Raw genomic sequence first — 61784 nt, 5'->3', positions numbered from 1 at the left:
ATGCTTCTTGTACATTTTATGTAAATTTAGAGTTCTCTGACCTTCGACTAACATTCTCTTGAACACTTTCTGATCTTTTTGTCTTTATTTTTTGAACTTGGATTTTTTTTTATATAATTTTATGATCAGTAGGTACGTAGGACTTCTAGTAGCTTTTATATATATACAGATCAATTGACTTAATCTCTTAGAATGTGTTTTCCCTGTTGTGTTCATTTACCTAATGTGTTAAATTTGTTTGCAGATGGCTTCAAGTACTGAGGGACCTTCTATTCCTGTTGACGATCCTGATGAGAGCATGGCTACAATTAACCCGGCAACCGTCGAGAGCATATCTACAGCTACACCATCATCTCTGGTTGAAGTTTCAAAGCCTCCGAAAGCTTCTGGTAAGAAGCAATCAGACTGCTGGCAACATTTTGATAAGCGTCTTGATCTTAAGCCACCTAAAGTTCAGTGCAAGCATTGTAAAAGGAAGTTTTCATGGGGTAAAGAAGATATAGGGGGTTCTAACTCTCATGGAACAACAAACATGAACAACCATATAAAGCAAAGAAGGTGTCCTAACTACACTCCACCTGGACAACAACAGTTAGCCTTTCAAGTAAGTGATAATGGTGAGACTCGTTCCGTTGTGAATCACTCGTTTGACCAAGATGCATGCAGAGCAGCCCTCACCAGAATGATCATCAAAGATGAATTACCTTTTATGTTTGTACAGCGTGAAGGCTTCTTAGAATTTTGTCATCAACTAGAACCTAGGTTTGATGTTCCTTCTCGTTTTACTGAAGCTAAAGACTGCATGAAGATGTATTTAAGTGAGTACCACAAATTGAAAGCTGAATTTAAAAAGTATGGTAGAAGGTTATGTCTCACCACTGATACGTGGACTTCAGTTACAACATGAGCTACATGGTGTTGACAGGTCATTATATTGATGAGAAATGGGTGTTAAAGAAGAAGATATTGAATTTATGTCCAGTTACGGATCATACTGGTCTGGAATTAGGTAAAACAGTTGCATCTTGTCTTTTATAGTGGGGGATTGAAAGGGTATTCACTTTGACGGTTGATAATGTTAGTTCTAACAATGAAACAGTTGCTTATTTGTCCAAGAGAGTTGTGGGTTGGAAGGCTGCAATTTTGGGAGGAGAGCACATGCATCTTAGATGTGCAACACATATCCTTGCCTTAGTGGTTAAAGACGGTATGTATTTGTATAATGAATCTATTTCTAGGATACGCGAGGCCGTTAAGTTCGTTAGAGGATCAGCAGAAAGATTGAAGAAGTTTAAAGAATGCGCTGAACAACGGAAGATTAACATCACCAAATTTCTTAGCTTGGATTGCGAGACTAGATGGAATTATACTTACCATATGCTGAGTGCAGCTGAAAAATATGAGGAGGCCTTCTACCAATTTGAAGAATTAGGGTATGCGGATAAATTTCTTAATCCCCCTCGTCCACCAACAAGAGGTAAAACAAACGTACCAGCAGTTCCTAAGGTATGGCCCGTTTCTTCTGATTGGGAAACAACTCGTGCATTTTTTAGATTTCTAAAAACTTTCTATGATGCTACATTGAAATTTTCTGGATCAACTTATGTCACGTCTAATTTATTCCTCGACGAAGTAATTTGTATTAATGACGTATTGCAAGAATGGGTTAAGAATGGTAATGTGTTATTGTCTGACATGGCTGACTGGATGGTTCTTAAATATGAAAAGTATTGGGCAGTGGATAAAATCAACAAAATTTTATACATTGCTGTGTTGCTTGACCCACGACGCAAGGAAGCCTATCTTAGATTTGCTTTGAGAGAGTTACTGAAAGAGAATCATGTTACAGTTGACCACGAGTTCCATGAGATGATGACTGCAGTGAAACTTATTTTAACAAATATGTTTGAGGAGTATGCACTGTTATATAAAGGGGATGATACGGATTCAAGACCAACATCTTCAATACAGACTTCTCGTTCACTAGAACCTCAGAATCCGATCAACAGATTTGTTGAGTCTGAAAAACATCAAGAAACAGTGGAGGAAAAAACAGAGCTGGATATGTATTTCTCAGAGAAAAGAGAGGATTTTAATCCACAATTCGATATTCTGAATTGGTGGAAGGTTAACTCTTCCAAGTATAAGATCTTGTCCATGATAGATCGAGACGTGCTTGCTATGCAAGTATCAACAGTAGCTTCAGAATCAGCTTTCTCCACGGGTGGTCGTGTTCTTAATGAGTTTCGAAGTTCCATGCTGCCAAAAACAGTCCAAGCACTGATCTGTGCTCAAAATTGGCTTCTAGATAAACCAATCAATCTCGAGGAGCTGATAGAAGCGGTTGAAAAAAATTGACTTAGGTAAATCTTAAACCTTGCTTCCTTTGTTTTTGCATCTTTCTCTTTGTGATCAGCCTTGCACTAATCAAGTTGATTTCTCAAACCTTGCTATATTTTGATGTGATGCTACAACTTTGGGGCCTATGGGGCATAACTTTTTATGTGCAAATGTGACCTGATCAGTTCATTATAGGGTTCATGTTTATTCGAACATTGGAAAAGCTTTGCAATATTATTTTCTGGTACCAAACGTGGCTATGTTAAAAAAAAGAAAAAAATGCATCAGGATATATGTCACTATTTTCTGTCACTATTTTCTGACTGTTGGTATCAGTGGGAGTAAATTATCATAATCTACATGCTCATATGCAGTTATCTATAACTCCTCCTCATTTTACAGATGCGACAAAAATCTTGCAGGAAATTTCAGACATATCTATCAAGGATTGAATAAACTAGTACTCGAATCCAAGGTCTCTTTTTCAGTTTTTGGCATCAGAGATTCATATGGCTTTGCACCGACTTGTTGCATTTGAATTAGTACTCTTTTGTGTTAACTGTTAACTATCTTATGTCCTTTGTTGCTTTTGAATTACTGAATTAGTACTCTTTTGTGTTAAAAATCATAAGCCGAAGGAACCAATGTCACAAACAGCAGTTTAGGAACCAATGTAACTGTTAACTGTCTTATGTCTGTACTCTAGTTTGTAACTTTTTGTACTTAATTTTTTTTTTGATGTCTTGTGATCAAATCCGCGGTTAATCCGCAACCTGCCCGCAAAATCCGCTGATTCGCAGAGGGCAAATCCGCGGGTGATTGGACCGGTCACGGTTTGAATTCCCAAATCCGCAACTTTAACGGTTTGATTGTGGGTGACCTCTAATCCGCAACCGTCCGTCCGTTGCTCACCCCTACTCATGTTGTTATACAAATGATATCCCGGTTTCTCGTTACAGTGCAATTTGCATGCCAATATATCAGTTTTTTAATGAGCCTCAGAAGACTAGCCAGTTTACATGTTCTTAACCTATATAAATTGATTCAACTTGCTTGGCTAGGCACACCAGCATGAAACTTGTCTTTTCAAAAAAAAAACAAAAAAAGAGCATGAAACTTGTGTATAATTATTTAGCAACAAAAATAGAAAGTAGTAATTAAATGGTGAGATGATGGAGAGAGCTGAAAATGAAAACTTGTTGCTTTTGATTGGAGATACGTGGAAATTCTTACGGATTTTTGTTAGATTTAAAAGCTTCCGGAGAAACTTTTTCTTTAAACTTAAATTAATTTGCATCAAATTCAAATATTGTGTTGTTGTGTATTACAACGATGGCTGAATGAAAAAATTAGTAATAGATTGGTCAAGCTAATAGTTTTTCCGAATGTTTGGTAATAGATTTTTTACAACTCTCAAATACACGTGTTTTCATCTGATAATAAAAGTTCATAAGTTTAACAATTTTATCTTGTAACTAGATTAGTACTAATTACTTTCTCCGTTTGTTTTTAATAGGATGATTTTGTTTTTAGAGAAAATTAAAAAATTTAAAGAACTAATCATTAATCATTGAAAGTGGTCCTCATGACACTTGTCAATAAAGAAGTGAAGTGAAATGGTCACCATGACACTTGTCAGCAAAAGAAGTAAAATGAAATGGTCCACATGACATTTGTCATCAAAGAAGTTAAGTGAAAAATGGTCCCAAAAAATTAAAATAACATTTGACTTTCTCAATTTGGAAACCAACATATTTTTTTTGAAACATTTATTTATAGAAACCATCCTATTAAAAGAGAATGGAGAGAATAATTTATTTACATCATCCAAGCACAGTTATATTACTTATTTTAAATGGTGAGATGATGGAGAGAGCTGAAAATGAAAACTTGTTTCTTTGAATTAAAGATACGTGGAAAGGAGATTTTTTTAGATCTAGAAGTTTTACGTGAAAGCTTTTGCTTTAAATTAGATGGCTTTAAGTTCAAATATTGTGGTGTTGTGTATTACAACAATGGCTAAATGACTGTGTCAAAAAACAACGGCTAAATGAAGAAATTAGTTTAGAAGGGTCAAGCTAATAATTTTTTCGAAATTACGAACTTTTATTTGAATTTTTCATAGTAGATTTTTTGCAACTCTCAAATGTACGTGTTTTTACCTGACAATAAAAGTTCATAGGTTGAACTATTTTGTTTTGCAACTAAATAGTACTAATTAGTTTATATACATCATCCAAACACAATTTTGTTACGGTACCAAAAATACCGTCGTTTTTTTCTTAGGAAATCTGTATGGACAAACTCAATCAATGATTTGTAATGATCCGTCTTAGTTACTGCATTTATCCGACAGTGTGGGGTTTTCAACGGGCATCGCCGCGGTAATCCAGCAGAAATTTCATGGATGGTCACCCATCCATGGATTACTCCAGTCCAAGCACGCTTAACTGCAGAGTTTTCTGCCAACTCTGAAGCAAATTGTGCTGAAAAGGCCTCGGTGTTAGGAAAGGACAAATCATTACTTATATTCCATTCGGCCAGCCACTGCCGATATCGGAGTATTACAATACCACCACATTAAATTGGAGCCGTCCTCGGCTCCGGAACATGTACAATCCCATATCTCCGACATTCCCTGCCCCTCATGAGAAGAACCTGGAACAACCCCGTCCAGCATGCCTTCCCACCCTCGGCAGGTGACCCGTCATCGGCTCTGATACCATTCGTAGTGACCCGTCCCTCCATCAATATTGTCCCGACCTAGCCACATCATTCATCCGGCAGTGTGAGGTTTTCAACGGACATCGCTGCGGTAATCCAGCAGAAACTTCCCGGATGGTCACCCATCCCTGGATTACTCCCGCCCGAGCACGCTTAACTGCAGAGTTTTCTACCAATTCTGGAGCAAATTGTGCTGTAAATGCCTCGGTGTTAGGAAAGGTCAAATCATTACTTATATTCCATTCGGCCAGCCACTGCCTATATCGGGGTATTACATGATTAGTATCTAGAGTTATATCTCTCTCTATTGTGATTCGAACGTTTACATAAAAAAGTCTGTGAGTCTAATCACAGAGAGATTACTTGGACCGTACAAAAGACCAATTTTCCATGAATCAATCTAGTCATATCCAACAAACTAGGTCGGATGTATCTACTTAGATTGATCAACGTACAACCTGTGATATTTAAATTATAAAGATAAACAATATAATGCGGAAAAACAATACATGCACCAGAAGTTTTGTTGACGAGGAAACCAGAAATGCAGAAAAACCCCGGGACCTAGTCCAGTTTGAACACCAAACTGTATTAAGCTGCTACAGACACTAGCGTACTACCAATTAACTTCAGACTGGAATGTAGTTTATCCCTAAAAGGTAAAACTCCGGTTAAGGTACAATCGTGCTCCTTACGCCTCCTGAATCCCAGCAGGACTCCGCGTAATTGATTCCTTTAAATGATGTCACACCAACTAAGAGTTGCTTCAATTATTTTGAATATTTTAAACCAAATCTTCCTCCCACAGATTAAGCCTATATGTGATTTCCTTTTACAATCAAATAACTTGATCTAAGGTGTGGAAATCGATAACAATTAATAGACAAAGTCTTGATAACCTCAAAATACGGACTTGTGCAACCCGAAGTGCAGACTAAATTATTATCCACCTCACAAGTATAAAACCTGTGGAATCAATAAAAGTTTGAGACAGAGAGAACTTTGATGATCTCTATCTATATTGATCGATGGAGCAAGATCAACAAACAATCAAGATCAGAATACTCGAGTTATCAAGGAAAAATAACTAGAGATGGCTTCACGAATCCCTATGAAGACTTTGTAGTCGCTAAACCCTAAAAAGGTTAGGAAGAGGAAGACTCTAGATACCACTAGGACACACCAAAAATTAATGTCGGGATTTAAAGATCATAGTTGCTTGAAGTTCCCCTTTTATAGACATTCAAAGCATATGTTGCTTTAGGGTTAAGCTAATATGGATTTGGAACCAAGCAAACAATATCCACCGTTTGAATCTGATTTACATAAGCAAGATATACACTCTTGTTAGGTGATACCGTAAACGAACTGTGGACTATGTTCAACATGGTTAGCCGAAACTAGTTGGCCTGAACTTAAAATCTTAACCTTCATTTTCATGAACATATAAAACATTAATCTCTGAGTCACAAACATGTGATCAAATAAGTCTAGTGTGTTTAAAGAATTAATCTAATGCTAATTATCTCGTAGAAATAATTTAAACGCACTTGAAAATATAATCGACATGGTTAGTAGGTGTACAAAGTACATATACCATTGTCGTTCGTGAGTCGGTTTAGTCATAGTTCATGTACCAGTTTGTAAACTTATTAACTAAACCAAGTTCCGGAGTCAATACACTTTTTAGATATGCCTACCGATTTTGAAACCTTAAGACCGTCGCCGGCTTCGGAGTTCATATAATTAAAATGATTTGTGTACCGGTTTGGGTACACTGCCGAGTTCAGGAAGAAAGAACTGTTTAAGTTTGCTTACCGGTTTGGAAACTTATCCGGGTTATGTAACCACAGTTCAAGAATGGTTTGCATACAAATATGCATACCGATCCGGTTCACGAGTTAAAACAGATTTTACATGATGTGCATAAGAATATGTGTATCACAAATCTGTAAATCGATATATAGTTACTCTGCTACGTGTGCAAGTACATGTCATAGGGGTTCATACATATAACAGTTCTCTCAGTTTATAAGACTGAAAACATTGTCTTGTATCCGAATTCATAGTAGTTCTATATTTCTATCTAAATTGATTCAAAACATTCCCGAATAACATCAATGATACATATCACTGTTCCATGCTATTTTCGAGTGATAAAACTTGAATCATGATTTTGATTCCGAAAAATAAATTGTCATTAACCGAAGTTCATCAAGCATGAAAAAAATGTTCATTAAGCTTAGTTATTATGTTTCGAGAAATCCGCTAACTTGATAATTAGTTCTCGGCTCGAAATCCTTGTCTACGCATACTAGTCTAATTAATGATGAAACATCATCTCAAATGATGATATATAAGTGAATAGAACTTGAGATATAGGTGGTTCAATCTTCACTCACCTTTTGTTGATGGAGTTCTCCAAAAGCTTCGGTTGATCTTCGCCTCAAACGCTGGAATGCAATGATGATTTCCGTGATCCACTGTTTCTCACCTACATTTCTATCATAGTACGAAACTTAACTAATTGTAGACTAGAAATCTGGATATAGTTTTGACAACTAAATTTGACAACAGGATTGAAATAACAGTACTTGTGAGTTCGACCGATAAATTCTCTAATAATCTTCCTCTTTGTCAATTTTAATGACAAAACTATCAATACATATGGATAAAAAATAAAACTTCGACAACTTGTTGAATACAACATGTCTTGATTTCCTTGGCATCTTCAACTCCTTGAACTCTTCGTAATTTCAAGCTGCAATGGTTCTGAACGTTTTCAACTTAGCATCGTTGTTGTTGAAGAACCGATTCCATAACTATAACAAATTTTAAAAAAAGTATTCTCAATCGTCGTTATACAGAAACACAATATTATTCCTTTCTCCAAAGTTCAAGTGTATCCCAACTCTGAAGTAATACTACGCTGATATGTTTCTCTCCCTTAATCAATACTTACATCTTTTGCATAATAGGTGAAACCTATAGATTATTGACTCTCCCCCCTTACATAATGATCCGTAAACCATATGTATGTAGTATGAAAGTACTAAATAATTCTTCCCTTTTTTGTCAATAAAATTAACAAAGATACGAAAATCGCGGGATCGTAATAAATACAATCAAAAGATATGTCAAGTCTTAAGGAAGTTTTGAGATTCCACATTATAACATAGTGAAAATGCAACTCCTCATATCAACTTTTTTTTTGATGATATCACATAGAAAGAATTACTTAGGAGATTAAAGAGATACAAGCATCCCCTTTCAATTCCACAGCCACACTCCTCAAAAAGATATAACAATCAAGCACAAGTTCATTTAAGAAATCTCCCCCATTTGATGTCATTCCCAAGAGAACAACATGAGTGAACTTGCTTTATAAAAATAAGGATTTTGTTGGACATTAACAAATCACATGGATTTGTATCCGAAAATCGAGTTAAAATAATCTCAGCACCAGTTACGGACAAAAAACTAATTTTTATCCATACGTGTCAACATAAAAGAATCTTACGGAGTGTGTCAAGCAGTAAGAACACAAAAATGTGATCACGAGTAGATCAATACTGCGAGAAAATATCTCAAAGAATTTGTTATATCCTCCTTTCATAAAAAACATAGTAGACTTGACTTCCGAGCATATGTGAAACATTAGTTGATTCACGAAAACGTAAACGCACAAATATTTCATAAGATTTATGCAATAATAAAACCAATAATGATTACATACGGCAAATTCATCTTCCAACAACTCTAAAATTTAAATAAATAAATCTAAAAACTTGTAAGATGAAAAATATTGGAAATCGCTTTGTGTAATCACAATTTTTGCTATACAAAACCTTAGTTATCCTTCTCAAAAAATAAGAATAAATTCCCACAAAAAATTTCCTAGTATTTAAATAACTATGGGTAGCATTTTCCTCATTGTGCATGGTTTAACAACATGGGTGAACGTTTCCCTATAGTATACTACCTCTTGTTGGTGAAAACCTTTCGCTACCAAACGATACTTATATCGATCAATGAACCATCTTGATTGTACTTCACTCGGTACACCCATTTTGAACCAACTACATTCATGCCTACTTGATACGGAACCTTGGTCAAAGTCCTATTGTGTATGAGGGCATTGTATTGATCATCCATAGATTTATGCCATTTAGGATATTTACTTACTTCTGTGAAACAAGTTCAATTACATGACCCGCCTGTAATGGATGCTTTGTAGCTGTCATGCATAGTCTATTAAGAGGCTCCGATATACCTTCTTTTCCCCGAGTGACCATTGAATGCTCTTGAGCCTGAGATAACTGACTTGTTTTTGAGGTTGTTGCAACATTATCCTAGGGTTGTTGAATCAACGTCATTTGTTGTTGAGACACATGTCAAAACTCAAGATATGAGCAAAGAAAGTGTCCACGTCCATGTCTTCAGCAGTGCTCATCGATGTAACGATGGAACCGTAAGACTGATTGATTCCATTTAATTAGTCTTCCTGTTTATCATCTTTGGAGATGGAATTTCCTGGAGATGCAAGAGAATCAAATATATGCTTATATTGTGTGAAATATTCCTTCAAGGGGAGAGGAGGATTCATTTCTTCAGAGTCAGGAAGGGTTCACGGTGGCATAACCAAGGTACCACCAAAGTAACCAGCTAGCTTATAACTTTTTAGTAGTGGTTTGAACTGAGTGATCCAAAGAAGGTAATTTGTATCATCCAGTTTGGTACTGATCAAGTGATTGATATGAATCTGTTGAAGTACATATGTTTGAGGTGCCATTAAAAAAAGGTTTTGAAGGATTGCGTGGTTGTTGGAACGACTGACGTGATACCAAATCTGATATTATTTATTAATAGCAGATTCTCTTACTTGAACTCTGAAGATATTTTACAACTATTTATAGCTTTACAAAGTGTTAGGTTTTATACAAATTCAACTTGTTAGAGAGTATTACTTACACAAAAATAGGGAGATTAAATAGCCTGGGTTTAGTCAGTTTTGGACTCCTTCTGATCTTCAGACGCAGACAGTTGAGAACTTGTAGGACTGTTGGAGTTGTTATCCTTGACAAGTCTGTCAATCAATGGATGACCAAATGACTTCTCTATCGTCCCAAACTTTAGTTTTTGATGTATTTCAACGGTGACCTTCGGATTCTTACCCTCTTGTCCATCTTCTAGAGTTTTTGATGTAAGTAAGTAACCTTTCTCATGTCGTTACAGAACTGATACGCTGAGTTCTTGTAAGTAAGTAACCTTTCTGTAAGTAAAATGTGCAGTTTGTATGCCATGTAGTTGATTTTTTTTATCTCTATGAAATTGCATGTTATTATCGTCGAAGAACTATTACATCACGAGAGGGTGAGAGTCGGTCTTTGGAAAGAAGATGGGAATCTACTGCATAGATGGGAATCTTTGCATATCATTTGTTAGAAATTTAGTAGGTCTGTCAATGGATAACCAAATGACTCCTTTATCATCTGAAACTTCACTTTTTGATGCATTTCAACCGAATACTTTATCATCTGAAACTTTACTTTTTGATGCATTTCAACCGACTCCTTTATCATCTGAAACTTTACTTTTTTTGATGAATTTCAACGGTGAGCTTCGGCTTCTTACTCTCTTATCCATCTTTTAAGATGAAAGTAACTAACCTTCTCAAGTTGTTATAGAAATGATATATGCTGGTTTCTTGTATGTAAGGATGTGAAGACTAGCAAATTTTACATGATTTTTAACTGATAAATTGATTTCATATATAAGGATATATCCTGTATGTTTTTGTATAGAGTTTAATAGTGAAAACTTCATTGTATTCGATGGTAGAAAACTATCGCTGAACTAGCTAGCCGTAGCACAGCATTTAAATTTGTACATAGTATGTAAGTTTTAATACAATAGAAAATTGCTTTACTAACCTGGAAAAAATTCAAAGGTTAGAGATGATGGAGAAAGCTGAAAATAAAAATTTGTTGATTTGAGTTAGAGATAGAAATCTGAAAAAAGGGTTCTTAGATTTCATACAATTATTAATGTGTTGTATATAACACCGGTGGCGGAACGAGGACATTAGAAGTCAAGCTAATAGTTTTTCTGAAATTAAAAACTTTCGTTTTAATTCTTCATGGTAGATTTTTTGGAACTCTCGATTGTAGTTGCTTTCACCATATGCAAAAAGTTTATGTGTGTAACGATTTATTGATTTTTTTTGTGTAACTAGATTAATATTTACATTATATACATCATTCGAACATAATTCTATTAGCCGGAAGCATCTCATTGTTTCAGCTCCAAGAAAATCAAATCAAATCTGTTCTTCTCTTTATCTAAAGAGGTACATGTACTAGTAGTTGACAGGGTTTTATCTTCCTCTTTTTCCAGTGTTAGAGTCGGAGTGGTTAATGATTCAATAAACTACCATGAAAACTAACAATTAGTGGAATGATTATGGATGTTTGTAACCTCGATGGGATCTAACACGTCGTACTCGTTCACATGTTCAGCAATTCACCCTAAACGGTTCTCGTTTTAGCTCCTTGTTTGAAAACTGTGACTCTCAATTAATCTTAATAATGATGATTGAATTTCGTTACTCTTCTAAATTTTTTTATCACCCAAGTCCTTCGATTGCGTTGTAGTAATCTTCTTCTTCCTGCTTGCCCCCAACACTTGTACTCGAATCAACTGAAACTAAACTCTCCATGTATGGCACCATCTCGACAATGCACTTCATGTGCCTATTTTTTGTTCCATCTTCTTCATGTCTTCTGCCACTCGGCAGATGAGGCCAAATTATCGCGAAGTTGTAGTAGGATATCATTCTTTAAAGACACTACACATCTTAAGTAGTGGTTGTAGGGAATATCCAATGTCATCATCATTTGTCGGTTAATCATCTGATAAGTTGGCTATTGATGTTCTACTTTTCCTCGATCTCTTTCTTCTCTCTTCTATTTCAAAAAAACAAAATCTGTTTCTTTTCTTTCCCATCCTTGCGAGTTTTGGAAAAAGATGTTTATGGTTTTGTTTTCCCGTAAAAGAATAAGTCAGGGATCTCGCAACTGGCAAAGATTTAGCAGCTGGGACCACTAAGCAGCTTGAATTTGGAAATTCTCTTCACTGAATCTACTTGTTGCCCCAACTTGATTGCTGTAATTTTGGAAATTACCCTTTTACTCTGTTGTGAACTTACTATCTTATTGTTTTTCAATGTATCACTTGCTGGACATTTAGTAGGCATGTAAAAGAATAACCGAACGACTTCGCTATCATCTGAAACTTTACCCCGGATGCATCTTGACAGAGAGCTCGGGGTTGTTACACTCTTTTCCATCTTCTAAAGTTTTGGAGGAAAGTAACTAACCTCCCATATGTTGTTATAGAAACGATATACTTTCTCTCAAAAAAAAAAAAGAAACGATATACTAGCTGGTTTTCTGTTACAATTAAGTACAATTTGCATGGTATGTAAATGATTTTAATGTAAGGATTAGAAGACTAGTTAGTTTTACATGCTTTCCTAACCTATAAATTGATTCATGAGGATGTTTTTGTATATTATTGTTTTAGCAATCAAAAAAAAAATGTTAAAAGATGAGATGCTGCAGAAAGGTGAAAATAAAAATTTGCAGGTTTGAATTGGAGAAATGTGGAAATCTGAAAAAACTTCATTCGAGTGGTTTTAGTATGGTTTTTCTACTAAATTAACGTGGTGTCGTGTGTTACACTAAAAGCTGAATCGAATGACTACCATTTGGTACATTTTTTTCTTGCAACTCTTACATGTCAATTAAGTACCATTTTTGGTTTTGTGAGCACACAGATCAACGTCATCTGAGTGTTCACAAACAATGCGCGCAGACTCATGATAATACAGTAGATAGGCTGCGCCTGAGGGGAATGGATTGATTATGTCGAATCCTTGACTCAGAATTCTAATACCCTTCCTCGTCTCATCGACTACAATCATTGTCTTTAGCTCATACAATAAGATAAATAGTGGACGAAGTATATAAAATGTACGAACATGATATGCCATAAGTAACGAATTGAACATATAAAGTATAATTGTATGAACATAGACGGAATGATTAACCTATATGATTCTCACTCGGATCTCTGTCTCCGGGATTGGGTTTTTCATTATATGTGTGAGGGTTACAGAATAGTCGAATGACTTTGAGACCAATATAAGCCTGCGTAGCAGGAGGAACTTCACTTACACTTTCTCTATCTCTCTGTCTCTCTCCTATTCTCTTGTCAATGATAAATAGTCGAATAACCTTATCCTCTTGTGTCTTGTGCCGCTTACGCAGAGGTCTTAGTGTTCTTGGTTCTCTCTGCGTGTTACGTTTGAATATTCAGTGCTATCTGCGCTTCCTCCACAGGCTGACTGACACGTATGCTGTTTGAGGGTATTTAATGCGGGTAGTTGAGATGTCTGTCCGCGGTAGACAACTGTCCTCTGCCCCCGTCTTGTCTGCGTCAGTCTGACTATCCCCAACAGTAGATCTTAGATCTTTCTGGGGATAGGATAAAGTGACTCTTGAGTTATCCTCCAGTGCTTCGCAGTGTTCTAGTGTTTCTGTCTCCTCGATCCTGTACCGTTGGATCTGGTGGATGGCGACGCCATCTTGTCAAGGCGCGTCTCTTGGCTGTCCACGTGTGATATCATATCCGCATGTCCTCCATGTGTGTCTTTGTGGACACGTGGCGGAAGATGAAATATGTACCTACAGGTTTATAATACTACTGCATACATTGTTTGCAGTTCCAAGAAAATCAAATTAAGTTTGTTCTTCTCTTTCACTAAGAGGCTGAGTCAAATACCTAGTTTACCGTGTTTTATCTTGTAACCTCATAATGTGGGTCCAACACGCCTTAATTATTCAGATATACGGTAAATTCACATTGGGACCAATGTTAGTTAATATCAGATATTGGTTTATTTCGGCCGGGACCTATACACTGGTATGACTTTATATCGGGGATATTATCGTTGAAATATCGGTATAATATCGGTTCCAATTTAGAGACTAAATTTTATAGCAAAAATTTTCTTCACATATTTTCTGTTAAGTTGTAACAGATACCATCCATTTTATCAAAAACACAAAAGAATAACTTCAATAACTTTAAAGTTCACTACCTAAAATGATAATTAAACAAGTTCAAACTAGAGACAGGAGAGTAACTTCAACAACTTTAAAGTTTACTAACTAAAATGGTAATTAAACATGGCTTTATCTCTTCCAGTCTTTGGAAAACCTAAAATACCTTTAATCGTTACCTAAAACGACTAATTTAACCCATACCGGATTTTCGTAAAAATATCGTATCGGCTCATATCGGCCGATATTATCGGGAAGATATCGTATCGCCGATATATTGTTTATCGTATCGTTCCAGAGCGATCTCCGATATATCGGCCGATACGGCTGATATTGACTATATTGATCGGGACTACCAAAGATATATTTACAGTTAAAAAGCAAGGCCAATAAACCATTTAGGTGATCAAATTCAACTCAGCAATTAAAAGAAGTATAAGGTCAGATGAATATATGGTTGCGAACTGGCTATTTGAGAAAATTATGCAATATTCATTCTACGGAATGAATCATGAAAAAATGCACCAAGAAATATGTCCAAAATAGAAAAAAAAAATTTATTACCAGCAATTGCAGTAACTAATGTTTTTAGGTTGAAGAACAGCAGTGTCCTACTCTTAAAAAAGAGTACGAGCTTGCTGACAAGTCACAACAATGGAACTCGATTTTCGATTCTTGTCATGTAGTTTTTTTCTTTTTTCGAGAAAAAAAGGTTATATTGAGAAGAGAAAAAATATGTACATAGTAAAGAGTCAAAAGACTCCCAATTAAAGTGAAAAAGCTAGATAATTACAAAATAACTATATTTTCCCAGTTTTGTAAGATTTGGTTCATCGAGTATCCCTTGAAAATCTCCGTAGATGAACTCCATAAGAAAATATCCAAAATCACAGCATGAATTAGTTCTTCTGCTGTCTTGCTTCTGCCGCCATGGCGCCTGCTATTTCTCTCCAGCCGTAGTTCCCACAAAATTGCATAAGGGAGTACCTGCCAGGTTGTCTTCCTTCTCTCTGCTGTCAGATAAATTCCATCTCTTCATTAACATACTAAACTCATTCGGCATAACCCAGCAAACTTGAAGAGAATTAGTGAAGAAAGTCCAAAATTGTTTAGCCCGATTACACTTACGAAACAAGTGATCCAAGCTTTCCACTTCTGAGTCACATAATAAGCACAAATTTGATGAAATCGTGATACCACGCCTTACTAACATATCTCTAGTTGGAATTGCATAGTGCATTGCATCCCACATTATGAAACAGACCTTCGGTGGGATGAACTTGCAGTCAACTATCTTACGGAACTCCCAATCTTCTTCCGCACTAGTCATTGCCTTGTACATCCCTTTGCTGAGAAATCTCCGTCCACAGTATCACCTTTACTGAGATCCAAAACAACATTCCTCAGTTCAAACTTTAATTCAAGCAAGTCTATTCTCTCCGCAGGGTTAAGAGCTCTTGAGAATTGAAAATTCCATCTCCCGTCTTTCATATCGGCCACCATGTGATGTTTTTGCAGACTTACTCTGTAGAGTCTTGGATAAGTATTCTTCAAAGAATCTTTTTTCAGCCAGCAGTCATGCCAAAAACGAGTACTTCTGCCATCATTAACCTGTAGCTTCACGACTTCAAAAAAATCCTTAATAGCTTTTTGTATTTCAAACCACATACTCCGTCCAATTGGTTCATTAGTTTGTAAAGGCACCAAAACCTCCTCTACTGTCTTAGTTAGGGCTGAACATGGTTTCGGTTTTTCGCTGGAACCGGATCAAACCAGATCAATTAGGAAGAAACCAAACCGAACCATTTACTAATGGATTGGTTACGGTGTAGAAAGTGAAAAATCGATAGTGTTGGTTTTGGTTTGGTTTGATCTCTAAAACCGAACCAAAAACCATTGGAAAACCGATTAATTTTTATACTTAGTTTCTACCGTTGATTTACAAGTATTAGATTCTACCCATTGATTTAGAGGATAAATGAAAACCCTAAATCTAATATTTCATTACGATACTCTCCCTCTTTCTCTTTCTCCTTCTCTCAGTCGCCTCCCTTCTCCCCCCAATTACAGCTGCTGCTACTCGACTTTTTTCTTCCCGTCTTCCTTCTTTTTTAGTTTTCAATAACTAAATTAAGATATATTATATATCTTCTTTTAATCTCTAGATTTAGAGTAAGCTTTAACTATTCTTGATTTTTTTTTTGTCTGTAACTTTGTGTAAACCAATACTATCCGCAACTACGATTTTTTTATCTGTAAATTTGTGTATTTTTATTTTTTTTGGTCTGACATAATTATTGGTTAACCAAAAACCACTGGGACAAACCGAAACCAAATGGAACCATTTGGAAATCAAACCAATGGTTAATGGATTGGTTTAGATTTTTAGAAACCAATAATATTGGTTTCGGTTTTGGTTTGGCTAGAAACCGAACCAAAACCGACCATGAACAACCCTAGTCTTAGTTCTCTAACATATGATTTTCCTCCATAAAGTATTTTTCTTCTTGCAATATCTCCCATGCCATTTTTCTAAAAGAGACCTATTCACCAATCTCAAACACCGTATTCCCAATCCTCCTTTGCTTTTAGGATTGCATACAGTCTTAAAGTTTACCGAACTCATCATCTTCTGGTTATCTTCCACCCCCCACAAGAATTTTCTAATGATACTCTTCAATTTCTTTTCCACCGCAACATGCATGTAGTAAATAGGGAGAAAATACACAGCAACACTCTCCAATGAGCTTTTGATTAAAGTAACTCTCCCTGCCTTGTTTAAGAATTTTCTCTCCCAAGGTGCTAGCTTTTTCTTCATCTTTTGAATGACAACTTCCCAAATATCTACATTTGTTTTAGTAGAACCAATAGGCATACCCAAGTAAGTTATTGGAAGCCTTTCCACTTTGCAGATCAATTCTAAAGAAATCTCATTCACAAGGTCATCCGCACCTATACTAGTCAAAGCACTCTTCTCCAAGTTTAACTTCAAACCAGTCATCACCTCAAATATCATCAGGATAATAAATAATATCCTTAGCTCTAGTTTAGTTGCATCTAACAAAGTTATAATGTCATCTGCAAACTGTAGGTGTGAGACTATTGTACCACCTTCCGCCAATTGAAAACCACTAATCCTACCTGCACATACTGCATCATTCATAAGCATAAACAGTACATCAATCACTAACAAAAACAAGAAAGGGGACAAAGGGTCACCCTGTCTTATTCCCTTAAATGGTTTAATTCTAGAAGTAGCTTGCCCATTAACCAAAATTGAAAACTGAGCTTCAGTTACACACCAAGAAATTCAACCAATCCATCTATCCCCAAAGCCATTCTTCCTTAAGATAGAAAATAGAGAATTCCAGCTAACATTAACAAATGCTTTCTCCATATCTATCTTACAAACAATCCCTGGTTTCTTCTTCCTAAAATATATCTATGTATTCATTGGCAACTAAAATACCATCTAGAATTTGTTTCTTTTTGATAAAAGCTCCCTGAGCATTAGAAACCAAACTAGGCATCACCACCTTCAACCTTTCAGCAAGAACCTTTGTTTATAATCTTATAAATACTACTAATAAGACTTAGAGGTCTAAAGTCTTTAGTAGTTACTGAATCCTCCTTTTTTGGAATGAGCTTAAGAAACGACATATTCAGCCTCCAATCCAACTTTCCCTTACTGTAAAATTCATTTATCGCTTCCATGACATCACCCTTCATGAAACTCCAACAAGCCCTAAAGAACTCTATATTGAACCCATCAGGCCTTGGAGCCTTGTTTCTTCCACATTTCTTCATAGCCAAAACTACTTCCTCCTCTTCAAATACCCTTTCCAACCAAGCCTGTTGAACTGCAACAATTGACTTGAACTGTAAACTATCAAAACAAGGATTAATATTATTAGTGGCAATAAATAACTTAGTGTAATACTCCCTAATCTCCTCCTTGATTGCATCCTGATTAAAGACATCCACACCTCCAATCTCCAATTTAGACATGCAGTTTCTTCTTCTTTTAGAATTTGCAATCTTGTTGAAGTAATGTGTATTCGTATCCCCTTCTTTAAACCCTTTCACCTTAGCTCTTTGATAAGCCATTCTAGACCTTGTAATCTTAACTGTGTTCAACTTCATTAACAACTATGCTCTCTCATCCCTTTGAATATCTGAAAGAATATTATCTTCCTCTGCTAGATTAAGAACCTTTATTCTTGTAGTCAAATCATCTTCTTGCATCTTCACATTCTCAAAAGTCACCTTGCTCCAAGCTTTCATAAAAAACTTCAAATTCTGCAGCTTCCTAAAGAGTACATAACCAGGAGTCCCAGTAAACGTAATTGCAGACCACCAAGATTCCACTAACTTAACAAAGTCAGGGTGCTCCAACCAATGGTTCTCAATTTTAAAACTAGAACCAATCTTGACTGTTGATTCCAATTCAAAAAGTAAGGGATTATGATCTGATATTGTTCTTGCTAGGGCAGTCTGAATTGCATTATTGAACCTGGAATCAAAAGCAGTACACAACAAAATTATGTCCAATCTACAAAGCAGTGGATCGTCCTGCTTATTACTCCATGTAAAAGAGCCACCATTTAATGGTAAATCAATCAACTCCTGATCTGCAATAAAATCATTCAAAAATTTCATATTCCTTGTGTCGCCACCTGCCTTATTTCTCTCTGCATCACTTCTTACCGATTAAAATCTCCTAAAACACACCAAGCTTCAGTTGAACAGTTTCTAATCTCCGCCAAATCTCTCCACAACGGTTCCCTTAAAGCATATTCACAAAGAGAGTATACATTAGTCACTACAAACTTGAAGCCATTGATTCTGAATCTAAATAGACAAGAAATGGAGTTGAAACCCAATCTCTTATCTAGAAATTCTAATACAACATTATCCCAAATTGTAATTAAACCACCACTGTTTCCATCTGTACCTTGAGAAGGAATCATTTCAAAACCAAACTCGTCATCATGCCACAGTTGTCTAATAAAGTAAGACGAAACAATTCCCAATTTAGTTTCCTGAGACACTTATGCACTGCAATGATATCCCTGACAGCTACTTGCTTATCAAATGCGTTTAACCCTCTGATGTTCCAATTGATTATTTTAGTTCCCATCAGTCACTAGCATCTCCCTAGAAGAAGCTTCATCTAACTCATTAAGCTCTTTTGAATTAGTTGAGTTAGTTGAGTCACAACTATCTTGCACCTGCTTACCAGCTTCAATGGCTCGATATTTGTCTCTGTATTTGAACAGAATTTCTATGATGACATCGCTTGCTTCCTTATCATCCTTGCTTTTAATCCCCCCCAGTCTACAACAAAGCTCAATGACCATCTTAGAAGTTGAAAATATCACTTCATTAGTATCAATGTTCTTATTTTGTATGTCACCAAGTTTAATGACAATGTTATCCTCCACCACCGAAAACAAGTTATCAGCTGCTATGTCATAAGATGGAGTATTAAGAACATCGACCTGAGAATTGACGACCAAGTTTTCCACACCTGCAGTTTCATGCACTACTAATTGTAGGTCGTCAGGATTACCTGAGGAACAAAACCCACTATTAGTATGCGCCTCCACTCTGTCATTCTTTCCCATTGCAGCAGTAGGAAACCCCTCTCCACTTCTACCTGTTGTATGTGAAAGAACAACTTGGCTAACTGAGCTTGTTGGCATAACAGTGTGAATTGGAATTTCCTTTCCATTCATCAACTGTAACCCACTTGCTCAGACGCCAAAAGACTATCAATAATCTCAAGTCTAGATGAATGTACAACTCCCCCCTCTTCATCCAGATTCTCTTGATTGCCGAAAGTCAGAGTTGAAGCTCTGTTATGAATCATGGGAACGTCTCCTACACTTCCATGTAATTCTTCAACTGAGCTAGAAACCCTCTTCTCAAAAGGTTATTATCTCCTCCTGCACTAACAACCACACCCTGAGGTTTCAAGATAGTGGACTCAACCTCCTGAGCCGCACCACTTGATGATGCTGGTGATTCTCCAAGAGTTAAATTTTGTGTCTGGTGTATAGATTTTTGTTTTGAAATCCATTTTCCATTATCAATTTCATAACGATTGAACACCGATTCTGATCCACCAAGCTGTACCGATTTAACTCCTGAATACACGGGCATAGACTTATTTGAATTATCAAGCTCGTTAATCAGTCTGTTATACTCCGTTAGACTAGGCTTAGTCTTCGGATCAAATTTAAAATCCCATTCTATCGAGACTACCCATCGGTTATCTCCATCTTCAACCATGAGAACCGCCGGTATCATCGAAAAATCTCCTTTGACTGAGGTTCGAAAAAATTTTGAATTCTACAGCTGAAGAGTGCTAATATCAATCTCAATTAAGCCTCCCATTGATGCACCTACTGACTTGAAGAGGTTGGAGCTCCAGTTATTCTGCGGGATTCCCCTAATCTTAAGCCACTTACCCAATTTTGACATTTCCTGAATAGGAATAATATTTCCTTTTGAGCTTTTAATTAGTGACTTCTTCCTCAAGATATCCTTACGGAATTGAGTGATATGAACAACTGCACCATCGACCACCATCTTCTTTGGCTTCCATAAATCAAGCCACTAATCACAAGTGATTATAATCTTTGCAGATTGGTTATCCAAAATCTCAAAATCAATAAAAGACTCCCATTGCAGCTCCTGTAAAACTTCTCTTGCCAATCTTTGCCACCTGACGAATCCTTCCACTCGAATTAAACCCAATTCAGTTTTTTCCTTATTGTTTGATAGTCGTACTTGAAAATCAGCATCTGAAGGGACAGTTTGTTTTGGCTTCCTTAACCAATTGTTCTCATTCAATATCTTATGTAATTCCTTTTCCAACATCGCCCAATAATAACAGCTATCTCCACATGGCACACACAGTGCATAAGAACGAGCTTCATCTCCTCTTATCACCCATGAGATTCTCAGATATCTCCCTCCTTCATTCTCCTTATCCTCGCACAAGAAGGAAGCTTCTCCCTCTCGTCTTGGCCATTTTTCTTTCTGCATCTTAGATCTCTTGCCTCCTCCGAATCCTCAATTAACAAACCTGCGATTTCTGCTGAAAGATGGATCCAAGATGTGAAACCCCTTCCATTCTTCTCCTCTAATCTGATTCCTTCTTTATTTCCTTGCGTTTCCATTGACAGGAAAAAAAAAATTCTGTCAAGATACAGAGTGAGCGGTAACCTCGCTCTTTCTCTCTCCATCTCGCTCTTTCTCAAGTAAAATCCTGCAGTATTAAAAGACACTGCGCTTGTTAAGTAGTAGTGTTGGTGGCCAGTCTTGTATACTTCGAATCAAGGCAGTTTTTGATTGGCGTTTTATATCGATCGTCCTGTCATTATTAATGTTTTTATATTGATCATCTGACCTGACAAAACAAACAACAAAAAACAAAAATTCTAACTGTTATTTCATTAAATTAGGATAGTTGTTACCGGTTAGAAATGATAAGTGAAGAGATATTTATTCTAGCATACTTTAAACATGTTAGAAATATAACAGTATTATACTTCTCTTTTCATAGCTAATGCAGCAGTAACTCCTTCTTTTGATAATCTGGATTTTAGAAGTATTGATGCAGTTCAGCAAGGTTGGTTAGAAAGACCTTTTGATGAGGAGGAAGTGGTTGGTGCTATCAAGAGTTGTAGTGCAAATAAAGCTCCTGGACCATATGGCTATAATATGGAATTCTACAAAGCTTGCTGGAGCTTTTTAAAGGTGGAGGTAATGGCTGCTATGAATGAATTTCACTTCAAGGAAAAACTAGATTGGAGATTGAATATGGCCTTCATGAAGCTAATCCCCAAAAAAAGAAGATTTTGCAACTGTAAAAGATTTCAGGCCTTTGAGTCTAATCAGTAGCTTCTATAAAATCATCTCTAAGGTGCTGGATGAGAGAATTGAGGTGGTGATACCAAATCTAATATCAAATGCACGAGGATCCTTTATAAAGCATAAGCACATTTTAGATGGAATTCTTATTGCTAATGAGTGCATTGATAGTAGATTAAGACAGAAGAAACCTGGAATTTTATGCAAAATTGATATGGAAAAGGCTTTTAACAATGTCAACTGGCCTTCTCTTTTTACTATCTTGAGGAAGAATGGTTTTGGAGAGAAATGGATATAAAAATGGATAGAATGGTTTGTCAAATGAGCTCAATTTTCTATGTTGGTGAATGGGGAGGCTACAAATATCATTAGACCTTCTAAAGGAATTAGACAAGGTGACCCTTTGTCACCATTCTTGTTTCTTCTGGTAGTTGAAGTGCTGTCAATATTACTAGATGAAGCTGTAGAAGACAACATAATTGGTGGATTTCAGGTTGTGGAAGGTGGTACAGTGGTTTCTCATCTGCAGTTTGCTGATGATACAATTATAATGCTTAATGCTTCAACTATGGAGGTAATAAGATTGCTTGTTAGTTTGATGTTGTTTGAACTGATGACTGGTTTGAAGTTGAATTTGGATAAAAGCTCAATGACAAGTATAGGTGCAGATGAGTTTATTAGGATGTAACATTGATTGTTTGCCTATTACTTATTTGGGCGTGCCAATTGATGCTACTAGAAGAAATGTGGCAATCTGGGATGTGATAATATAAATAATGAAGAAGAAATTGGCTCCTTGGAAGAGAAAATTCCTCAATAAGGCAGGTAGAGTAACACTTATCAAAAATTCTCTTGAGAGCATTGCAACTTATTTTATGTATGTATATCATCTGCCTGTGTTAGTGGAGAATAAGCTAAACAGCATAATGAGGAAACTTTTATGAGGTGAGGATGAGGAGAAGAGAAAAGTGAGTTGGGTGTCTTGGAAAAAGATATGAAAGTCTAGGAAGTAGGGAGGACTGGGAATCAGAAATCTAAGACATATCAATAGATCACTACTAGCAAAATGGCATGGGAGATACTATAAAGAGAAAACATCATGGTGGAGAAAAATTGTTTGTGAAAAAAATTCTGATGAGCATTGTGTAGTTCCTTTGCAATATAAGGATTGTGTGGGAAGAAGTATGTGGTTTGACAATCTAAGAGAAAATAAGGATTTCTATATGCAGGCACAATTCAAGTTAAGAATGGCAGGAGTATCAGGTTCTGGCAAGACTGGAGGAAAGGAAAATATGCTTTCAAGGATATATAAGTATCCAAGATTGTACGAGCTCAGTAAGCAAAAATTTGACACAATAGAGGATATGGAAGGCAGCACAGGCAACACATGGAACTTTGTGTTCTCAAGAGAACTAAATCCATCATAACATATTGATTTGCTGGGGATAAAGTTTGAGCTAAGAGATGTTAGGCTGTCACCTGGAGAAGAAGATACACTTGAAGGTTTATTCACTTCTAAAACTTTGTATGCAAGATTGCAGAAAATGAAGAAGAATGAGAGCATAAGAATGTAGTGACACGCAAATTAGCGCCAGCAAAAGCACTGTTTATTTTGTGGGATGCAATGCATAAATCAGTTCCAACAAGAGTTACGTTACAAAACAGAGGAATGAAGGTTTCTTCAAATATTTGTTTGCTATGTAACAGCCAGGTTGAATCGCAAGATCATCTTTTTTTACAATGTGACTGGGAAAAATACTGTTGGGACTTATTCATTAACCCTTTACAAGTGAAGTGGGTATTGCAGGATACTTTAAAAAGATCTTTATAGAGCTTGAGCATTCAAGGTGTGTCAAATAAAATTAAGACGATATGGATCTAATTCCTATATCTATTTGTTGGGAATTGTAGCTAGAACGGAATCGAAAGGTGCATGGAGGTAGGCACAAAACAAAAGACGAACTGATATATGCTATGAAATTAGACTTTCACTTATGGAGCTCAAGTACATATATCTTTAGAGGATATTCAATGAATCAGATACTTTTTCAGTGGGAAGAAATTATGATATGATATAGGAATCCTTGTTAGTTTTTGTAGCCTTTGGCTGTTCTGATTTTGTACATAGTCTGTAATTACTTTTTTTCTTAATATATATCCTTCTTCCTTTCCAAAAAAAAAAAAAAAGTGTGGAGAGATCCTTCCTCCTAAAATAATGCCTCTAGAAAAAAAGAAAAATTATGATTTACTAATGTTAATTAAGAATTGCGGTAACTGATGTGGTTTAAACCACATCTTTGCTTTGAAGAGCAGCAGTGTTCTATTCTCAAACAAGAGTATCTTACCTACGAAGGCGTCGAATTTCTTTGCAATAGTTATCACTTTCCTGTCCATCTCTCACATATGAACCCGAATTAAATGAATCTAAACCCTCCATGTACGTCGCCATCTGGACGATGTACTTTATGCCCCTATAATTTCTTCTGTTCTGATGTCTTCCATTTTCGTCCAAGAATATTGTCAAAATACTAGAATTTTTCTACCATTGGGACATCCTATCGTCAAATAACTAATAACTTGTAAAAGGATATTACCATCCTTTAAAGACACTACGGTTCTTAAGTAGTGATAAAAGGGAATATCGAATGGCATTAGCAGTTGTTGGTCAAGATGTTTACGGTTTTACTAAGGAGGAAAACCCAAAACCCCTACCACTTGTCTTGTCCATTGTTAAGTTACAGAGTTTTGGTGAAAGATGTTTGCGGTTTTCCTTTTTTGACAGAGAATTAATAAGTTAGGACTCTTTGATCCTCCTTAGTAGCAGGGGTTTTGGGTTTTCATTTTCTTCTCTGTTTCCTTTTTTTCCTTTGCTTGGAGGCTTGCCTTTTGCACTCTTTTTAATCAACATTCTTTTAAAATCCTAACTCATATCTGGCTCCACGTTGAATGGTGAGCGTCACCGTTGAATTCCTACAATCGCTCAGAGAAGAGGGTCACAGTCGCTTAAAAAAGAGGGCCACAGTCGCTTACAAAAAAGTTCTCACGTTAAACCTGGAGAGGACACTTGGCGAGACTCGATTAGTCTGGGGTTAAACCTAAGTCGGATCCGTGAAGAAACCAAAATCTCTTCGGCTGAAAATTAGAGTTCTTCAACTACGTCTACCACCTCTCTTCTTAGTTGGTAGACGTCCTCTCGTTTTAATGATTGAAATGAGAATTTAGATTACATAACGTCCTCTCGTTTCAATGATTGAAATGAGAATTTAGATTACATAACCAATGGTGGACATAAGCATTATTGTGAAAACACATTTATGTATAAGTCCTATTCCTTGAACCAAAGTTTGCGAACTTTGTTGATCAGGAGAACCGGAAGAATGGCGTGAGCCAAGTCCGCGAACACAGTCCGCGAACTGCCGAAGTTTTCAAACCCAAGAATTTCTGATGGAGTTGACAAACTACTTGCGTGAAAATAAGTCCGCGAACTCAGTCCGTGAACCCAGTCCGCGAACCGGCGAAGTTCTCATACCCGAGAATTTCTGCTGGAGTTTTTAAACTCTGCTAGGTAACTTAAGTCCGCGAACCTAGTCTGCGAACTTGAGAAAGTTATATATCTAAAGATGATTTCTGAACTTAAACTTAAAAAGACTAAGGAATACAGTTTGAAAACCGTGGATATAAAAGTTCATGAGCCGAATCAAGTGAATCAAATCATCTTTGCTTCAATTGTGTCTTGTGTAGTACATGAGATTTCCTTGCAATTGAACAACTCTCTAACTAGTTCATCTTGAAGTCATTTGAACAAGTTATGGTGAAGAAAAACATGGTTGATATGAGATGCTCATATGGATAACCATTTGGTTAACTATTATTGAACCAACAAGTGCATACGTTTGGGTATGGTTAACAAACCTAGAGACGTGCATTGTCAAGTGTGTGTAACAAGCTAAGTTTTCGATCTAACGGTTGAGAAATATTATCTTGAATCTAAATCAGGTTTTCATCTAATGGTGGATATTGATTGCTTTGTTACCAAGGTAACTTAATTTCAAACCCTGATTTGAAAGACTATATAAAGGAGACATCTAGTATTGTGCAAAACTAATCCCCACACCTCACGTGTGATACTAGTTTGCGTGATAGAGTCGTTTCTCCTTTAACCTTTGGTTTTCTTCTTCTAAAACCAGGTTAACGACTTAAAGACATCATTGGGATTGTGAAGCCAGACCAATACTACTTTTATCGTAGTTGTGTGATCCGATCTTGCATCTTCTATCGTACGAGTACAATCAGATTGATTGGCTTGAGATTGGTATCTCCGATAGGAAATATATACAAAGTAATCACGAACATCTTCGTCTCATTGTTTGTGATTCCGAAACATCTTGTTTCGCTACCATACGATTAAGATTGTTGTAAGGTGATTGATAACTCTAGGCTGTCCTTCGGGAATATAAAACCGGATTATCAATTGGTTCCTGTTCACCTTGATTATTATCAAAAGACGGAACAAAACCTTTAGGGTTTATCTGTGGGAGACAGATTGATCCTTTGATAGGCTTGTCTGTGTGAGACAGATTTTTTTATTGTCAAAGCCTGCAATTTTGGATCGTATGAACTCTTAGTTGTGGGTGAGATCATCTAAGGGAATCAAGTGCGTAGTATCCTGCTGGGATCAGAGGCGTAGGGAGTACAACTGTACCTTGGATCGGTGGGAGACTTATTGGGGTTCAACTACAGTCCAGTCTGAAGTTAGCTTGGAGTAGGCTAGTGTCTGTAACGGCTTAATACAGTGTGTGTTCAATCTGGACTAGCTCCCGGGGTTTTTCTGCATTTGCTGTTTCCTCTTTAACAAAATTTCTGGTGTCTGTGTTATTTCATTTTTCGCATTATATTGTTTTATCTTTATAATTGAAGTAATACAGGTTGTACGTTAGATCATCAATTAGAGTAATCCAACCTTTGGTTGTTGATTGTCATTGATTGATCCTTGGATATTGGTCTTTGGTACCATCCAGGTTATTACTTGTGGTTGATTAAAGACTCGCTGATTTCTATTAGCTCGAGTAAATCAAAACAAGAGATATATATTAACTCCTCAATTTACTTTAATCTAGATTGAGTCTAACGCTCTAGTTGATTCTCTAGCAAATTATATTGGAGTTAGTACAGACAGATTGTTAAGCAAAATATTGGGTGGTATTGTTAGACCCCCGCTTTTTCAATTGGTATCAGAGCAGGCAAACACGTTTAAGACCTTACAAGTCTGTGTTTGTAACGATCTGACTCTATGGACAAAGGTGCTATCTCTATTAACGTACCACCAGTCTTTGATGGATCTAATTACTTATGGTGGAAAATTTTTATGCGAGCTTTTATTGAAGCGCGTGATTTTCAGTCATGGGTATATGTTGTTAATGGATATGGTGCTCCCGTTGTGGCAGTTAGAGATGTAAACGTTCCCAAGAATATTGATGAATATAATCCTGCTGTGATACTTGCTGCAAAGCAAAATTCCGACGGTTTGAATTCCATCATACATGCCCTTACCCCAAATCTTCAACACCATGTGTCAAATTTCACTAGGTCTAAAGATGCTTGTGATATCTTAGAAAACGTATTCGAAGGAAATACCAGTGAAAAGGAAGCCAGACTTCAAAATCTGAATTCCAAATGGGAAAATCTTCGCATGGCAGATAATGAATTGATTGATAATTTTTACCACAAAGTGTCTGAAATTGTTGGTGCATCATTTGCATTGGGTAAGACCATTCCTGAAAAGGACATTGTGATGAAAATCCTCAGATCGCTTCCATCAATATATGATTCTAAGAAGCATGCCATCATTGAGGGAAATAACCCTGATACACTTTCCAAGACCTCACTGATTGGAAAGTTAAGAATTCTTGATTAAGAGACAGGAAGAACGTTCGCACTCAATGTTGTGAACAAAAACTGAAATGTCTTCCTCTCACCTGTCCTGGGCTAATGAATGTGATCATTCACTAATAGTCAAAGAAGTCAAAAATCTAATAAAAGAGAAGAATAGATTTGCAGGTTTCCATCTTCTCTGTGTGCTGAAAATAATTCAATAGAAGACAATACTTCTCAAAATAACTCAGAAGAGTCTAACTGGTGCAATGGATTTACTGCCCTTACTTCAGATTCTATTTCAACTTCAAATTCTGATTCGGAACTTGAATTTGACACTGAGTTGGTTGATCTCCTGAATAAAGAGATTCTTCAAGAGAACCTTCGTCTTAAAGCCTCCTTGAGGAATGTTGAATCATCACTCCAGACGAAAAATATTGAGATAGAGCATCTTAATATTAAATTCGTCAAAACCATGTCTCTAAAGGAAGAAGGTATTAATTCTCTCAGATATGACCTGCAAAGGCTTTCTGGAAGCTCTGACAAAATTGCAGCAATGTTGCTTGGTCAGAGATTCTTTGGAAACAATCATGGTTTAGGATTCAAAAGAAAAACAACAAAAGTGATGGATTCTGCAAATCAGAAAACAATGGTTAGGTGTTGTTTCAAACAGGAAAAATTACATGGAGACGAAAAATCCACATTGATCTGCTCCTTCTGTGGACACTCAAGGCATGTTAAAGATACCTGTTGAAGATTCAAGAAGAGCAACAAAAGAGTCAGCAAACTTAAAAAGAACATGCAAAGAATGAATCTGGATGAAGATAAGCAAGGTAAATATTCCATAAGAAGTAAGAAATATGTTAGAATAACCAACAGTGACAAGCCACGAAAAAACAAGGGAAGTGGGCATTTGGCCCGTCCGGTCACCAACTGAATGGTGATTGTTACCTTCTCATCTTTAACTTGGGAAAGATGAGAAGTGTCTGAGAAGTGGCTTAAGTCAATGTTCGTGAATTTCAATTCATACTTGTGTAGGTAATCTTATTTTTAGATTCTTGGAAGACTATGTCAAAATGATCTAGGGTTTGACACTTATAAATCTCCTTTTATTGTTTGTTTTATCCTTCTTTGAATTATGTTCTCATGGCTCCTGTAACTAGAATTACTACCAAAAGAGATGCAGTAGAATCAGTTAATGTACATCTGTGCAAATGAATCACTTCCTCGAGAATGATAAAGAAGAAGTCAACAACCAATGGAGAAGGTTCTTCCTCTAACTGTCTCTTTTCTGTTTGTCGTACTGATAATCATTTTAGAGACATGGTGAATGTTTTCATCAACAAGCGAAATGATTTAAAATCTCGAATCATTTCCTCTTTGGAAGAGATAACTCACTATGAACAAAGGTTGTCTCTGACCAAGAATACCCTGCGTGATCTAAAAAGAGAACTTAGTGAGTTAACTGATATTTCTGAAGATCTAGAGGAATTGAACGATTCCATAATCAATGGGTGTTTCAATAATGAGAAGAATTTTTTTATAGATGCTCTGAGAAAGATCTACAATGCCTAGTAAGTCTTCTTTTTGGCTTAGTTGGAAGAATAACTAGTGCTTTGAATAGCAATGATTGTGACTAAACATACCTATTATTTTTCATCTTTCTTTTTTAGGTTTATTTGTTTAAATTCTAAAAATATTTGGAGGATGATGTTTTGCAGTATTAATCTTTATGATTTGTTATATTGCAATTTGTTATGGGATACTGGTGTTTACGTCCGTGAACTATGTTTGCCCCATACTTTGTCAAAAGTAAAGTCGTCCATGATTGGTATTCACGTACTGGTAAAAGAATGAATGGACTTTTGACAAATACAAAAGTTAAGCCTATATTGTCAAATACTTTGATGGAAGATAGGTCAAAATCTTTTGTTTTCAGGGATTATGTCTATTAATTGTCGCTATGTAAATAGTGATTGAAGATATAATGAATCCTTGTGTATTCCGCAGTATTGATCATCCCTGATCCATTTTTTATGTATTACTGTGAGGCTCCGTAATGTATCTTATGTTGATCACTATACAACCAAGTTGATTTTTTAGCTTAGTTGGTGTTCCGTGAGATATGCTATGTTGAGCATATTGAAGAATTAATCATTTTGTTTGATTATTTAGTTATTGCTCCGTAAGTTTTCTTATGTAACTAGTGGAAAACAGACATTCCTCGACCGCCAGGGCACGTCATATATACGAGTTAAACGACATGTTCTACGGTTATCTGAATGGGTCGTTTATAAAGCGTTTTTTAATAGCACGACCCTTATTACGTGGGTCTCTGAACAAAGACCATTTCTTACAGTAACTAGATGTTGACCGGCGATACTGGTCGTAGATTTGAAATATAATATAAAAAATCAGATTCAGATCAGCTGAAATGTCTGAATATCTGAATGGTTGAATCTGAATTAATCTTACTGGTATTTAAGTCAAACAGTCAAGTCTGGGTAAGTCAAACTATAGTCAAACTGAAATTCAAATGCAACCTCAAATTTAACTGAAATTCAAGTGCAACCTCAAATTTAACTGAGAATTTTAACATTCATTCCATTGGGTGTAAAACTACAAAAAAAGAAATGAAATACTGAGTTCAGATAATATGTGTCCAAGATTGCTATGTTCTGAGAACAACATGCTAAACTAATAAACTGATAAAAAAACAAAATGGTAATTCAGCTCCTCCTATGACAATACTTCACAAATGATATCAAACAGAGCATCAATGTGTTGTTTCCTTGGTTCACATGCGACTAACTACAAAGCAAACCAACAACAGTACAATGACTTCGTTCAGCTACAATCAGGACTCCTTGAGTTTCCATCATACCGTGTAAAAATCTCTGCAAGTAGAGAATACATGTGCATAAAACTAGATGAATCGTCAAAGTTAAGAAACATAAATGGAATTAAAGGGGTGGAGAGGTAATCAAAGTTTTTATGCAGAACTTACTTCATGAGGTTCAGTGATTCGTTGTAGAGATGAATCTCCGATAATGCAGATGATATGTACAATATCAAAAGGACAACCACCAATGACTACCGGTAACCTAGTGCCAAACAAAACTTGCAGAAATGTGTTTATGCCAGATACAAATAGTGGTGTTTGTATCACTCGTATCTTGACACACTGAATGGAGCCTATGAAGATAAAAATCTTCCATTAAAACCAAAATCCAAATAAACATCAAAATTGAACATATCAATCCACAAGAAAGAGACTATTGATTCTTACAAAGGTACCACCAAGCTTGACAAGCATCCAATGCTTAAGCGCATTGAGCCTCTTCAAATGGTGGTCTTTAACCCACTTGCCTGTTACCAAACAAAAATTAGTACACATAGATTAATGTCAAACTCAGGGAATCCAAAGATGTAGTCCTGTAATTTCATAAATATCCTATCCCTGGAAAGGAAACTCAAAACAACAATATGAGCATATCTCACAAGACATTGTCGCGGAACTTTTCCAAGGAGACTACATGAACTCAAGGTAATATACATATAACAATAATGTATGCATTAGGTGTAACTATAAACACTTGTAATTTGGAGATTCATCAATTACAAAACAAGAAACCAGATCCAAGGATCAGAATACCACTGAAAGTTGCTGAGTTCAATGTCATGGTCCTCTTCCTTCACCAAAATAAGAAAGTATTTAAAAACAATGGATATGTCTCATGGATGTGATAGAAGGTGGAAATCTTCCACTAAGTATGTACTACAACAAGATGATAAGGCAAATCACCAAATGAGTTATTTAAAGTGAATTACTCTCAGTTTGAGCATATTGAGAACTAATTCACTTTTATCAAGATGATGCGGAGAACTAGTTATTTCCTGCAATAAGAAGAGCGAGCTGTCAGCATACACATACACACTAGAAGATCGAATTCAATACAGGCTCTAAATTGGATTCAAGGATTCAATCAAGTAACTGATATAGATAGGTTCATGCATTTGTAGATGGTAAAAACAGGCATAAATCAACAAATATACACTCAATAATCTCACTGCCAAAAGAAAAATATCAATATGGATTGATCATAAACCATCACTCAGGTAAACTTATTAACCAAAGATGAGCCACATGCTTTACCTCCTCATTCATCATTCATGCCATGCAGTGATGGAAGAAAATGAACCAACTTAGCTTGAAATGAATTCAATCAGTATAAAAAGATTAATTACACCTACAATTGAGAGTAAGAATGTATCATTAAGATTATACAAACTAAGCATAAGGAAAAAGGAAGCATTTTAATTACTATCGGTACAAAAAGATCACAAGCAAGGTCTAGCAGTACAGAAATATCACCTGCAACAAGGAATTCCTGCACCAATAAGTACTTCAGGAGACAACACTGTGGTCTTCTTGCCAAGGGTAGAAAAAGTGACTGCCAATGCCATATATAAATTGTCAAGAAAACACTACTAGTTCTGTGCATCCGATGATATAAAATAATTATATAAGAGGTTGAATGAAACCTTACCTGAGCTTCTCCACTCCAATACTCATCATCTCCTACAGTTGTGAAAATTGAAGAAGCTTCATTTGCATTTATAGTAAAGCCCCTATCATCAGTTCCAAGCACCTACGAAGAAGTAAACAAAAACATTTAGCTAGCTAGTAACTGACAAGTTTTTTTTTTTTTCAAACTGCAATACTAATCCCTGAGTTCGGAAAAATACATAACCATAAGCAAGTTACTTAAACTGACACAATGATATTAGAACGAAACCCAAATCGATAAAATTTCATGGTTAAGCTAGTATACCTTCGACGTCTGCGGAAGTAACACCTTCTTCTTCCAATACATTCTCAGGAGTCTTCATACCAAGAGTAATCTCTTTCATCCTTTTGACCACATCAACCGTCTGAGCCTGTGTAGCTTCCATGAACCATCTCTTATCCTCCTCACTGCATCTTCAACAACAAACAAATTTCAACAACAATAAACAGATTCATCACTTCTACCTTTAAACTAAATTGAAATTAAAAATTAGCCATGCTTTGAAACCAAAATAAAACACAAGTAACATACACAAAATATCAAAATCTTTACAAAATAAGTTATATCAAGATAAAACCCCATCGATCTGTGAGACCCTATTAATAGATTTAGAAGTCAATACCTTACAGTCTTTGTAGCTAAGATAAAACCCACCAATTAAATGGCTTCGTTTACTGAAAATCAGACACGACCCAAAGAATTTTGATACCAAATCAAAAGAAAAATCAATGAAAATTTCTACAAACCCAATTTAATGAAACCCTAACAAAACCCCCAAATTAAATCCTTAATTTCATTCCAAATCTAAGCAGAAACCCTAAATTTTATAAAAGAAAATCTGGATCTAATAACTTCGTTAACAGAAAATTGAACTGAATCAAGTAAAAATGAGGGAGAAATTATACGTGAGGGTTTTCAATAAATTTAAATCAAAATATACATCTTCAATTGAATTGAAGACTAGACTCCAATAAATCTAAATCTTCAAAGAACGGCTCTAGATTCTCAAACCTAGAAAAGCAAAAGCTGTAGCAATAGTCATTCATAAGATTTTATTTAGATATAGTTAGAGAAACCCTAGAATGAAAACAAAAAAAAAACTTGGATCGAATCTGTTCCCAGCTGATTTGAGATTTACAATTGAGGGGTTTTAGAGTAAGAATCAATAGAAGGGTGGATTTATTAGTTTGGTTGAAACAACATCTAAGGTTTACTTGATTTCTTCCGAGGTTTTTTTCAGTTTCGGTTTCGTGGTGAGGGTGAAGAAGATGGATAAGAAAGGCGAGGAGGAGACCGAGAGAGCATAAGAAGAAAGTTAAATGGGGGAGAAAAAGAGGTATTTATTTGCTCTATCAAATAATAAAAAATTATCACATCTAAATCAGTTTTCATGGGTCGCGGGATCGGTAGCAGTTTTAGGGCAAAATAGTAATTATTCAGTGATCGCTATCAATCATCTCGGAATTTTTCCGTGTTTTTATCATATCAGAGACCGCTATTTTTGGTTCATGGTCATTTGACGGTCAACGAGGGTCACGGATGTGGGTTATAAAAACCCCATTTTTCAAAAGTGTGTCGAGCAAAACAAATGACAATTAAATTGATTACTTTTGTGATTAGTTTGGTTGTATATTCCAATGAGATTAATTATGGGTTCTCTTGTAATTAATCTAGTTGAGTATTTTCGTGTTTCCATAAGTTCTCTTATGTTTAGCTCAACCAATTGAATTGATCACTTTTTGTGTTTAATTTGATTGCGTATTACGATTAAATTAATCATGAGTTTACTTGTGATTAATTTTATTGAGTTTTTGGATATAAAAAATCATTTTTATGGTTTTTGGTGTCCACTAAAAATCCTTCTTTTCTTTCGAAATTAAGGTCGCTCTTGTTGTTCTTTCGGGAATGCCATCAAATGGGGGAGAGTTCTTTTGAACTTGTCCTTAATGGTCATATCTTGAGGGGTGTGCGGCTGTGGAATTTTAGAGGGGTTATCTTGTATCTTTAAACTCCTTGATGAATGCATTTATCTTCGGCTTTATGATTGCATCTAAACTATTTGGTATGTATTTTTTCCTTTTGTCATGAAATGTCTCTCTCGAAAATTTCATTATGATCCCATTCTTGTACCTTTGCCAACTTTATTGAAAAAAGGGGGAGAATAAATATGTAGTTCACACTACAAATACATATGGTTTTCGGATCATTGTGTAAGGGGGAGTGATTTCCATGTGAGATGGAGTATTGACTAAGGGGGAGTGATACATATCACCATAGTTTTATCGTTGAAGTTGTGATACAATTGAACTTTGACGCTGTGTAATAATACTATGACATTGTATAACAATGATCGAGAACTATGTTTTCTCATTGTTATAGCTACGGATCTTCAACAACGGTGATGCTAAATTTACAACCTTTAGGATCATTAGAGTACTTGGAAGTGACGAAGATTTCGAAGAATGTTGAAGATTAGACATGTGGAATAGGAGCTACTAAAGTTTATTTATCTTTTTTGTATTCTATATGTATTGATAGTTTTGTCACTAAAATTGACAAAGGGGGAGATTATTAGAGCATTACTCGGTCGAACTCGCATGCGTTGCTATATCAAGCATGTTTCTCAATGTTACTGATCAAAACTATAAGTCTTGATTTCTAGCCTATTTATAGATGTCTCAGACTAGGACATAGATAGTGTAGTTGAGATTAGATCTCTCGGCGTTCATCATTTCAAGACGAAGAACTACTAAGGGAAGCTTGTGGAACTTCATCAACAAAAGATATGTGGAGACCTAAACTCATCTATCACTTGGAAAGTATATTTCTACTCTATCTTCTGTATTGAGACATAAGTCGTGTTACGATATAGTTTTCTATTATGCACATTTGAGATTTCGAGATGAGTTTATCTCGCTAAGTCTCGGACTAGGATAAAAAGTGTAGTTGAGCTCAAGGACTTCATGGCGATTCATCATACAAGTAAAATAACTACTCAAGGAACCGGTGGAACTTCTCGACAAAAATGTATGTGAAGACTTGAACCACTACAAAAAAACGTAGCAAAGTCCACTAAAATCTCGCAACCGTTCCAAAAAATTAATTGCCACAAGATTCCGAAACTAGTCAAAGGAAACTAGTAGTTCCTATGTACTTCAGCTACAATTTGACCGCAACTGTTATTTTTATTAGTTTCTGAATTCTTTAATAACAAGTATATGCCAACTACATGAAATATACTAGTAGCCTGATGCTTTAGGAACTAGGCGAAGGCAACTATTAGTTCCTATATGGTTTGACAACACGTCAATCGCAACTATTGGTTTCATTAGTTTCCAAACTCTTCAGCAACAAAGATATTCCAACTACATATAATGCATTACTTTCCAAACTCTTCGGCAACTAAGCTTCCACAAGTAACAGATTGCATAGTTTCTTAAGACTTCGGAAACTAAATCCAGCAACTGTGATTGCGAAAGGTTTGAGCACCCAAATACACCAACTAGATTATGTTAATTGTTAAAACACATGTTGACATTTAAATTAAAAGTTTGAGGCCCTTTGCAGTTATGTTTCTCGTTCTTCAGTAAATAGTTTTCTTAAAAATAAATAAAATAGTTTGATGTTTTTCTGCTCTTGTTTCAAGAAGTCACCTACAGTATTACTCGTTGGAACCAAAGTTATATTAAAGAAAATACAAGGGAAAGGGTAAGAATATCCTCCGAATTGAGTTTCCATTAATTAAATAAGAATTTGCTAAATTATAATACTTGTTCTTGATTCGCTATCACACTCATTCTTGATCAGTCTTTTTGAAAAAATTAAATTGTGATTTAAGTTAAGGAAGTTGAACTACTACTCTTCCCTTTCGAGAATCCTTAACTACTACTCAAAAGTGTATACTCTATCTCCTACTCTTTGAGACAAGAAGTCGTATGCTATATATATAGACTTTGACACATTTGGTATTTCGAGCCGAGTATACCTCGCCTATCTATATCTCCAAATATGTGTTGGTAAGCTTTTCGCTTCGATCAAGTTTATCTTTACCATGTGAAGAAAGTCATGATATGTTTCAATCATCTTGAAAATTGCTTTGACGAGAAATGGTGTAACAACTATAACGTCCTCTAAGAATGTTTCAATAATTTAAATGAGAGTTTAGATTACATAACCAATGGTGGGCATAAGCATTGTTGTGGAAACACATTTATGTATAAGTCCTATTCCTTGAACCAAATTTTGCGAACTTTGTTGATCAAGAGAACAGGAAGAATGGCGTGAGCCAAGTATGCGAACTGCCGAAGTTCTCAAACCCCAGAATTTTTGTTGGAGTTGACAAACTACTTGCGTGAAACTAAGTCCGCGAACCGGAGAATTTCTGCTGGAGTTTATAAACTCTGCCAGGTAACTTAAGTCCGCGAATCTAGTATGCGAACTTGAGAAGGTTATATATATAAAGATGATTTCTGAACTTAAACTTAAAAAGACTAAGGAATGCATTTTGCAAACCGCGGCTATAAAAGTTCATGAACCGATTCAAATGAATCAAATCATCTTTGCTTCAATTGTGTCTTGTGTAGTACATGAGATTTCCTTGCAATTGAACAACTCTCTAACTAGTTCATCTTAAAGTCATTTGAACTAGTTATGGTGAAGAAGAACGTGGTTGATTTGAAATGCTCATATGGCTAACCATTTGGTTAACTATTGTTGAACCAACAAGTGCATACGTTTGGGTACGGTTAACAAACCTAGAAACGTGCATTGTCAAGTGTGTGTAACAAGCTAAGTTTTCGATCTAACGGTTGAGAAATATTAGCTTGAATCTAAATCAGGTTTTCATCTAACGGTGGATATTGATTGCTTTGTTACCAAGGTAACTTAATTGAAAACCCTGATTTGAAAGACTATATAAAGGAGACATCTAGTATTATGTAAAACTAATCCCCACACCTCATGTGTGATACTAGTTTGCGTGCTAGAGTCGTTTCTCTTTTAACCATTGGTTTTCTTCTTCTAAAACCAGGTTAACGACTTAAAGACTTCATTGGGATTGTGAAGCCAGGCCGATGATACTTTTATCGTAGTTGTGTGATCTGATCTTGCATCTTCCATTGTACGAGTACAATCAGATTGATTGGCTTGATATTGATATCTCCGATAGGCAAGATATAAAAAGTAATCACAAACATATTCGTCTCATTGTTTGTGATTCCGCAACATATTGTTTCGCTACCATACGATTAAGATTGTTGTGAGATGATTGATAACTCTAGGTTGTTCTTCGGGAATATAAGACCAGATTATCAATTGGTTCCTGTTCACATTGATTTTTATCAAAAGACGGAACAAAACCTTTAGGGTTTATCTGTGGGAGACAGATTGATCCTTTGATATACTTGTCTATCTGAGACAGATTTGTTTATTGTCAAAGCCTGCGATTTTGGATCGTAGCAACTCTTATTGTGGGTGAGATCAGCTAAGGGAATCAAGTGCGTAGTATCCTGCTGGGATCAGAGGTGTAGGGAGTACAATTGTACCTTGGATCTGTGGGAGACTTATTGGGGTTCAACTACAGTCCAGTCCGAAGTTATCTTGGATTAGGCTAGTGTCTGTAGCGACTTAATACAGTGTGTGTGTTCAATCTTGACTAGGTCCCGTGGTTTTTCTGCATTTGCGGTTTCCTCGTTAACAAAATTTCTGGTGTCTGTGTTATTTCATTTTCCGCATTATATTGTTTTATCTTTATCATTGAAATAATACATGTTGTGTGTTAGATCTTCAATTGGAGCAATCCAACCTTTGGTTGTTGGTTGTTGGTTGTCATTGATTGATCCTTGGATATTGGTCATTGGTACCATCCAAGTTATTCCTTGTGTTTGATTAAAGACTCGCTGATTTCTATTAGCTCGAGTAAATCAAAACAAGAGAGAGATATTAACTCCTCAATATACTTTAATCTAGATTGAGTCTGACTTTCTAGTTGATTCTTTAGCAAAGTATATTGGAGTTAGTCCAGACAGATTGCTAAGAGAAATATTGGGTGGTATTGTTAGACCCCGCTTTTTCACATAATTTAAGTTAATGTGACCATGCACACCATTGGGAATGTATAATTACATTTAGATTAATGTCAGGGATGCCACGTTTTGTTTACAATATTGATTTTATTCTGAAGTGTTCTCCTTTTTATCTTTCAGGAACCCTAATTAATCTTCCCCTGCAGTTGGTTTATCTTATCTAATTGACTAACTCTTCTAATTTGATAAGTTTCTCCTTCCATGGTGTTTTACTTTGTTAGTTTGTATCTCAAGAACGAAGATTTTTTTGGTTACTGGGGTTGGTCATGATCGATGTGAAATCAATCTTGGGTTTTCAGGGGTCAAGACGCAGCCGGGCGCCGTCGGCTGACTCAAGTGCCCCCCGAACCGCGCGAAATGGTCGCCTATTACACGGCTCAGATAAGCAGAAATTGAAAAGGATTGTATTAATGAAATGATTTCATATTGTTTGGATTTTGGATAAGAAATTAGAGTTATAGGCAATTACTTTCATTTGCCCTTTTGGTAAGTCGAGAAGTTACGGGAGGGTGCGCACGCACATTTTCTACAGGCATCGTGTGCTTAGCGAAAGGTATTCTGTGGTATATTGTTATTTCATTAATGATTCTCTCACGTGTTTATTTTAGGATGATGCAGATTGTAGATTCATTGGTATACCCTTGGCGGAGATGTTTCAGTATGTTAGTACACTCGGGGGAATGGCTAAAGGGCGCGCATCATACACAATGTAGTTGGACAAGTTCGATGTTGTTCCTCTACATTTCAAATATTCAAAACCAGATTGCAACAAAAGAGCAAGAAGCTGCTGCTTAGTGGGGAAATTTGACTGTCAACAGAGATTTTTGGGTTGTTACCTAACGCAATCTCATTGTTTATAGAAGTGCCAAGCTAAAAAGAGTCAAGTTTGTATAGAGAGTTGTACATAACTGCCATGTTGATTAACTGGATAAGAGGTGTATGAAAGAAGAGTACACAAAGTTTATCTTTTATCGTTGTACCAGTTTAACCGGGTCAGTTACGTTTCATAATCTGAATGTAGGAGTGCATTAGTATTATTCTTCTCATTGTTCAACAATATTGATTTTAGATCATAATAAAACATATTTAAAATCAAATAGAGTATCATGGTGGAGGACTTGCAGAAGTATTATTGTCAGATATATATTAATCATCTTTTACGGTAAGTTCATAAATTTCCTAATTTTGGGCTTCCCTTAGTTAGTTTGGTGATATACATTGCCTGTATAAATGGGATTACCAGTTGCATATTATATACCATGGACAAGTGCGGTGGTAAGCCAGCTGAAATATCAGCTGATTGCTTTGCCCATATCACTACTAAGTAGTAATCTTCCCTTGACAGTAGAAAATTTCCCCTAATTGATGTCATCCATTGGTAAATTCAAAACCAATTTTGATTTTAGTATTAGTTTACTATTAACTTTGGTTTCACCCTTTAGTAACTCAAACTGCAAGGGACTTCCTGTTACCACTTCGAGGAGAGACCCGGCATACTAGCAAGTAGACTTCACACTAGAGAGAAGTGAATTACAGACACGTAAGACTATTTTAGCACTTTATGTTTCCTTGACTATGGCAGTGATTTGGTTACATACTTACATATATCTTTAAGTTTTCGTCTTCCTTTGAATATATCCTTTCGTGGCATAAGAAAAACATATATATAGGTGGGGAACCATGCAAGCAAGGAGGTCAGTACAACCCAGGTATCCATCTTGAACCATTATAGTGATGGCGGTGTTGTTGGAAGTAATAGTTATTAAACCGGTACAGTTTTCCACACAGTCACACTGGTGGTCCAAATTTGTCTGTTGATGAGCTGAGCGAGTTTTTCTTTGTTATTGCAGGGATACGCGTTATGTAAGGTAAATGTGTGTTTCACAATCATTTCTGGAGTATTATGTTGCATTATGCGTCTGCTAAATAATCATAATCATGTTAATTGTTCACCACCTATCCACGTGGTTACGATACTTGGTTATGTTGTTGCAAGTTGCATGCAACATCCACAACTTGAAAGTAAGAATCTGTTGTTTTCATATTTGTTTCAATCCATGACAGGAGAATTTTTTTGATGGTTTTCACTCTACGGAAGTACTTACAAATGCGCCCAATCGACTTCTCGGGACCAGTGAAACTAATGACGGGGCCACTCTTAGAAATCCACCTTGGGACACTCTCCCACCTTATAAAGGATTTACTGATGGACATGCCCTTTGAATGCTACCTCAATTCCTCTTACCAACCTATGGTGAAGTTTCATTGAAGACAATGTCCAGTTTAAGACTTCAAACTTCACAAATAAGGTAAATAAAAAAGGCTCAAATGAACACAATGGAAAAAAAAAATCTATTGATTGTCCATCATTTCTATGTAGGGCCAAAAGGATAAATTTTAATATGAATTAATATGAAGTAGGATTAAGGGTGGAGGTAAAGCCCAACCAACATGTTAGCCTATTGTGGTGAGAGCATTCTACCTCTCTTGGCCTTCCAGGTCGACTATAATGGTACATCCTATTTGGAATTCATTACAGGAACTTACAAAGGGTGGGTTCTTGGGCGAGGCGAAGCCGAGCCACACCAAATCAAAAGAAAAAAGAATTCATTACAAGAACTAACAAAGGGTGGGTCCTTGGACGAGGCGAAGCCGAGCCACACCAAATTAAAAGAAAAAGAATGATGGTTGATCGTTTTCGGGTTCGCCCGGTGCGTAGCACGGACACAAAATCTAGTATAAGTTCTATTTACGGAGCAAAAAAAAAAAAAGAAAAACCTTCGACTAGGACTAGTCTCTCGATTTTAACGGGCTTAACTATTTCAACTTTTGAGGCCCAATTTGGTTTTGTTGCAATCTTGGGTTGTTCTGTTTTTTCTTCTTTTTTTATTTGCAATATCACTTACTATGTTACTTGTGAACTTGTAAACGTAGACTTGAATTTTCGTGAATTCTGTTTCATTTGTTAGACATTTAGTAGGTCTTCCAACCAATGGGTAACCGAATGACTTCTCTATAGCGCTTAGGCGTTATCTTCTTGTTCTCTTTTTCTCCTTTTATCAATGAATTTTATCCTTTTCGTCAAAATAAAATGACTTCTCTACAGTCTGAAAAATTGTTCTTGATGCATCTTGACGTAGAGCCTTGGCTTATTACTCTGTCATGACTCATGTTATTATAGCAGTGATATGCTTGATTATTTGTCACCATTATGACTTAAGTGCAATTTGCATGCCAATAAATGATTTTTGAGTGAGCATGATAAGATTAGCAAGTGTTACAGGTTTTCTTAACCTAAAATTGATTCATAAGGATGTTTTTGTGTGTGGTTTAATGGTGAAAAGCTCATTCTATTCTCTGTTACAAATCACCATGAAACTTGTATAGTTCTCGGTATCTATTCTCAGTTATAAATCTCCATGGAACTTGTATAGTTTCTGGTATCTATAATAGAAAAATTGTTTTAGCAAAAAAGAAAATTTAGAAGGTGAGATGATAGAGAAAGCTGAAATAAAAATTGGTCAAGAAGTTCAAATCTTGAAAGTTTTTTTCCCAATTAAATTCAGTAATAAATAGGAAAAAGAGTTGTCTGTGATCACTCCCTGAATTTAGACGACTACATTTTTTATTGTGAGATTACAAACTTGCATAAAGGAACTCTATTATAAACTTTTGGTAGAAAGTGTTTGTGATATATACTTTCTTTTGCAATATTTACATCATCAGCGTATTTACACATCTACCGAACATATATATATACAACTAAATGTTGGCAATCTTGTGCATATACTATGATAGAGAAAAGGAAAAGAAGAAGCATGCAAACCCAATTAGACAAACTAAAATCGAGGCAAGGATTATATCCTATATCGGTAAGACAGGTTCAGCCTGAACTGATGCTTACAGATTATTGATATCTGTCTCCCAGGATACAAGGACTAACTTTTCGATATAGTAGCACTCCAAACTTCGAGAAACGGCGAACCAAAACGTAAAGTGATGAACTCTCTCTTTGACACAAAACTTGAAAGATGATTTTAGAATGCAGTACAATGATAATTAGGTTTCTCTAATCCCCATTCTTTTCTAAATGTGTGCAGGATATTTATAGAAATCAATTATACCTCTTCGCTGAAAAATCACGATGCTTCATGGAGTTGTTTCCAAGGGTTCCTTATGAAAGAATGTGTCCTTTCACGTTTTAGATAATGGTTTCTGTGGTTTCCAAATTGGAAATACCCTCACTAACCGGACCAAACTCTAATTGAGCCAAATCCAATTAACTCAAGAAACCCAGCTCCATTAAATACTAAACAAGGGATTTTCCATTCATATGAAAATTCCATTTAATTTTCCAACACCAAAAACAAGGGAAAAGATGTCTTTGTGATATACATTTTGTTGAGTAAAAAGTATAGATACTTATCAAATTTCGTATATAACAATCACTGCATGCCATCCATTCTACAAGTCAGGAAAAATTACAGTAACTAACGTATATCTAAAAAACCAAAAGGAAAAGGGGACAATTATGGTTTACTATTCCTTAGAAATTGCAGTGACTAACGCCTTCTTTGAAAGGAAGGTTTAAAATTTGTATCAAACTGTAGAGAATGCGTTTAGGACAACATCTTTAGTTTACTAAAGCAGGCGTCCTTTTGCTTTGTAATAATTATCTCTTTCATCATTGCATGGCCATCTCCCACAAGTACACCGTAATAAACCAGATGCTCCATGCATGGCGCCATCTGAATCTCAACCGCATGTTCGTATAACTATCAAGATGAAAACATTCATAACACTAGCTAGTATTAGCATATTCTTAAATCCTAACCGTCATATACCAAGCTATTTATCGAAGCTGAATAAGAATGATTCATCATGTATATATGCAACAAAATATCACAAGTAATACTCCCAGTTCTGAATTAGGCATCGGTAAAAGAATAACATAACATGATTCTACAACACTATATAAACATAAAAAGAAGGAAACAAAGCATCTTTAAATAGAATATGAAGATGGAAACAAGCATCATTAAATTAGAATGAATATAATTACTTAGCTTTTACTTATATTTCTTTTTACTTTTTAATAGTGAATCAGAAAATTCTAGGTGTAAATATAAGAAGCTAGAAGAGGGTTGAATTATAATTTTAGTAGTTATATTGTCATCTAACATGTACATCATTAGTAGGATGACACCTCAGTAGGTAAGTCATGCTTAGTCAACATGAAATCTAAACTAACATTAAGCTCATCTAAATTCTTTGATTTAACTCTAATATGTTCTTAATCTAACATATACTTAATCCATCTTAGATTAAAACCAAACACATATTAACTTAAGTTATGCCTAATTTGTCGCTAAACCAACATATAAAGTCTAACATATTTCACTTTAGTTAGCAACAAGTTTTTTTATCGGAAACTGCAGGCTCAGGATAACATTCAACAATAAAAACCTACATACCATTTAGAAGACGTATACACCATTTCTTTAATCATTAAGGACTTAAAACAATTTTAAGTTGAACTTTATGCTTTCAACTTATCTTGATAATAGAGATCTTCTATACCTCAAACTGTGGATTCTAAATGATCTCCCAAGAAATTGTTTGTCTCAACCGACTTCTTTACAATCATAGCTGAGATCATTATTTCTTACTCAAAATTCTCTTAAGATCCCTAATTTTTTTCTGCCAATGTTTCGTTTAATAGACTTCTTTATAATTATCATTGAGATTTATATCTAGTTTTAGTTTTTTACAGATTTTTTTATATCTCATTCAAGAGATTATTTTTTGTCTCAAAATAAACACTTATATCATTGTTAAGATATTTCTTTATAACTTTAAAAATATTAGCTTTTGTTTCTGTTAAGAGGTTTTATTTATGGAGTCAACTGAGATCTTTGTTTATTGTGTATGAGCTCATCTGAGATCTATACCAATGGATCAAGCAAGAGACTGCAATGAGATTCTTTATGATCTCAACCGAGACCATCAAGATTCCTTTAGACCTCTACCGAGATCTTCCTATGTCACAACTAAATGACTATAACAAATAGAAATTCTATATGATTTCAATAAATATTTGTGCCAATATCTAAATTAAGAGACCACATAAAATAATCTCAAAAGTGAACTACACCAATATCACGATTATGAGACTACGGCAAAGGATCTCAAAAAAGATCTATGCTGATATCTCAATTAAGTAAAGTGATCTGAAATGAAATCTAGACCACAACAATGTTTAAGAAACTAAGACAAATGATCCCAAAAATATCTACACCAATATCTCGATTAAGAGATTACTGCAAATGATCTCAAAATACACTTATACCATCGTTCTCAATATCTCAATAGAAAGTATAGTTATGTTAATTGTTACCGTCGTCACCTCCATTAATGTAAGAAATTATACACCAATATATATAATTTTAGTAAAAACCTGAGAGAGATTAGTTATTTGCATACTCTAGAAGACGGAAAAGAGTATAACATGCCTGAGCTCCACACCTATATGCATTAAGAGTAAACTTTCAGACTATAATGGTGTTAGTTATTCAGTTATCCATTGACATACCTAATTGTTGATGGTGGTTTTTAACTTAGGGTTAAAATCGTAAAACCTTACATCTGACATGACGTCACTACAATCACTAGCGCATTTATTGAATCATTCAACATACCTACGTAAAAATTACCAAGCTACCTTTTTTTATATACATGTGTCATGTTCCACGGCAGAACCCTTAGTATTGACCGTCATCAGCTTCGTACATACCAAACCCTAATTCTCATGCTGCCGCGCCAAGGCACGCCAACCATGCCAGCCGCACCACTGTGCCAATGGAAAACCATGCCAGCCACATCTCCGTGCCAAGGAATGCCAACCATGCCAACTGCACCGCTGTGCTAACGGAAAACCATGCCAGCCACATCTCTGCGCCAAGGCATGCTAACCATGCCATCCGCACCACTGTGCCAATGGAAAACCATGCCAGCCACATCTTCGCGCCAAGGCATGCTAACCATGCCAGCCGCACCACTGTGCCAATGGAAAACCATGCCAGCCACATCTCCGTGCCGCCAAGGCACGCTAACCATGCCAACCGCACCACTTTGCCAATGGCAAACCATACCAGCCACATCTCCGCGCCGTGGCATGCCAACCATGCCATCCGCACCACTGTGCCAATGGAAAACCATGCCATCCACATCTCCGCGCCAAGGCATGCCAACCATGCCAACCGCACCACTGTGCCAATGGCAAACCATGCCAGCCACATCTCCACGCCAAAGCATGCCAGCCATGCTAGCCGCACCATTGTGCCAATGGAAAACCATTCTAACCACGTCTACCGCGCCAAGGCATGCCAACCATGCTAACCGCACTATGCGCCAATGGCATGCCAAACCCTTGGCCCCACCATTCCAAGCCAACCACACCTTTCCTTGGCCCCAACCATGCTAGCCGCACCATGCGCCAATGGCATGCCAAACCCTTGGCCCCACCATGCCAAGCCATCTGCGCCATTGCCCTTGGCCCCACCATGTCGGACTTCCCTACGCGACTACCAAAACGAAGGCGTGTGACGATCAACGGTCACCCTTCCATCCTAGATGCAAATCCTAGCCGTCCAAGGTCACCAAACAACGCATGGTAACCTTTGGCCCAAAACCCTAGTTTTGGCCACGCCAAGGCATGCCATGCCACATGTGCCAATGGCATGCCAACCACCTTGCCTTGCCACACCATGCCGGCCTTCCCTATGCGGATACCAAACGAAGGCGTGCGACGATCAACGACCACCCTTCCATGCTAGATGCAAATCCTAGCCGTCCAAGGTCGCCAAAAAACGCATGGTAACCTTTGGCCCAAACTCCTAGTTTTGGCCACGCCAAACTGCGCCAAGGAAATGCCATGCCACATGTGCCAATGGCATGCCAACCACCTTGCCGCGCCATACCATGCCGGCCTTCCCCATGCGGCTACCAAAACGAGGGCGGGCGACGATCAACGGCCACCCTTCCATCCTATATGAAAATCCTAGTCGTCCAAGGTCGCCAAACAACGCATGGTAACCTGTCTCAAAACCCTAGTTTTGGCCACGCCAAACCGCGCCAAGGCATGCTATGCCACATGTGCTAATGAAATGCCAACCACCTTGTCGCGTCATACCATGCCGGCCTTCCCTATGCGGCTACCAAAACGAACGCATGCAACATTCAACGGCCACTTTTTCATCTAAGATGCAGATCTTAGCCGTCCAAGGTTACCAGCTAATGCATGGCAAACTTTGTCCCTAGTTTGGTCGCGCCTAAACAAATCCAAAACCCTAATTTCTGGCCACGCCTAAACTGGGACATATTAAAGCCATACTGATCATACTTTTATGCCACTGGCTACCAAACGAAAGGTTGCAATAATCAACGACTACCTTCCTCTTAAGATGCAAAATCTCGACAGTTGAAGGTCACCACCAAGCCGGCAAGTCTCCAAGCTCAACTTTCCAGACAACAACAACATGCTACATGTTTTCCACGAAAACACTCGAGGCATCAACACATGTCACAAACTGGGGGATGCTCATTGGGTATTGGTTTGGCGATTTACAGCGTGCGGCGTACACTACGCTCGTTATGAGAAAGTGTCATAGGGATGAGGCGGTTAGTAAATACAGGGAGTAATGGTTAAACGCTTTCTTTTATGAAACATCAATTCCAAGCGTTACCGGTTACCAGCTCCTCCCATTTACTCACCCGTTTTCCATTTCTTAATAAGACCAGAGTACGTTTCACTTCGACTTGTATAAATAGGCATTACCTATTTCCACCGAACAACAAGTTCTGGTCAAGAGCTTACAACAATCAGAAAATGCTTTCTAGCTTTCCCATCTGTTAGCTTCCCATTTTCTGATACAAGTCACAAAACAACAACTGCTATTCCAGAATCAACTATTCTGGTCTCAACACTCTCTTCGCTTCCCTCCCAAAACTAACCCTTCTCCTCCACTTTGTGACGGCCATTTCTTGGTTTAGAACGGACTTCTACAGATTGATCTCTTGAATCTAAAGTACTCCCTTGCAGTACATTGTTTAGGGTTTAGATTTGTTTCTCACCCACATCACAGGAAATTACCGAAACCAGCAGAAATTGTTTTCACCCTCAAACAATTGGCGACCACATCACACGAAATTACCTCTCAGAGATCGACGACTCAGCTACCAGAAGTCCCGATACGATCCGCTCAGGGATCGATGACTCAGTTACCAGATGACCCGATTACCAGTCATGACACGTCAAGGGGCGAGTGGGGATTTCTCAGAGGTTAAAAGCAAATGATCTGCCCAGGTATTGACGACTCGATTATCAAGTGACTCAGGGACGACTGGGAACTTTCCACAATTGTGGTACTTCTCACAAAACTCGGAATTGCACCTGACTCATTTTTCCTTAGCAGATCCAAAAAACCGAGTAAATATTTCCTAGATAAAATACATGGTTTACTATTTCAAGTTTTCACGGGAATGATAAAACCGATAGCCATGTTATGTTTCATCCCATATCATCTACCGACACGCAACGTTCACGGTTCCATATCTTCCCTGGGATGTTTGTGTCACTTACAATCATAACCAAAAACGGCATCATCCTAAAACAGTTCATCCCGAATAATAATCCAAAACCCTCATAGGTAACACTTGTCTATCAACCCAAAAATCCAGAAAATCAAAACCATAAAGCCAGGTGTTTCATTTGCCTTTCAACAAAAAAATGAAACAGAAGAATTTCAGAAGACAGAAGTGCATTCAAAGGAAGACCTTCAACGGTGTTTTGCTCTTCTCGAAGAAGGCGTCCTTCGTCATTTGGAGGACCGCTTGTTTCAACTCCAAATTTTTGGACAGCTTTTCGACCTCCGCTTCTTGTTGTTTGACCACGTCTGCAGAAGGACCTTCGGTCACCTTGGCCTTCAACTTTTGGATCTCAGAGAAACCCTAACGCCCAGTTCCTCGTGGAATCAGTCGCCTACCCATACGTCCTACTTTGCATAATAACGATTACCAGTCACTATTCATGAGATAGCCGAGGCTACTACAGTGATATTCGAAGAGAAGAACAATATTTCTACAGATTCATGGAAGGCATGCATATGGCTAGGATTTGCCCCAAAACAATAAAACAAATTGAAAGAGAAACGCTGGAATATAAAGCTGGAATACGCTTGCCCACTTTATTGCTACCGCGCTACCGCTAACACCAGGACGTGAGAACAAAGATACGAGATAAAAAAGAGAGCCAACCCCTTTCATACGCATACCACTTTTGGAATTTGAATAAGGAAATGATTTTCTATTTGAGCTACATATGGAAAGAGACAACTGGGCCCGCAAGAACAAGTCCGCGCCATGCCAAGTCAGCGCCGTGCCAAGCCAACAGTCTGCACCATACCAAATCCAAGCCAGCGTCCACGCCAAGTCAGCGCTAACATCTTGAATCTTTCCAGCGCCAACAACTTTCATCCTTCAACAGCTTGCATCTTTCCAGTGCTAGCATCTTGCGTCCTTCCAGCGTTGCCTTTTAAACGCCCAGTAGAAGGGAATCAGGAATCTAATTTCATCACACGTAAATATCAGGAACTATTTATCCAAAATCGAAGCAAAGAAAATCTGCAACCCCCCTGAGTTCACAAAGACTCTCTTCCTGTCAGGAGCTGCATGATTTCCGGGGACTTCGCCCTCAAAATTGTGCAGTCTATGATGAAACACTTATGTGAGATTTTGTAGGCGCAGCGTCAAGAAATATTCGCAGCCCTCAACCGCACTGCATCAGGGAAGCAGTTGTTTCCAACCAGAGAAGTCGTTCCCAAACCCCAACCTCTCCTGGAAAGCACGATTGATAAATGGAACTGGGGACTCCTGACCATTGTTCGCTTGAAGGGTGTCCAGTTTGACAGCACACTGATTAACGTAACCGCTCCGCTTCAACGTTCGCTCCAACAAACTCTTCACTTCAACGTCCTCCAGCGTCGGCTCCGCTTTAATGTTCACTCCGACAGCCGCTCTGCTTCAACGCTCGCTCAAGCAGCCGCTCCGCATCAGCGTTCTCTCCATAAGCTGCTCCATATTTTAAGTTCCACGTGGATGAATTAACAAAATCACCAGTACGAACGCACGATGGTGATGTCTTTATCATGGTCAACCCACTGACCATACAAGATGGAAACATGTAAACCATACTTGGGGACTGAGGATATACACGGAATACCTTCATTGTCAAAGATCAGAAGACACGTTCAACCAAAAGGTCATAGCCACAACAAGGTCATCTACTCTTCAAGGGTGCAGCGCAAGAAAATCATCATATATCTGTCCAGAAGACGCCTTCAACACTTTTCAAGGCCGCGGAGGATCCCAAGCCTGCTCAGAGGAAAACAACTTCAGAAACTGAAGAAAAATGCGAATGGGGACTGCTTATCACAGTCCATCCCGACGACCATCAAAGACTCATGAGATAACTCCAGAGACGCGTCTGAAACATTTTCTTGAAGAAACAGAGGGATCCATGATAAACAACATAACTCTCTCATTCCTACCACTTCACTATCCAGGAGATTTCATCATGTGATATTCTGATCACCCCAGCGTCACATTCAGAAGAGTATGATAAGATTATATCAAATCCCATGGACGTGGATTCAAGGCGATGCAATGAAATTATGCTACACATGGGGACTACCAACATGGGACGCTTTCACTCCCCTCAACCAGGTTATTTCTGATTTCAACATCATCACTGTCGAAGTTTTACGAGCCGCAGGAATTTTTCAACATGAAGCCATACATGTGCACCGAAGACTCCAAATGCACGCCACAAAGATACATTCACATATTCGGCCAAGATTCGGGGACTGCTCACCACATCCAATTCCACACGATAGTCCAAGATTCGGAAGATGGTTCGAAGGATGTCACTTGGAACCAAGTCCTTGAAGACTTGATAGTAGCACATCCCCAACGAAACGTCTCCCAACTCATCTATTTTATCCAGTGTCTCCGGAAGATTTCGACCAATACAAGCATCCACAACATATTGTCATCGCGATCAGAGGGTCAAGGCACTGAACAACCTAAAAAATCAAGGATGGACCGAAAACGCAACCACATCCATCCGTCCCAAGAATGTAATCGAGTTTGATAAATTTTGGAATCCACTGGAGAGACACTGCAGACGAAAGCACGGATCCATACGAGCAACAGAAAACAGAAGAAGGTCAATATCTATTTTCATGCGGACGGAGTTTCTAGAGTTTGAACAAAATAAAGATTCCTGAATTTTACTGTAGAGCTGTGTTCACCTTCCTAACGAGCTCAAAAACTAAATATTCCCGATTGGGGAGATAGGAAATTATTTTATGTTCAGAATGGAGGGGCGGACCATCAAAATCCGAGTTCGTACGAGAATTCTACAGCGATTCTAGTAAGGGGCGCTAATTAGGGTTGCAGCATGCTAAAAACTGAAGCAAGTTGTTACCTTCCCGAAGCCAGTCCTCACCTTCCCAGAGAACTGAAGCAAGTTATTATCTTCTTGAAGCCAGTCGTCACCTTCCCAGGGAACTGAAGAAAGTTGTTATCTTCTCAAAGAAAGTCATCATCTTCCCACGGAACTAAAGCAAGCTTCCATCATTCCACGGGCCCGCAATTCTTCCTGAATTTTAATGTCGATCTATTTTCACCTCCCGAACGATCTCAAAAACTAAATATTCCTCAAGGGGAGATAGGAAATTCTTTTTCGTTCAGAATGGAGGGGCGGACCGTCAAAATCCGAGTTTGTACGATAATTCTACAGCGATTCTAGTAAAGGGCGCTAATTAGGGTTGCAGCATGCTAAAACCGAAGCAAGTTATTACCTTCCCGAAGCCAGTCGTCACCTTCTCAAGGAACCGAAGCAAGTTGTTATCTTCCCGAAGCCAGTCTTCATCTTCCCAGGGAACTGAAGCAAGTTGCTATCTTCCCAAAGCAAGTCATCATCTTCCCACGGAACTAAAGCAAGCTGCCATCATTCCACGGGCCCGTAATTCTTCCTGAATTTTACTGTCGATCTGTTTTCACCTCTCGAACGAGCTGAAAACCTAAATATTCCCGAGGGGGGAGACAGACAATTCTTTTCCGTTCAGAATGGAGGGACGGACCGTCAAAATCCGAGTTCGTACAAGAAATATACAACGATTCTAGTAAGGGGCGCTAATTAGGGTTGCAACATGCTAAAAACTGAATTAAGTTGTTACCTTCCCGAAGCCAGTCGTCACCTTCCCAGAGAACTGAAGCAAGTTGTTATGTTCCTGAAGCCAGTCTTCACCTTCCAGGGAACTGAAGCAAGTTTTTAACTTCCCGAAGCTTGTCGTCACCTTTCCGGGGAACTGAAGCAAGTTGTTATCTTCCCGAAGCCATTCGTCACCTTCCCAGGGAACTGTAGCAAGTTGTTATCTTCCCAAACCAATTCATCATCTTCCCACGGAACTAAAGAAAGCTGCCATCATTCCACGGGTCCGCAATTCTTCCTGAATTTTACTGTCGAGCTGTTTCACCTCCCGAACGAGCTCAAAACCTAAATATTCCCTCGAGGGGAGATAGGAAATTCTTTTCCGTTCAGAATGGAAGGGCGGCCCGTCAAAATCCGAGTTCGTATGAGAATTCTACAGCGATGCTAGTATGGGGCGCTAATTAGGGTTGCAACATGCTAAAAACTGAAGCAAGTTGGTACCTTCCCGAAGCCAGTCGTCACCTTCTTAGGGAACTGAAGCAATTTGTTATCTTCCTGAAGCCAGTCGTCACCTTTCCAGGGAACTGAAGCAAGTTGTTACCTTCCCGAAGCCTGTCGTCACCTTCCCAGGGAACTGAAGCACGTTGTTATCTTCCCAAAGAAAGTCATCATCTTCCCACGGAACTAAAGAAAGTTGCCATCATTCCATGGGCCCGCAATTCTTCCTAAATTTTATTGTCGATCTGTTTTCACCTCCCGAACGATCTCAAAACTTAAATATTCCTGCGCTGGGAGATAGGAAATTCTTTTCCATTCAGAATGGGGAGGCGGCCCGTCAAAATCCGAGTTTGTACGAGAATTCTACATCGATTCTAGTAAGGGGCGCTAATTAGGGTTCCAACATGCTAAAAACTGAAGCAAGTTGTTACCTTCCCGAAGCCAGTCGTCACCTTCCCAGGGAACTTAAGCAAGTTGTTATCTTCCTGAAGCTAGTCGTCACCTTCCCAGGGAACTGAAGCAAGTTGTTACCTTCCCGAAGCCTGTCGTCACCATCCCAGGGAACTGAAGCAAGTTGTTATCTTCCCGAAGCCAGTCGTCACCTTCCCAGGTAACTGAAGCGAGTTGTTATCTTACCAAAGCAAGTCATCATATTCCCACGGAACTAAAGAAAGCTGTCATCATTCCACGGGCCCGTAATTCTTCCTGAATTTTACTGTCGAGCTGTTTTCACCTCTCGAACGAGCTCAAAACCTAAATATTCCTGAGGGGGAAGATAGGAAATTATTTTTCGTTCAGAATGGAGGGTCGGACCGTGAAAATCCGAGTTCGTACGAGAATTCTACAGCGATTCTAGTAAAGGGCGCTAATTAGGGTTTCCGCATTGCTAAAACCTAATTCAGACAAAGTTGCCATCATCCCATGAAACTGAAGCCGGTCGTCATCCTTCCACAGAACTGAAGCCAGTCGTCATCCTTCCAAGGAACTCAAGCTAGCTCCACTCCAAGCCGAGCAACGCAAGTAGCTCCATTTCAAGACGACCAATTCTGACGGTTCCCACTCCAAGCCGACCAACGCATGCGGCTCTCATTCCAAGCCGACCAACGCCTGCGGCTCCCATTCCAAGCCGACCAATGCCTGCGGCTCCCATTCCAAGCCTACCAATGCCTGCGGCTCCCATTTCAAGTCGACTAACGCCAGCGGCTCCGCTCAAGCCGCACCAACACCGACAACTCGCTAATCCATCACCTCCGCGTTCCCTAACCCAGCTAAGATAACGCGTGACCAAGCCAAGACGACAGTCTGCATCTCAACCATCAACCGAATCTACCATTTCAAGGTCTAGCCAGCAACACCACGACTAGAATTTACGCAAGGCCGCCAACACAAGAATAACGAATTCTCCTTACCTCTCGAAAAAGGTTAGTCGTGTCTTCCTGAACATCTTTTCATGACTTACCATTTCGATTTTGTCCTGGCATGTCACCATCTTATGCTTACCTCGCAAAAATTCCCCTGTTCCGAGCTAAGCAGGGGACTTAATGTTGATTGTGGTTTTTAGCTTAGGGTTAAAATCGTAAAACCTTACATCTGACATGACGTCACTACAACCACTAGCGCATTTATTGAATCATTCAACATACCTACGTAAGAATTACCAAGGTACCTTTTTCTTTATATACATGTGTCATGTTCCACGGCAGGGCATGCCAAACCCTAATTCTCATGCTACCGCGCCAAGGCGCGCCAACCATGCCAGCCGCACCACTGTGCCAATGGCAAACCATGCCAGCCACATCCCCGCGCCAAGGAATGCCAACCATGCCAGACGCACCACTGTGCTAATGTCGAACCATGCCAGCCGCACCACTGTGCCAATAACAAACCATGCCAGCCACATCATCGCGCCAAGGCATGCCAACCATGCCAGCCACACCACTGTGCCAATGGCAAACCTTGTCAGCCACATCTCCACACCAAGGCATGCCAACCATGCCAGCCGCACCACTGTGCCAATGGAAAACCATGCCAGCCACATCTAACGGGCCAAGGAATGCCAACCATACTAGCCGCACCATGCTCCAATGGCATGCCAAACCCTTGGCCCCACCATGCCAAGCCAACCGCACCTTGCCTTGGCCCCAACCATGTTAGACGCACCATGCGCCAATGGCATGCCAAACCCTTGGACCTACCATGCCAAGCCAACCGCACCTTGCCTTGGCCCCACCATGCCAAGCCGTCCGTACCAAACCCTTGGCCCCACTATGCCAAGCCATCCACGCCATTGGCCTTGGACCCACCATGCCGGCCTTCCCTTTTCGGCTACCAAAACGAAGTCCTGCGACGATTAACGACCACCCTTCCATCCTAGATGCAAATCCTAGCCGTCCAAGGTCGCCAAACAACGCATGGTAAACCTTTGGCCCAAAACCATAGTTTTGGCCACGCCAAACCGCGCCAAGCCATGCCATGCCACATGCGCCAATGGCATGCCAACCACCTTGTCGCGCCATACCATGCCGGCCTTCCCCATGCGCCTACCAAAATGAAGGTGTTCGACGATCAACGGCAACCCTTCCATCCTGGATGCAAATCCTAGCCGTCCAAGGTCGCCAAACAACGCATGGTAACCTTTAGCTTAAAACCATAGTTTTGGCCACACCAAACCACGCCAAGGCATGCCATGCCACATGTGCAAATGGCATGCCAACCACCTTGCCGCGCCACACCATGCAGGCCTTCCATTTGCGGCTACCAAATGAAGGCGTGCGACGATCAACGGCCACCTTTCCATCCTAGATGCAAATCCTAGCCGTCCAAGGTCACCAAATAACGCATGGTAACCTTTGGCCCAAAACCCTAGTTTTGGCCACGCCAAACCGCGCCAAGGAATGCCATGCCACATGTGCAAATGGCATGCCAACCACCTTTCCGCGCCATACCATGCCGGCCTTCCCCATGCGGCTATCAAAACGAGGGCGTGCGACGATCAACGACCACCCTTCCATCCTAGATGAAAATCCTAGCCGTCCAAGGTCGCCAAACAACGCATGGTAACCTTTGGCCCAAAACCCTATTTTTGGCCACGCCAAACCGCGCCAAGGCATGCCATCGCACATGTGCCATGGCATGCCTACCACCTTGACGCGCCATACCATGCCGGCCTTACCTATGCGGATACCAAAACGAAGGCCTGCAACAATCAACGACCACTTTTTCATCTAAGATGCAGATCTTAGCCGTCCAAGGTTACCAGCTAACGCATGGCAACCTTTGTCCCTAGTTTGGTAGCGCCTAAACAAAGCCAAAACCCTAACTTTTGGCCGCGCCTGAACTGGGACATATTAAATCCATACTGATCATACTTTCATGTCACTGGCTACCAAACGAAAGGTTGCAATAATCAACGGCTACCTTTCTCTTAAGATGCAAAATCTCGACCGTTGAAGGTCACCACCGAGCCGTCAAGTCTCCCAAACTCAACTTGCCAGACAACAACATGCTACATGTTTTCCACGAAAACACTCGAGCCATCAACACATGTCACAAACTGGGGGATGCTCATTGGGTATTGGTTTGGCGGTTTACAGCGTGCTGCGTGCACTACGCTCGTTATTAGAAAGTTTCATAGGGATGAGGCGGTTAGTAAATACAGGGAATAATGGTGAAACGATTTCTTTTATGTAACATCAATTCCAAGCGTTTCCGGTTAGCACCTCCTCCCATTTACTCTCCCTTTTTCCATTTCTTAATGAGACCAGAGTACGTTTCACTTCGACTTGTATAAATAGGCATTACCTATTTCCACCGAACAACAAGTTCTGGTCAGGAGCATACAACAATCAGAAAATTCTTTCTAGCTTTCCCATTATTTATATTGTATGATAATGATCATTATTTATATTGTATGATAAATTTAATTCACTGGATTTCTTTGCTTAAAGACATGAACTCCTTAGAAAAATTGACCATGCTAAGCTCGATGTTAATGATGAGAAACTGGTTAATGTTTATGATGCTAGTTTTTGAGACAATAATCATAGGGCTACAAAATCTGATATTTCGCATTATCCTATCCAAGGTAGTCAATATCGATTGTATATGCCGATATTACAGGTTTTTATCGGATATCGGAAAATACCTATACGATATCGAAAATATCGGCGATACAAAGACGAAACGATATTATCGATTGTACAGGCCTGTACAGACCGATATATCGGTTTTACTTGTACACCGATAATATCAGTTTCGTGAATAAATTTTTTATCAACATGCGTCTAGTCTTTACAGATAAGTACAATGTCAATTGGAGAAGGTGAAAATGCCTAATATATGTATAATACAAAATCAATGACTATATGGTAGGATATAAAAAGGAAAATATATTTTGATTGCAAGGCAGGTAAATATAAAAGATAAATATGAAGGATAATCAAAAATATTTACCGGCATAATGGGACAACAATCACAACGCTGGCTAATAAATCATCTTGTATGTTGGAAATTTGATATATGTGTATGATTCTCATTATTTTTATTATGGTTTTATAATTATTTGAAATTCTATATTAAATGATGTATCACCGATAAAAACCGATATTATCTTTTGTATAGGTGTATCGGACCCGGCCGATACGATACCGATACGCGATATTAACTACCTTGATCCTATTACATATTATTTGTATCAAAAATTACTTTTAGGCACAAAAATGATTGATTTGATGATTATTATGTAAAATAGGGTTAGAAAGCGAAGAATAAAAGATAAATAATGGAGACAAGAATTTAACGTGGTTCGGGCAGTTATGCCTACATCCACGGATGAATCTCCGTAGGAAAAATACTTTATGGGTATATTTGATACAATGGTTTTTCTTCGGGTTAGCTAAATTAGAAATTGTACATCTTATTAGGGTTTAAACCCATGTATTTATATAATTGTACAAAAATATCTATCAAGTAACGGTACAAACATCGATCCCTTTTAACCTCTAACTTGTTGGGGGTTAAGAATTTCATTTTCCTTATGCGTCGACCGAAAATGATATAAATCGCTCCCAAGGTTAAGTTGTTATTGTCATAGTAAAATGTAGCTCGCTTCATTATTTGAAGAAATATTACAAAGACGCCCCCAACTTTGGTACCTACGATGATTTTGCTCACGTGTTAGGTGAGACTTTTTTCCACATGGAGGGATTCTAATATTCGAGAGCTATTCGAGACTTGAGTAGAATGTAATGTGCTTGTGGTTGTGGCACAAGGATTTTTCCTCGCAACGTGCTTCTAGGGAAGGCTGGCACATGTTACTTTTGTTGGGTACGAGTCTTTGAACCAACATTAGGTGCTAGGATCGTGGTTGAGACGTGTCTTTGTGCTTGCATAGTTGCAAGTCTTTATAATCGTGTGCAAGGCGAGATTTTATGCCCGCAACAAAAGCATGCTTTAAGTGCTCACGTGAAGCTTTAGGTGCTTGCGATGTGATGCAAATCTAAAATTGAAAGCTTGCTGACGACCTCAAGCAACAAGTCCAACGAACTTTTTACTCGATCATTATGCTATCCACGAACTTCGAATTCGATCATGTTGCTACTCCAAATACACAAATAACTTTTACGAACATAGGATTTTTGTCCCTGTCTCTTAGATCTTCGAAAGATGATTCCAACGAGCCAAGAATCACCCAAATTGGGCTAGAAACGAAGAACCTACCGACAAAACAAGATTAGTGAGTCGAATCAAGAGAATCAAGTGTCTCGAGCCGAACTCAAATAACTGGATGCTAATGTGGCACCCTGGACGTGCTGACAGAAGAACTCTCCCGATATACACGACCCTAAGGGCACACACCAAGGAATTATAGGGGTGGGTTTTGGGTCTCAGTAGTTTGTGTGTGGAGGAAGAATTCATTTCCGTTTTGCATATAATATATGACTTTTAGAACAATAAAAAATTGTTTTACTCGTTACCGAGAAAAGAAAATTCAAAGATGAGAGATGATGCTGAAAGTTGAAAATGAAAATTTGTTACTTCCAGTAAGAGATACGTGAAAATATGAAAAAAGGTATCCAGGATTTAATTCAATTATTGTGATGTTGTATATAATACCGGTGGCTAAATGAGGAAACTAGTAATGGAGGTCAAGCTAATAGTTCTTCGGGAATTACAAACTTATATTTGAAGTCTTCATGGTAGATTTTTTCTAACTCTTTCCAATGGCCGTGTTTTCAGCAAATAAAAAAATTCACAGGTTTGATTATTTATTGGTTTTGTTGTGTAACTAAATTAGTATTTACATTATTTACATCCGAACACTTTTTATTGTAGTAAGAACATGGTTTAACTCACTGTATTTGACTATACCATGCTATGTCGACCAGGGAAGCATAGATACAGACACGAAACACAGGGACATGAAAAATTCAAAATCATCGGGATAAGGACATGTTTATATATATATATCAATTAAATAATTTTTATATATTAAGATCATGGTGTTATAGTATATCAAATATATTAATCAAGCAAATACATGAGAAAAATTCATTTTTATGCCATTAGGTTAACCCACATATAGAAAAAATTAACCATTTTGCTAATTTCCGTGACACTCTAGATTACCCAACTAGTAAAATGGAGTATCAATTTTTACACATGCATCATGTGGGTGTCACATGCATGTTCTGTGTCTGACATGCGTCTGACGCGGACATGACACCAATACTGACGTGTAGCTGCTTCACAGATGTCGACTATTTAATAATTTTTTACCGTTTAAAAGCCTGGCTTGATTGGGGTGTACCCAGATTAATTGGGGTATACCTAATGAGACAAAACCCAAGACATTTTGAAGTAAAAGAAGCCACACCTTAACTTTGTATTTTATAAATGGCTAATATATCCTTGTTTAATTAAACTAAAAAAATATGATTAGGTTAATTAATTGAGTTTAGATTAATGTTTTAAAATTATGAGATTAAACCTTTTATCTATCTTATGAGTTCGATTTCGATCAAAAATTTGGTTTTGAAAATTTGAAAGGTCGGCAAGGTCGACGTTTGAATAAGGTGTCGACTAAGTTTCGCCGGCATGGTCTACGTTTGAATAAGGTGCCGACTAAGTATAGCTGGCAAGGTCCGCGGATGAAGAAGACGCCGACCATTTGTAGGCCGGAAGGGTGTTTGAATGAAGAATATGCTGACTATCTTGGGCCAGCAATCTTACAGTCGGCATGTAAATATTTCCTACAATGCCGGCTATCTTATAGTCGGCATGAAAATAATTTATAACATTGTCGGCTGACTTATAGTCGGCATACACATAATTTCTAACATTGTCGCTTGTTGAAAAGTCGGCAATGTACCTTGACGACCTTTAGTTATACCCAACATAAAACAAAATATGGGAAGATATAATCTACTTTATTCATGCAATTTTGGTTACTACATTGATTGAAACATAAAATATAACTCCTTGTCGACGGAAAAACGAATGCACTTAACATGTGCATCAAGCATTTGAACCCCTAGGCGACCTTAGTGTACGAGTTATAGTATCGTGAGAGTTTACATAGAGATCTACCCACAAACCTACACTAAATCATCAATCTTCGTTGGAGAAATCCCAGTCATCTTCGGCCTGCATGAAGTCTGGGGCATACTCCAGGATTTTGGAGACCATGAATTCATAGCTTGCATCGAATGCGAATGCTTCCCCCTTTTTCTCCAAGTAGCGCGCTTTGACGACTTCATGCTACAAAAGCAAAACACATACTTACTTTGTTAGTGGTGTTTAGTAGGAAGACCAAACAACATGGATCGCATAAAATAAACCACAAACATACTTACAAATTGTTCAATAGACAAGTTGAAGTTGGTAGCGTTGAAAATCCGGGGTTGGAGAGCTAAAAAAGTAAGTATCGCATTTTCGATGACTAGGTGCCTATCATGGACTTTTTGAAAAATTCTTCCATTAGGATTTCCAAACTCTTGCCTAAATGTGTTGTGTACTCTAGCCCAAAAGGTTACGCGTTGGTGATTGCCAAATCATCATTTGAGTCAAATGATGCCATTGTTGGATGTAGAGGTATTGGGAGAGTTAGATAGAGTGTATGATGATATGAGCTTTGGAGAGTATATGCAAATAGGTGTGTGTTGTTTTGTACATATAACTAGTGTATTTATAGGATATCGCCCAAATTTGGCCGTTATAGAGCCTAAGTACAAGTCAATCAATGCAATTGTACTTTCAAAAAAAAATGAATTTTCAATTCGCTGGCGCGGTTTTTGTTTCCCCAATATCCCGACTAAGTTTGGCCGGCAGGGTCTTAATTTTCTTACCATGGGGACCTTATTATGAGTTTAGGCATCAGGAGTTCATTTTCTTATGTTTAACCGTCAGAATGGTATTTGGTCATTAGCGTGCTGACGGAAAGGTCGTAATTTTACAACCCTACCGGCCTTATTCTTTTAAGGCATCAGAAGAAGGTATTTTTTGCAACAGATAGTCGGCAGGGTCGATAACCTAATACCTTGTCGGCATCCAAATAGCCGGTAAGGTGGTAATTTGCTTACCTTGACGACCCTGGTAACTACACCATTTATCCTGTCAGGGCCGACAGTATGACAATTCACAACCTTGCCAGTCCTGTTTTATTCGGAAATGTAACTTAACAAAAGCACGCCGGCGGAACTATTTAAACTTTACATAGATAAACAAACCATTTAGTCAACAACTAGAAATCCAACATTTTTTGTCCAAAATACGAAAACATGTCCCATAAACCTTAAAAAAACATTTGTACAACCATTAACCTTAACATTTGTCTACCACAACATAAAGAAATAAACTAGGAATGCAGTCATTCACCACCACGACCCCATTTAGGAGCACCACCACTACTATTAGATTCACCACCACGGGAACGACTCCTCTTTTTGTCAGCATTCATCTTGGCTTGTGCTTCCCTCCTGGATTTTTCTTCCCTCTTTACTTCAGCATCAGCTTGCTTGAACAATTCATAGGCATCCTCATAGTCAACATTGCTAGCAAAGTCAATGTGCTTACTTTGCTCTTCAATTGACAAAGGATCTCCTTTTTCTCTCACGCAACACATCACCCTCACAAGGCTCTTCAAGTGCTCCTTCTATTTTCAATTAAACAACAAAAAATTAATAGAATGATTCGATAATGTAATCTTACAACAGTAAGAGCAACTCTAAAATACTTACAAAGAACTTAAGACTTGTTGCTGGGTCTTCTGATGCCATCTTCCTCTTATGGGCCAATTCTTCAGCAGTTATTTCCCTAATCACAGTAGGACGAGCCCAACCCAAGTACCACATCATGTATTTTTCATGAGCTTCATGACCTTCGGTCACCACGTCCAAAAGACTCATATCGACTTTACAGC

The 61784-nt window shown here is 37.9% G+C and overlaps 1 protein-coding gene and 1 long non-coding RNA gene across 2 annotated transcripts; one reads left to right on the top strand and one right to left on the bottom strand.

The window, feature by feature from the left end:
• The first annotated feature begins 22407 nt into the window (after positions 1-22407).
• Positions 22408-22758, top strand: LOC113344917 (uncharacterized mitochondrial protein AtMg01250-like). The gene has a single exon (XM_026588798.1). The coding sequence runs from the start codon at positions 22408-22410 to the stop codon at positions 22756-22758; it is 351 nt and encodes a 116-aa protein (XP_026444583.1).
• A 7797-nt stretch (positions 22759-30555) lies between these two features.
• LOC113344984 lies at positions 30556-31289 on the bottom strand. The gene is made up of 3 exons (XR_003357970.1): positions 31231-31289; positions 30949-31136; positions 30556-30838 (listed from the first exon to the last, which is right to left on the bottom strand). It is a non-coding gene; the product is annotated as an uncharacterized LOC113344984 (long non-coding RNA).
• Between the last annotated feature and the right edge of the window lie 30495 nt (positions 31290-61784).

This window comes from Papaver somniferum, unplaced genomic scaffold (genome assembly GCF_003573695.1).
Source record: "Papaver somniferum cultivar HN1 unplaced genomic scaffold, ASM357369v1 unplaced-scaffold_80, whole genome shotgun sequence".
NCBI classification, from domain to species: Eukaryota; Viridiplantae; Streptophyta; class Magnoliopsida; order Ranunculales; family Papaveraceae; genus Papaver; species Papaver somniferum.
This window is presented reverse-complemented; position numbering and strand designations above follow the sequence as displayed.

What these genes read in the sequence shown, in the direction of transcription:
- LOC113344917 (XM_026588798.1), top strand. Translation starts at nt 22,408, where the DNA reads ATGTTGGTGAATGGGGAGGCTACAAATATCATTAGACCTTCTAAAGGA.